The sequence below is a fragment of the Brassica napus genome, chromosome C7 (assembly GCF_020379485.1).
Source record: "Brassica napus cultivar Da-Ae chromosome C7, Da-Ae, whole genome shotgun sequence".
Classification (NCBI taxonomy): domain Eukaryota; kingdom Viridiplantae; phylum Streptophyta; class Magnoliopsida; order Brassicales; family Brassicaceae; genus Brassica; species Brassica napus.
In genome coordinates, this window is record NC_063450.1 from 43,767,578 (window position 1) to 43,834,657 (window position 67,080).

At 36.9% G+C, this 67,080-nt stretch overlaps 7 protein-coding genes across 8 annotated transcripts; 4 read left to right on the top strand and 3 right to left on the bottom strand.

Annotated features, from left to right (window-relative positions):
* The first annotated feature begins 4,600 nt into the window (after nucleotides 1-4,600).
* LOC106448918 lies at nucleotides 4,601-10,291 on the top strand. The gene is made up of 19 exons (XM_048761964.1): nucleotides 4,601-4,837; nucleotides 4,951-5,109; nucleotides 5,204-5,431; nucleotides 5,524-5,610; nucleotides 5,699-5,788; nucleotides 5,873-5,999; nucleotides 6,337-6,437; nucleotides 6,774-6,942; nucleotides 7,064-7,185; nucleotides 7,403-7,531; nucleotides 7,619-7,717; nucleotides 7,791-7,848; nucleotides 7,949-8,024; nucleotides 8,107-8,236; nucleotides 8,322-8,479; nucleotides 8,571-8,643; nucleotides 8,732-8,923; nucleotides 9,012-9,105; nucleotides 9,177-10,291. The coding sequence occupies exons 1-19, from the start codon at nucleotides 4,793-4,795 to the stop codon at nucleotides 10,022-10,024; spliced, it is 2,985 nt and encodes a 994-aa protein (XP_048617921.1). The 5' UTR covers nucleotides 4,601-4,792; the 3' UTR covers nucleotides 10,025-10,291.
* A 78-nt stretch (nucleotides 10,292-10,369) lies between these two features.
* Nucleotides 10,370-11,678, bottom strand: LOC106447427 (basic leucine zipper 9). Its single transcript, XM_048761965.1, has 5 exons — nucleotides 11,468-11,678; nucleotides 11,298-11,388; nucleotides 11,057-11,228; nucleotides 10,775-10,976; nucleotides 10,370-10,710 (listed from the first exon to the last, which is right to left on the bottom strand). Exons 1-5 carry the CDS (start codon nucleotides 11,621-11,623, stop codon nucleotides 10,456-10,458), a joined length of 876 nt encoding a protein of 291 aa, XP_048617922.1. The 5' UTR covers nucleotides 11,624-11,678; the 3' UTR covers nucleotides 10,370-10,455.
* A 625-nt stretch (nucleotides 11,679-12,303) lies between these two features.
* On the bottom strand, nucleotides 12,304-13,776 carry BNAC07G29760D. Its single transcript, XM_013891900.3, has 2 exons — nucleotides 13,539-13,776; nucleotides 12,304-13,177 (listed from the first exon to the last, which is right to left on the bottom strand). The coding sequence occupies exons 1-2, from the start codon at nucleotides 13,704-13,706 to the stop codon at nucleotides 12,602-12,604; spliced, it is 744 nt and encodes a 247-aa protein (XP_013747354.1). The 5' UTR covers nucleotides 13,707-13,776; the 3' UTR covers nucleotides 12,304-12,601.
* Nucleotides 13,777-17,834: 4,058 nt separating this feature from the next.
* On the top strand, nucleotides 17,835-36,741 carry LOC106447428. 2 transcript variants are annotated; one of them, XM_048761962.1, is made up of 47 exons: nucleotides 17,835-18,197; nucleotides 18,270-18,347; nucleotides 18,430-18,542; nucleotides 18,612-18,705; nucleotides 18,790-18,842; nucleotides 19,007-19,075; nucleotides 19,271-19,332; nucleotides 19,623-19,830; nucleotides 20,327-20,395; nucleotides 20,468-20,547; nucleotides 20,654-20,803; nucleotides 20,985-21,072; nucleotides 21,895-21,996; nucleotides 22,150-22,362; nucleotides 22,438-22,571; nucleotides 22,661-22,802; nucleotides 23,015-23,095; nucleotides 23,201-23,302; nucleotides 23,661-23,716; nucleotides 23,803-23,905; nucleotides 23,995-24,168; nucleotides 24,246-24,362; nucleotides 24,473-24,717; nucleotides 25,018-26,573; nucleotides 26,672-27,855; nucleotides 28,322-28,450; nucleotides 28,536-28,691; nucleotides 28,777-29,343; nucleotides 29,425-29,496; nucleotides 29,848-30,249; nucleotides 30,358-30,541; nucleotides 30,617-31,337; nucleotides 31,420-31,536; nucleotides 31,901-32,174; nucleotides 32,492-32,605; nucleotides 32,722-32,805; nucleotides 33,133-33,183; nucleotides 33,293-33,472; nucleotides 33,558-33,871; nucleotides 33,968-34,309; nucleotides 34,398-34,461; nucleotides 34,828-34,974; nucleotides 35,067-35,171; nucleotides 35,267-35,377; nucleotides 35,460-35,564; nucleotides 35,738-35,807; nucleotides 35,898-36,741. In XM_048761962.1, exons 1-47 carry the CDS (start codon nucleotides 18,101-18,103, stop codon nucleotides 36,587-36,589), a joined length of 10,371 nt encoding a protein of 3,456 aa, XP_048617919.1. In that variant the 5' UTR covers nucleotides 17,835-18,100; the 3' UTR covers nucleotides 36,590-36,741. The 2 variants fall into 2 exon arrangements, with proteins under 2 accessions (XP_048617919.1, XP_048617920.1); XM_048761963.1 differs by having other exon boundaries at nucleotides 18,790-18,833.
* A 5,518-nt stretch (nucleotides 36,742-42,259) lies between these two features.
* LOC106448919 lies at nucleotides 42,260-51,364 on the top strand. Its single transcript, XM_048761966.1, has 21 exons — nucleotides 42,260-42,695; nucleotides 42,773-42,857; nucleotides 42,951-42,990; nucleotides 43,069-43,317; nucleotides 43,555-43,654; nucleotides 43,762-43,836; nucleotides 44,318-44,416; nucleotides 44,849-44,965; nucleotides 45,047-45,162; nucleotides 45,249-45,348; nucleotides 45,985-46,343; nucleotides 46,688-47,015; nucleotides 47,405-47,613; nucleotides 47,715-47,933; nucleotides 48,235-48,421; nucleotides 48,594-48,826; nucleotides 49,154-49,246; nucleotides 49,329-49,430; nucleotides 49,565-49,925; nucleotides 50,028-50,165; nucleotides 50,270-51,364. Exons 1-21 carry the CDS (start codon nucleotides 42,564-42,566, stop codon nucleotides 51,041-51,043), a joined length of 4,116 nt encoding a protein of 1,371 aa, XP_048617923.1. The 5' UTR covers nucleotides 42,260-42,563; the 3' UTR covers nucleotides 51,044-51,364.
* Nucleotides 51,365-51,505: 141 nt separating this feature from the next.
* LOC106348490 (protein RETICULATA-RELATED 1, chloroplastic-like) lies at nucleotides 51,506-54,454 on the top strand. The gene is made up of 8 exons (XM_013788241.3): nucleotides 51,506-52,040; nucleotides 52,446-52,610; nucleotides 52,687-52,779; nucleotides 52,852-52,967; nucleotides 53,051-53,149; nucleotides 53,231-53,536; nucleotides 53,613-53,777; nucleotides 53,867-54,454. The coding sequence occupies exons 1-8, from the start codon at nucleotides 51,684-51,686 to the stop codon at nucleotides 54,147-54,149; spliced, it is 1,584 nt and encodes a 527-aa protein (XP_013643695.2). The 5' UTR covers nucleotides 51,506-51,683; the 3' UTR covers nucleotides 54,150-54,454.
* Nucleotides 54,455-54,527: 73 nt separating this feature from the next.
* Nucleotides 54,528-56,421, bottom strand: LOC106348491 (zinc finger-containing ubiquitin peptidase 1). Its single transcript, XM_013788242.3, has 5 exons — nucleotides 56,223-56,421; nucleotides 55,285-56,148; nucleotides 55,086-55,200; nucleotides 54,893-54,988; nucleotides 54,528-54,761 (listed from the first exon to the last, which is right to left on the bottom strand). Exons 1-5 carry the CDS (start codon nucleotides 56,273-56,275, stop codon nucleotides 54,678-54,680), a joined length of 1,212 nt encoding a protein of 403 aa, XP_013643696.1. The 5' UTR covers nucleotides 56,276-56,421; the 3' UTR covers nucleotides 54,528-54,677.
* Nucleotides 56,422-67,080: the final 10,659 nt, after the last annotated feature.

Below are 67,080 nucleotides of genomic sequence, written 5' to 3' on the forward strand. Positions count from 1 at the left end.
AGAAGGTCGTCTAAAAATAAAATACACTGGACGACTTAGTAGAAGGTCGTCTAAAAATAAAATACACTGGACGACTTAGTAGAAGGTCGTCTAAAAATAAAATACACTGGACGACTTAGTAGAAGGTCGTCTAAAAATAAAATACACTGGACGACTAAAAATTTAGTCGTCTGGACGGGTAATCAAGACTGGACGACTTAAAATTTTGTGTACATTGTGGTTTCGTATGGCCAGTTTCCTTGCAGTTTGAGCATCTCCGTGCCCTGTGTTTCTTCCTGGGTTTGTGTCCTCTCATCCTAGATAGCTCCAACCAAGATTGCCATCTTGATTTCTTCGGTCTCCCCCGACCACGCTTTAGTTCTGGAGGAAAGCATTCTCGTTCCTCAATATGTTGTGACACGATAGGATATATATTCTCTGAGTATCCTGCATACAGATAATTCTTTGAGTACAGTGGACATACAAGTGTGGAGATATGCAAACCAGCATGTATTCCAGCAGCTATAGCATGAGAGCAAGGTATTTTCTCCACTCCATAGACACCACAATCACACTTTGCATGTTCCAAATCAACCACACAGTCCATTTTGCCACCTTTGACAAAGAAATGCCATCCATCAATTGGTTCGACCGTCATCGTACCCGCTATCTCTTCTCGAACAGCAAGCAAGTATTCAACACCCCCGCTATGTTCAGTTGTGAGACTCAAAGCATCTTGTCTCCTTTTCCAATACCATTTTCCTAACTTCTGCCTTATGAACTCCAGCAGGAACGTAATCGGAAATCCTCTTGCTCGCTTCAGTGCGGAATTAATAGATTCAGCAATGTTGCTTGTTTTTATGTTGAACCTGTTCCCCTTACAATAAACCCTTGACCATAGCCTGACGTCGGCTTTCTCCAAATACGTTGCAAGTTCCGGGTTTGCACTCCGTATCTCAGCCATGTACCGGTCAAAATCGTAAACCGTGTGAGCATAAGCAGCCCCTTTCACCAAGTACATGAGATGTTTCCCTTTAAACTTTTTGACAATGTTATCTTGAAGGTGATAATAACATATTCCTCGGGTTGCCCAAGGAAACACCTTATCACACGCACTTTTAATGGCCTTGTGCCGGTCGGAGACTATCACCAGAGGCTTGTCATGAGATATACAACTAGCCAATTTTGTGAAAAACCATTCCCAAGAAGGTATATCTTCCTCATCCACGATCCCAAAAGCCAATGGGAATATCTGAAAATTGCCATCTTGTGCGGCTGCAACTAACATAGTTCCTCCATACTTTCCACTTAGGTGAGTTCCATCCACCACAATGACCCTTCTCTGATACTTAAAACCTTTGATAGAAGCTCCAAAAGAGAGAAATAGATACTTAAATCTTTTCATAGAATCAAGTTCTATCGCCGTGATAGAATCAGGATTTGCAATGGAGATTTGCTCGAGATATGATGCCAGACGCGAATACCCTTCTTCTGCTGATCCTCTCACCAATCTTTGTGCATATAACAGTGCTCTGTATGAAGTGGTGTAATCAAGCGCCATGCCAAACATGTTCCTCATTGCATCAGTGATATGCTGCGGAGTTATCCCATCAATGATTCCAACACGATCAATGAAAAGACTACCTACATACTTCGGAGTACAGTGTCTCCGCTGAGCGATTCGGTCTCCCGCTGAGCATAAATGTTTTTCCACATACTTTGTTACCCAAAACGTGTTTGTCCCATGTTTGACACTCGCTCTGACCTTCCATCCACAATAGCTAACCGGACATGTTGCCACAACGAGAGTTTTCGTTGATTTGTATAATTTGAAAGAAAACTTACCCCTCACTGCTGCCAACCGCAGCTCTGAAAGCAGAGCACCCTTGCTAACAAAACTCTGGTTGACATAGATACTGGTACCATTCGATTTTCCTCCTTCAATAGCATTTGTCTTAGCATATGTCTTTTGGATTTCTTCAAAACAAATATTATCATCATCTTCCTCGTCCTCATCTGGAACCTTTCCATAAAGACTGTAATCCCCACCATTCTGATCCGTTTCACCAACAATAGAATTATCAGCATCCTCCTCCCCATTTTCCTCCTCCCCATCTTCTTCCCATTCACCAGCTTCATCATTATCACCAACATCTTCTTCCCATTCACCAGCTTCATCATTATCACCAACATCTTTTTCCCATTCACCAGCTTCATCAATATCCCTTTTCTCTGAAACCGTTTCGACCTTGCTGCGGCTTGATACACAAAGACATACTCTATGGGTTTTGAGTATCTCCAGCAAGTTTCGAACTTGTCTATCACTTGTAACATGAATGGGAAGACTGCCTGGAGCCATCATCATTTCTGCTGGTAATGAGTAGCTAATCTCCACACTCACTGTTCTCATGTCCAGGTTATAATCTTCTTGAGCCATTGCAACAAGTTCAGCATGTGTTGAATCTTCATTCAATAAAAACAATCTTCCTCCTTTGAGATCATCAACCACAAAATCCCAACGGAAATCTCTCAACAACCATTCTCCATACACTGCATGTAACTGAAAAATCATCTGCAAATATTCAAAATAAAACACATTAGTAAACATAGAGAAAAGGGAAATGAAGAAGTTCAATAAACATTGCCGCAGACGACTTAGCATTAAGTCGTCCAGAAGACTTAAAGGTAAGTCGTCTAAAGAGGTCACTTTTGCAATTGAAAATTAAAAGGGACGACTTAATTCTAAGTCGTCCGGCTTTGTTTGTTAAAAAAAAAACTTCAGACGACTTATATATAAGTCGTCTACGAGAAACGGGCTAGTTTTGCATTTGACCGAATCGTGTCAGATCTTTGACTATTTCTGGACGACTTATAATTCAGTCGTCTCTGGGAAAGTTAAAATTTCAATATTTTATGAAAACTTGACGACTTACGTGTAAGTCGTCCTAGGTTAGTTTTGTAATTGAAAAATAAAACTTGAAATTTAACTTTCTCCAGACGACTTAGATGAAAGTCGTCCAGCTAAACGACTTAATTTAAGGTCGTCCGGGATAAGCAAGGTTTGACCAGAAAATTGGGAAAAATTCTGGACGACTTTGCTTTCCCCGGACGACTTTAAATTAAGTCTTCTGGAGGGACGACTTTATATTAAGTCGTCTGGTTAAAGTTAAATTATGAAGTTTTATTTTTCAATTACAAAACTAACCTAGGACGACTTACACGTAAGTCGTCAAGTTTTCATAAAATATTGAAATTTTAACTTCCCCAGAGACGACTGAATTATAAGTCGTCCAGAAATAGTCAAAGATCTGACACGATTCGGTCAAATGCAAAACTAGCCCGTTTCTCGTAGACGACGTATATATAAGTCGTCTGAAGTGTTTTTTTTTAACAAACAAAGCTGGACGACTTAATTTAAGTCGTCCGTTTGACCAGAAGACTCATCAGTAAGTCTTCTACATACAGATGACTTACTAGTAAGTCTTCTACGCGAACAGATCTTGAAAAAAAATTCAAATTCGTACCTTAAACTAGGTGAGATGACTTCGTTTGCACACAGGGTCTTCTCCAACCACCCAGAACCTCAAACGAAAGCAACCGTAAGTCAAAACGAAAGAAATATGGCTCTGCAACCATAGCCCATATTTTGAATCAAAAGCTTGAGTTTTTTGGATGAATATAGAGAGAAAGTGAAAGAAATGTTGTTTTTAGTTCATAACAATTGAAACAGAGAGAGTGTAAAGAGATTTACGTGCATTAAAGGGCATTAAAAGCTCCAAACAGTTCGTACAAGGTTGTTGCCACTATTCATTGCAGTGGCAGTATTGTAAATACTTGAAGAAGATGAGGTTGAGACAGTAAAGAAGCCATTTTCGAAAAAAAAAAAAAAAAATGTTAATGGCATTTTCGTAGATAAAGTGCAGGTGTGGGGTTAAAATCTCAAAAAAAAAAGGAGTCAAAAGAAAATGTTAGTTTTCTGTTTGACTCCAAGTTTTGAGTCACTTTTGCAAAAAGCCCAAAAAGTTATAATAATTTGAGAAGACGTATACAATACATATTTTACGTAGATCAGTGTGTTTGAAAGGACCGTCTAATAGCAGGTGCTACTGAAGCGGTCGATTAGGACCCGAGTTTAAAAATAAAAGAAAATATTAAGAAAATTTTTAAAATAAATACATAAATTTGGTTTAAAATTTAAAATTTTAATGTATTTTTAAATTTATAGTTTATAAGTAAAAGAGAAACCTCAGATATATATAGATAAAGTTATAAAGTTACTAACTTTTAATATTATTTTACATTGTTAAACATATAGTTAATATTTTTTTTTTGAACAGGGCTTTAGTATAGTTTGATATGTTTGATGACATGCTTTTCATAAGCACAGTTTCATTTGGTTTAAATGACGTGGGTGGTGTCGGTTACTAAACGCATGTTCCGTGATCGGTATGGATTAGGTGAACGTAGGCCAGAACGAAGCGGACATACGTGGCCCATTTAGGATCACTAAAACATAGGTTGATGAGCCCATCACGCATGAAAACAAAAGGCCCAAATAAAGAATCTGTGTGGGGCCCCACAAGAATCTGCGGTTCTAGATTCATTACTTCGCGGGGGCACTTTCGTTTTACTTTTCGTATCCTCTCTCAACAACACTCAACGCCAGAGAAAAAAATAAAAGCATGACGCGTTTTTTTCGTTGTCAAGCTCTTACGTTAAAGCTCTCTGCACCTACTTTTCCCCCAAAAGGATAAAATCAAAACATTTGAAGTATTCTATTCTAATTCACGCATCTGATTCCATTTTCTCTTTTATGCGGAGCTCGCGATTTCGCCCAAACACTTCTGGTTCATTCCGGGTAACTCTTTTTTTTTCCAATTTCTCAATTTCTCAATTTCAGGATCTAGGTAATTTGCGAATTTGCGAATTTATAATCGAAAAGATCTCACTTTTGTGATTTTGGGTCTGTAGAATAATCGGTGGTGGTCAGTAGTCTTATCGTTGTTCGTCGGGCTCATAGCGAGTATACAGAGAGTGTGGAGTAAGTTTGTGACAATGGGTTGGGGAAACATTTACAGGAGGAGGATGAAAGTCTTCTCTGTTGCTATAATCATCTACTTCGATTACAAGGTAAAAGCTTTTTTTTTTTAATTGTTTTGATTGGTTAGTGTATTGAAAGGTCTTAGCTTTTGTTTTGTTGTTGTTGTTGTGGTGGTGAGTGAAGAGTGTTCAGCAGAGAGAGAAGTGGATTAAGAAGTCCAAGGTTCCTGCTTTGTGGGAGAAAGCTCATGAGCGTAATGCCAAGCGAGTGTTGAATTTGATTGTGGAGCTGGAAGGGTTGTGGGTGAAGATGGGGCAGTATCTATCCACTCGCGCTGATGTTCTTCCTCAGGCTTATATTTCTCTTCTCACTCAGTTGCAGGACTCACTCCCTCCTCGCCCTTTGCAGGAGGTTGTTAAATTAAAGCAAACGGTGTTTTTTAATTGTTGCCAATGTAATCTGGTTTTGATTTTCTCTGATATGTGGCTGACTTTCTTTCTCAGGTTTGTCGAACCATTGAAAGAGAACTTGGGCATTCCATGGAAGTTTTGTTTACTGATTTTTCTGACGAACCTTTGGCAACTGCTTCGGTAAAATCCTGAAGCCTGTTCGTGCTAAGACACAATATAAGCCACAACTAGCACAGGTTTTTTTGATAGTGGGCTCTCTGTTTTGTAGATAGCACAGGTTCATCGTGCTACTCTAGCTAATGGCCAGGATGTGGTTGTTAAAGTTCAGCACAATGGCATTAGAGCGATTATTTTGGAGGTCTGTTCTTAGTCTTGCTTTGAGGCCTTTCAGATTACTGTTGATATTTTCTCCAACTCCTTTTCTGTAATCGTTTCTAAACAGGACTTGAAGAATGCAAAGTCCATCGTTGACTGGATTGCTTGGGCAGAACCACAGTACGATTTTAACCCCATGATAGATGAATGGTGCAAGGAAGCTCCTAGAGAACTAGACTTCAACATTGAAGCTGGTATGCTTCACTTGCATAGATAATGAATAGTCTTAAATTTTCACTAAAGCTTTTCATCGCCTTCTATGATCAAGTGCTTGAGATGAGATTGTGATTTTGAGATAGACTTTTCTTGGGTAGTTAGGTTGTCAATTTTTTTATGTTGGATTATGCATAATCTTACCATTTTAGGTCACACTTTATTTTTATTTTTCAAATGGCTATGTTCGAGATAACATGGCAAAAATAGACAGAATATTGTGTGTTTGAATTCCTTTCCTAGAGGTTCATGCTTGTACGTCACTGATAACTGCATTTCTGAGTTTTTACCCTTTGTGTTCTGTTTCTCAACATGTAGAAAATACTAGAACCGTATCCAGAAATCTTGGGTGCAAGAAGACAAATGATGAAGTTAGAAGTGACAATCGGGTTGATGTTTTAATTCCAGATATAATCCAGGTTCTTATCCCTAGTGCTCTTTTCTTACTCTAAAGTATACAGACATAAATACTTCCATATACAGTTCTAAGTCTAGGATGGAAACATTAATCCTATTAATGAGCATCACAAAGTCATCACAAAAGTCTGTTTTGGTAATGCTGTATTTGGTATCTCTGTTGCGGTACGCTTTCTATATTTGATATTGCTTAGAAATCATGTAGTGGACCAATGTAGTACTGTGTAACACAGCAGCATTACAAGTTGATGACTTAAGAAGCTGAAAGCTGCTCATTCCTTATTGTTTTTTTCTGCTATTTATGTCTTACACCTCCTTCGTTGCTCTAAAATTGACAGTCGTCTGAGAGTGTGCTCATTATTGAGTACATGGATGGAATTCGCTTGAATGATGTGGAATCTCTAGATGCTTTCGGTGTGGATAAACAAAAAATCGTTGAAGAGATCACTCGTGCATATGCCCACCAGATTTATGTTGATGGGTTTTTCAATGGAGACCCTCATCCAGGTATGGTCTTTGACAAGAAACTTCTATCTGGAGTTTGCCAATTATTTTCTTCTGTCTTGTAATCACCATGCTTGCTTAGACATATAGTTCTCATATAATCAAATTATACTCTTTTTTGCAGGAAATTTTCTTGTTAGTAAGGAAGCACCACATCGTCCTATTTTACTTGATTTTGGGCTAACGAAGAAACTTTCACATCCCTTGAAACAAGCACTAGCCAAGATGTTTCTAGCATCGGCAGAGGTTTGTTAAGTTTCTGTAACAACTCTCTTTTTTCACCCTGTCTTACCCAAATCTTTTTGTGGGATTTTAGAATGATGAAACTTCGTTAACAAAACTTAAAACGTTTTAAATATTGAAAAAAAAAACTGAACCAACTTCGCTCTGGTCATGTGAATATTATATGTTTGTAAAATTGTAGGTAGGTCATAGTTTGGATTTTAACTGCTTAATGTAACAGGGAGACCAAGTGGCGCTCTTGTCTGCCTTTGCAGAAATGGGACTGAAGCTGCGGCTCGATCTGCCAGATCAGGCAATGAGTGTGGCAAGTCTCTTCTTCCGGTCTTCAACTCCATCAAATGAAGCTGTGGTAAATTTTCTTCTTTGTTTCATAACCTTGCTTTCTCTTTTGCGCTAACTGTAGTATATCCGCTCTGACCGATATATCTCTTTATAGAAAACGCTAAAATCCTTGAACGATCAAAGAACGCAAAATATGAAAGTTATACAGGAAAAGATGCAGCTCACCCCGAAAGAAGTTAAACGCTTCAATCCGGTAAGCGTAAATTTCTTTCAAGTATACGCCTTGTTGGTGGCCAACTTTATCTTAATGAAACCATTTGATGCAGATAGATGCGTTTCCTGGCGATATTGTGATTTTTGCAAGGGTCATTAATCTACTCAGAGGTATGGTGTGTGATGTGAATCATACTATTCTACTTCATTACATCAAAGAGATTCTCTCATTCATAGTAATTCATTGTTGTTTTACTTATCGACTCTTTAGGACTTTCATCCACTATGAACGTTCAGATCGTTTATCTGGACATCATGAGACCATTTGCCGAATCTGTTCTGTTGGGGTAAGTCCCCTTGTAGTTTTTGCAGCTCAAGTTTATCTTCTCCTTGTGGTATACCTCGTATGACCATAATGTGACTTTGCAGGAGTATCAGTCGAGGACCAACAATAGACACTTCTTGGATACATGACTCGCCTGTCCATTCCGATGTAGAGTCCAAACTGAGGAAGCTGCTCATTGAACTTGGGAGTATCAAGAAAATACTAGGAATTCAGGTGGGAAACACTCTTTTACCATCTGGCTTGCCAGCAGCGTACATTACGTTTCTACGTGTGTTCTAACTCGGACATGTTTGTGTAGGTATGTGCATATAAAGATGGGAAAGTCATTATTGACACTGCTGCTGGAGTACTTGGGAGATATGATCCTCGTCCAGTTCAACCGGACAGTTTATTTCCTGTTTTCTCTGTGACAAAAGGTATCACTGCCGGCATGATACACTGGCTTGTCGACCAAAGGTGGGTACCAACATTATTACCAGCTTGCAAAAGTTGGCAGAACTCATATGCTTAGTCATACGTTAGTAATGTTTAGTTTTTGATGATACAGAAAACTCCAGTTCGACCAGACTGTAGGAGATATATGGCCAGGGTTTGGATCAAATGGAAAAGAGACCATAAAGGTACAAGGAGTTACACTGTCATGTAATTAATTTACAACCTATCGTGAGCTATTGATTTTCATTTGATTCCCTCCTCATTGTGTATCAGGTCCATCATGTGCTTAACCATACGTCTGGGCTGCACAATGCCTTTGACCCTATAGGAGAAAATCCTCTGCTTATTTGTGACTGGGATGAATGTTTGAAACGCCTTGCTAATTCATCACCTGAAACAGAGCCTGGCAGTCAGCAGTCTTATCACTATCTCACGTTTGGATGGCTATGTGGTGGAATCCTTGAGGTAAACTAATCTGTGACTTAAAGCCTAAAACACAAGCAAGGCTCTCTACTATGTTGATGTCAATCTTGTTTTCATCTATCTTGAACAGTATGCTTCTGGAAAGAAATTCCAGGAGATCCTTGAAGAATCAATTGTAAAACCCTTAAAGATCGATGGAGAACTGTACGTTGGTATCCCCCCAGGTGAATAACAAACATTATAAATTAGTCTACCAGCTTTATTAAGTAATATTTTAACGTCTTAATTTTGATAGGTGTTGAATCTCGGCTTGCCACATTGACCCTGGACACCGACGAACTAAACAAGATTCCGTCCATTCCTAGTCAGCCTGAACTTCCTTCGACATTTCAGCCAGTGCAGATCTTTCAAATAGCAAGCAGCTTGCCAGTCTTATTTAACACATTGAATGTGCGTAGAGCCACAATCCCTGCGGCTAATGGACATTGCTCGGCGCGTGCACTTGCTCGGTACTACGCAGCCTTAGCAGATGGCGGTATAGTGCCACCGCCACATTCCTCTTTATCCCAACCACCACTTGGCAGCCACACCCACGTTCCGAAATTCTCATCGGTAAATGACACAATGAAAAAGAGAAAGGGTAAGGGTAAGGAGATGGCAGCTACAGAAAAGCTTAAACCAAAAGATCACAAAGAGAAGAAGCTCTATGACGACAGAGAGTCAAGTACAGAAAGTTTAGCCAGGTTAGTCAATGATACTAGCAGTTCTGATGGCAAAACTGAGATCAGTAGCAATGATCATCAAGATGATATTCACAATATGTTTAGCAATCCAAGTATCCATGATGCTTTTATGGGTACTGGAGATTACAGTGGCTTAGTACTTCCTGATGGGAAGTTTGGACTTGGTTTTAAGCGTGTCACTTCAGAAGATGGGTCTTTAGTTGGTTTTGGACATTCGGGGTTGGGAGGATCAACAGGCTTCTGTGACATCACAAACAGATTCTCCATTGCAATAACACTCAACAGGATGTCTATGGGAGGTGTTACGGCTAATATTGTCAGGCTGGTTTGCTCAGAGTTAAATATCCCCATGCCTAAGGACTTCTCTCTTTCAAGTGGTATGGATCCTGTAATCAACTAAGGTTGGTTTTCTATGTAAGTTTTGTCTGCTCATGTACAACATACAAAGAGGTCCTTGGAATCACCTCAGATATAGCTTATAGACATTGCTGGAAAGTGTTTCAAAAAAAAAAGTGTTTCAAAAAAAAAAAAGACATTGCTGGAAAGTATAGTGTAATGATCAGTGGAATGTAATGTATTGTCTTTATATATTTTATACATACACATCTATAACCCAATATTCACATTTTCTGGATCTCAAGTAATAAAAGTATATGTTATACACAAATCTGATGTTTATTGTTTACATTTTTTTCAAGTTGATGTATATGTAATAGGGAGCAAAAGGCAGTCTTGCAAACAAAACTTGAGTTCAATAACGAATATGTCGATTTCATTATAACACATACATGAAAATTTCAGAGTGATCGTTACATATTGTGAAGAAGAGGCTCATGGCCAGATGTCTGAGACGCAGCTAACAGCTTCGCTGGATACATTACCAAGTCCAGGGCTTGAGTTCTGTCCAGAAAGAGTGATTCCAGGGAACATAGATTGGTCGCTGTGGACTGTAACGGCGGGTGAGGTACTTCCTGTGTAGTGCAGACTGTTGATGGACTGTGGTGATGGACTTAGATGAGTTTGCAGAAGTTGATTCAAGCTACTAGTGAGAGACCCTCTAGCTACCAAATCTTCTGCTAGTTTCACCTGTACGCTACTTAAAATTAGCACATTCCAATTATTAAGTCGTTCAAGTGATTGATGATAATACCTTGATTCTGAGAGTTTCAACATCTGATTTGAGGATTCTGTTATTTGTTCCAGCACTACGAAACAGTTGTGTTGCGTCAATGAGCTGCTTATACAGTGTTGTGTTCTCTCCTTTCAAAGAATCAACCTGAGATTCAAGATCTGCCAATTGTTCTTGCTTCCTCCTCCTTGACCGCCTTGCTGATTCTCTGTTTGAGTGCATCCTGAGTTCACATCAAAGAAAAAGAAAGTAAATAAACGGTGTTTCACATCTAACTTTTGTATCCATATGCAACAAACATACCTTCTCATACGTTTTAGATGATTGGGATCATTAGTCATTTCAGATTGGCCAGCTTCTGTCTCTGCATCTTCTTCATCAGAGTGACCATGAGAAGATACACTGGCTGTTCTCCGAGCTCTCCTCCTTACGTCAGGTTTATTAGCTGACACTGGACTATCAGCTGACAGATTCTCTTTGCAGGTAAGAACCACACAAATGAAAAAATTATTACTCTAACAACACTTTGTTACCTGCAACATACCGCAAATAGAGGACTGTGCATCAAGTAACACTCCAGCTGGAATCAAGCTCTCAGATAACAAATGTCTATCTCTTAACTCACCAGTGTGATCCTGCAACCAAAAGGAAATACCAACACTCTTACTACAATTTGTGGATCTAGTAACAGTGACAACTGAAGAAAAGACTAACCTGGTTCATGGGATCAAAAGAAGGGTCTAGAGGGCTTGTAGATTCTTGTCTTAATAAAGCAGAAGAAGAAGACATGACCTTAGTGAGATACTCTTGTAGAGCCAACTCAGAAGCACTTCTCTTCATACCAGTGTCTTTAGCTGTGTGACCATCCATTTTTTTCTCTGTATATGAAATTTGGTGCGAAAAAAAGAGGAGGGGAAGAGTAAGTTGTGATAGACATCTTCTTTATATAACACTCTCTCTTCTTTACTAAAGTTATAAAAAGCTTCTTAGTGGCTAAGCAAAATTAAATTTGCTTTGTCAATGTAACGTCCTCATTTTCAAATCTTTTACTTTTTATGACAGCAATTACAAAAGAGAATAGTAAAGCAAAGCCAGAGAGATCTTAAGCTCTGTCAACAGTTTTATAGAAGGTTATATAGTACCAATTATATGCTAATGATAACATTAACCCTTTATCTAGAGAGGACTAACTAAGGTAGCCGGAGACTGTCAATAAAATCATATTCTTTGAATGATAAACAATACTATGAATGATAAATGTTACAAATGATTCATTACCATTCACCAGCAATACTAAAAAAAAATACTTGAGAATTTCAGGTCTCTAGCAACACATATGGTTCTTCTTTTCTTTCATGCTTTTGTTTTCTCTTACTTATCTTCATATGCTTTTAAAAAGCAGATCTAAAAAGACACTTCTTTTCACCAGCACCAGAAATACTTTTATTTCTCTATTGTTGATTTAACTTTTGGGTGTAACACAACTTTTCTTTTCCTTTGATCTGCGATTCCTTTAAAAAACTAAAATATTTTATAACAAAACAATAAAATGAATCAAACTAGGAAATGTATATTAAAAAAACAAAAGTTATTTAGATCAGAAAATAGAATCCAGAAGTATTCTAAATTACTTTCTTAAAGTCATTAACTAGAACATTCCAATCAAGTGGACTTTTAGTTTTCTTAAATTTACGATCTACATACTTATTCACTATAGTAAATAATAAAACTCGAACTCAGTTCTTGTTAACACATGCATAATTATGAATAACAAAATAAGTAGTGATGCTTAAATTCTCCATGCATTATTGTTTTCCAAAATTTCACATTTTTACATTTGGAAATGTATTATGCATCACCACCACCATTTGGAGGATCAGAGGCGCGAGGACAATCCACTATACGTTGTTTCTCTTTTTTGTTGCTGAGTGACACAAAGTCTACGTGATAAAGAGCAAGCATCATCACCAAAACGCTCAAGAACACGAGGATGGGACCAAAGATCCATAACATCAGAGAAAACCCTGCGTAGAAGAACCTGTTGCCTACCGTGCTGAGAAAGAAACCCTTATCAAACAACTCGCAGACATACTCAGACGTGAGGAACAAGTCACCAGAGGGATTAGGGTATAAGTTAGGGATGTTAACGAGCATGGCGACTTGGTTGAGGAAGCGGATGGAGAGAGAATGTGAGAAGAAAGAAAAGATGAAGATTGTGAGAATCGTTAGGTATTTGATGGCTATGGCGATATCTCCATGTGCTCCATAAACGGCGTCGTTTAGGGGCCTCTTGATGCTGTAAGTGCTGCTTATGACTGCGGCTAAACCGGCGCAGAGGAGGATGCAGGTCGTAGCCATCAGTGTAGCTCCCATTACTACGTTACGGAGTGTTTGTACCGTCAATATGTTCATCTTCTGATTCTCCTGCCAAAATTATACAACAATAAATACAGCTTTTAATTAATTACATTTTTTATGCTTAGGTTTTATGGCAGAAATCACAACTAGTTTTCATACCAAGTGGTCTCTTTCTCATACCAAGCTCTAATTCCTAAGATGATAATCACGAGATTGCCATAATATATGAATTGATCTTTGGGTAAGACAACCATGGAGATTGTTTGTGTTTCTATATTTTTTTTCTTACTTTTTTTTTGCAGTCGACCAAGTTTAGTGATCCTTCATATTATCAATTACATTTTGTAAATTTTAAATTTTAATTTCTTAAGATGATATTTACATTCTTAAGAAAAAACACACTATATATGGAAATGGATGTAAGAACCTTGATCATAGAGGAAATCCAGATCCGGCGGCCGCGAGAGTTGATGCCGAGGACAGTGGAGAAGGGATGGGTTCGAACCATGAAGGACAAGTAGATGTGGTAACAAAGCATCATCACTAGAGCTAATGGCACAAGAATCACGTCTAAGTACCATTTCCTCCATTCCATTTTGCTATCTCTCTCTTTGTTTCTTCAACCTCGTCGACGAGTTTAATGATTTCGTTTATCTTTTCTTTTGTCTCCATATATAGTGCACATAAATGAAAAATAAATAAAATTGTTTATTCCTCCCTCGCTATATTACATAATTATACATTTGTATTAAAAACAAATATGAAAACAAAATGCTTAATCTAGGGTTTTATCCCAAGGCAAAAATATACTCCCTCTGTTTTTATTTGTAAGTAGTTTTAGTTAAAAGTGTGAATATTCATAAAACTTTTATTTTTGAAAAAATAGCATTTAATACATAAATTCAACCAATAATAAAAGATATGAATTATTTGATTGGTCACACAACATGTAATAAATGTAAAAGGTGTTTTGGATTATGTAAACATCTTACATTGTGAAACAAATATTTTTTTGCTAAAACTACTTATATATCAAAATAAGCAAATTCAGTTAGATATTTCGTCTACATCTTAACTTGGTAGCATTAACATCATTGGGAAGTGATACATCATGTGAAAACGTAAGGTAAAATTGAATCCTTCTTCTAGAAATTTAAGAGCATGATTATGGCTAAAGTTAGTCTAAGGTTTCTTAAATTTTTTTTTAAAAATTTTTTTTTTTATCCGAAAAAAAAATTAAAAAAAACCAATCGCGAGCCGCCACGTGTCAGTGAGGTCCGCGAACAGTACATGAAACCAATAAAAGTCGATCTTTATTTAATCACTTTTGTTACCGGATTTTTGTTGATTTGTGGGGTACCACTATTTTTTTTTGTAAAATCCCTTTTAGAAACCAGCGATGAACATGGTCTAAGAGAGGTTTCCTCAAAACCATTTTCAGTATCTATGAAAATTGAAACATACGGTAAATACGTGTAGGCAATGGAGCAACTTGTCGCTTCTGGACAGACCACTGGTCCCCTTTGGATCATTGCAAGACTACTTCTTACAAGACAGAGCTTCTAGACAGGGTATCTATCCCCCTTGATGCTACTTTATCAGATCTCTATAGGTCAGAAACCTGGGTACTTCCAAGAGCTCGATCTGAAGCGATGGTGCAGGTGCAAACATTCCTAACAACACTGGTACTGCACGAAGGGATGGAGGACGGCTATGAGTGGATTGTCAATGGAGTGAGGTCTAAGAGATACAAAACTGCACAGATATATTGGGAGATTAAAGGAGTAGAAGCACAGGTACCTTGGGCGAGTGTGGTATGGACTAAAGGTGGAATCCCAAAGCACAATTTTCTGGCTTGGCTGTTTATGTTGAACAGATGTCCTACACGCGATCGTCTTCTGGCTTGGGGGCTGCCTGTTGATGGTACCTGCTTGCTCTGTAACTTGGGGCCAGAATCTAGAGACCATCTGTATTTCCAGTGCCCTTACTCCTATAGAATCTGGTCGGAGATTTCTCGGAGGTGCTCGACTACGCCCTCCCAATCATGGCAGGATACGGTAACTCAAATGTTGGCTTTATCAGGGAACAGACATGCCAAGCGCCTCATCTTATTATGCTGGCAGGCTGTGATCTACCTATTATGGAGAGAGAAAAATCAACGATTGCACAATCAGCGCTTCCTCTCAGAGAATGAGATGATTGCTTCCTTGAATCGATTGATAAAGGACAGAATCCTCAGCTTCCGATCCTCGTCGCCTTCGCTCTCATCCTTCCTCATGCAGAGATGGCTTACAACGGAGGTGATAAACACTACGGACCATTCATAAGGACCCTTCGACTTTCACCAAATTATCCATTTAACTACCTGATCTTAATTATGTGTTTTTGACTGAGTACGGGTTAAAATGTGGGATTAACTATAGCAATATGCTTGTAAAACATTTTATTCTTTTTCTATAATATATGCCTTAAGTCAAAAAAAAAAACATACGGTAAATACAATAGTAAAACGTGAGTACATTGAATCGCGAAACGTAAAGGCGTCAACGCGCTTTACCAAAATTATTTCTTGATATCGGTTACTATAGAACCAATAAGCTAATGACGATTTTCGACATAATTAATTTTTCGCTAATTACAAAACCATGAGAAATCATGCGCACGCAAATACGCAATACCAGCAAGTTTTCGTCATACTTAATTTACACCGGTGATCAAGTATGAATTGGTTTTTTTTTGAACTATTTCACCAAAGAGTGTTAGTGTTGAGAGAAAAGAAAAAACACAAAATCAAAACCCAAATGAGCCACCAAAACGACAATGAGCTTCACTGCTTCTTTCATCTCTTCTTGGGGTCTCACAGGATCAAGTATGAATTGTTAATGACGATATTTTACCCTTTTCCTCGTAATTAGATGTTGGTTCACGTGATTATAAATTTATTAACATTCTCAAATTATATACACATCTTTCTAATTATTAAAAGGGTAAAAAATTAATTAATATAAATAGACGTTCTATTACAAGAACTGGAACCTATAGAAAAGTGACAAGACCATGTACAAGGTGTAATACCATCAAGTTGCTTTATGGAATATATAAACTCTTAGCTAGGGAGGGGTTCATAAATTAGTAAGCTAATTTTGTTTCCCTGTTTAATAAGCCAAGTTAGTTAACGAAACAGAAAATATGTATGATGAAGCTACGCGTCTTATTATGGAGAACATTAATTTTGGGAAGGCGACATGCAATAGGCACGCATTTTTTATTTGTAGTCACCTAAATCGTGTGTGCACATAAATTGTTGAGTACTTACGCAACTTCAAATTCGTCTAATTCTCTATGGCGTGTTATGAATGTTAATGATATACCATTTTCACGCTTACGTGATTTTTTAAGAAAGATATGGCATAAAATGAAACATCATACTAAATCATTCTTAGCGTTTTATAACCAGTATGTGAAAAATCTATCCAGTTACGTATTTATACTTATAGATTATCCAACTATTTAGTCAAAAAGCTTATCCGACTATTCCAATTTTCTACTATTTAATAATCAATAATCATCCCATGTGACTTGGTGTCTACAATCTTTATAATATTTGATTGCTAGCTTCTACGTATATATATGATTTGTCGTTGTTGTACTCATTTCAATATTATAGATGACCAAATTCTATTGCAAAATGAGTTTTCTGCAAGTTTAGCATTATGAGTCATAGGTTTAGTTATGAGACTGATCATGGCTAAATAGTTCGGTAAAATTGATTGCGTGCATTTAAAAGGTGGTACATACTAGCTACCTTTTTTTTTTGTTTGCTAGGACATGCTAGCTAGCTTTAGATAATATAGCATGTCAAGTTTTGTATAAATGATTTACCAAACTATGTATTGTGTGAGTGACATTGTTAAGAACGTAAGAAAACTGGCTTCATAGCTAAGATCATGTAAATTAGAAAATACTCATAGAATATCTCATCAATAAATTGAAAAAGAAAGAAAAATGGAAATGTCAAACTTCTTAAGAAACTTTCATCACATATATTTGCTTGTGATCGGTTTTATATTTAAATGTCAACTTTATTATATAACTAAATTGTATGAAAATATCATTATTATTTGGAAAATAGCATGTCAAAGTCTTGCATTAAACTAACTTACGTGTACAATACATGAGTGATACTGTTCTTTTTTTTTTTTCTGATACTACATGAGTGATACTGTTGAAAACTACAATTTCTTTACAAGTTGTTTTGAGATGCTTTAAAAATATATATATATGTAAAACATAACAAAAAAAATTGGGTAATACATCAGATTAATGTAAAGCCCTATATATCTAAAATAATTATCCGAATTTTTGCTAATCCAGGTTCAAAATCTAACTTTGGGTATTTTGGAACTCTTAAGATATATTTTTGAATATTTTGAGTATATTTATTTTTATAGTTTTACGATATAAATAAAAACAACAGGTAATTCCAATATTATTCTTTTGGCGGATTAGCTGAAAATAAATAAACCGTATCTATAATTAGTTTAACAAATACAATGCATCTTTGACAGCCAACAATAGTAAATTAGTAAGCATCAGGAACACAATGTAAAAAATATAAGCCCGATTAAGCCCAGTAAAGGCCCAAATCCCAACAATACTCTTTCTCCCTGTCTACTTTAACCAGCCCATATAAATGCTCAAAATCCTCACCAACGCGCTTCCTTGGTGATCGCTGTGTGTTTAGACGTCGCAGCTGCGGTTTAGTGCAACCAACATCGGTTGGGTTTGGTCTGGTTCGATTCGGCATCGAGAGGACACAACCGACTGCAAAAATTCGGCTTGCTAGAGAAGAAAAAGACACCGCCTTTCCCGTCTCGCTCGACGCGGAGGAAAAACCCTACGATCTCTCCTCGACCACCGTCTGAGTATTAATTAGAAGATTCGATATCTCGATTTTGAATAATGAAATAAAAGGTTTTTTTTGGAAAGATGTTCGAAGGGCTTGTGCAAAAGCTGTTGTTAGGGTACTTAGGTCGCTACATCAAAGACATTCAGAGAGAGCAGCTCAAGATCACTGTTTGGAATGGTATTTACTCTCAGCATCTCTGTATTGGATTTGGATGAGATACCAAAACAATTCGTGCTTTCTAATCTGCAGAGGAAGTCTTGTTGGAGAACGTGGAGCTGATTCTTGAAGCGTTTGACTATTTGCAGCTGCCTATTGCTCTTAAGCAAGGTTTGTGACATTAATGGGTTTATTTTCTTTTTCAGAAAGGCTGATGATGCTTTTAATTTTTATTCTTTATTTGTTCTTACAGGACGTGTTGGGAAACTGAGTATTAAGGTTCCGTGGAAGAAGATTGGGTGGGAGCCCATCATCATTAAGCTTGAAGATGTCTTTATAAGCGCAACACAACGCAGTGATCAAGAGGTGACTTTTTTTTTTTTATTCTTTTTTTTTTTTGTATACAACACTTAACCTTGTTCATGGTTATTGCAGTGGAGTTCAGATGTGGTTGAGAAGAGAGAGTTTGCTGGCAAGAAAGCTAAGCTTGCTGCTGCAGAACTGGCGAAATTGTCCAAGCGTGTCTTCGGTGAGCAATATACTTCCTCTTCTACTAAATAGTTTGCTCCTATGTTACACTTGGCCAACCACTTCAATTTTTTATCTTCTCCAGACAGTCCAGCAGGGAATTATGTTACGTCATATATTGCAGCCAAGGTGAGTCAGGTGAACCCTTAATTTAGGCATCTTGAAATTTTCACATTATGTTCGGTCGGATGATGTGTTTTAATTTTTGAGCAAGTGTTGATCTTCCTGCTTGTGGATGAGGTTATCGGCTCGTGTCTTTGCGTCTTTCTACTGTGTTAACTTTCCTTCTTTTGTTGGCTTAGGTTCTTGATAGTATTCAGCTGTCCATAAAAAACTTTCACATCGTGTACTCTGATGCACAATCTGTATCGGTAAGTCTCCTGCTTCTTCAGCTTTATTGGTTTACTAGAATATAGGCTTGTAATTTCAGTATTCTCCATATACATCGGTAATGTGATGTAGTCTTGGTTCATCAGTGAGAGCACAATTATTTATCTTGTGGGATACAAATTTTGATAGCGTCAAGTTTATCATCTGGATGATGCTAATTTACTTGCTGTCTGCAGGAACAAGTTGTATTAGGATTGCGGTTTTCAAGTTTGACAGTTTCAAAGCAAAACCCCGTTGGGTAATTTCTTGATAAACCTTCTATGGCACTTAATAAAATGTATTACACTCTCATGATCGATTCCTTGTACCTTTGCTTTACTCTATGGTAAGGAGATGTGTTTTAAATTAAATTTTTGAGACAGCAAAGTCCATATCCCAATATTCCCATCTCGAATCTTTACTTACTATATTTTTTACTTTAATACCTATTTCTTCCATAAACTAATAATTTTGTGGCATAGCCAAGATATGTAGTTGATATATGCGCACCCTGATATATCTTGACATGGCGTTTATGTTGAATATCAGAAAATCAGTTGGTAGGATGAGAGGGGGGCAAGTGAATAAACGTGTGGAGGTTGAAGCTTTGGGAATTTATTGCGACAAGTATGAAGGAGACATGGACTTTCTAAGTGTTGATAAAAAAGGAGATTTTGACAACTGGTGCGAAGCGAGAGTGCTAAGCGATGAATTTGGTTATTTATTGAAGCCAGTCCATGTTTGTGTAACACTATCGGTAACGGAGCTAAAATAGTGTCATTAGTTTTCTATGTGTTTAACATCTGTCGTTATCATCAAAGCTTTGTTGCTGCTCTAGGGCGTTGCATGCTTGCTCTAGCTTTAGGATTATGTTGAAAATGAGATGAACACAATATATCTTCTGTAGGGAGTCTGTTTCTTGATCTTCGTAATGGCCTATGGAATTATGACATTCTAGTTGTGTCTTGGAAGCTAATTCCCTTTGTGATAAACTAAGCGTATAGATAGTTCCAGGCTGAACTTATTTATTTATTCAAGTGTTACCAGTAATCATGTGCATTGCGTTTCTGCCAGTTTTATAATTGTTCACTGTCAGCTTCATATAGATATTACATCTAGTGGAGCAATTTGATTAAAGATAGAATATGTATACAGAACAGGCATTGATGTCTAGCATCAGCTGTTACTTGTGCATTTGTGTTCTGTGTGTAAATATGCATTTTGTCTTTTGCCTGATGCATTTCTTTGCATAGGTCAATCGATCTGGAGAGCTTTATGATGATCTACCTCAGTATTCTATCAGCGCTGAGTTGACTGATGTGGTTAGTTCCCAGAAATTGCTGTACTAGGTTAGAGCTAAGAGACTCATTCTAACTTCAGCTTATGCTTTGCAGGTCATGACTCTAAATGAATTTCAGTTGCAGCAGATTCTTATACTGTTAGATTACTTACAAACCAGCCAATTGCGTGAGAGGTAACCTTTCATTCCCCTCCGTTATTATTCGGAGACTTAGCTCTATTATCTGGCACTGTGTGATGCTTAGGAGAACTATTGGTTAAAGAATAATTTAATGGTTTAGGTATGGGCGGTATCTCCCCTGCTCCAGTTCCTTATCAAGGAAACCACCAGGGTGGCAGAGACTCTGGTGGCATTATGCCCAAAAATCAATTATATCTGAAGTACGGAAGAAACTTTGGAAAACTTCATGGAGATTTCTTGGACAGCGAATGTAAGTACTATCTTGACATCTCTTCATGTATACTTTCTAGACATCTTTTTATATCTTAAGTTAGATGATGCTAAGCATCACATATCAGTTATAGTTTCATGGCAAAAGTAGAAAAATAATACTGCGATGTATTCAAGCAATCTGCTTAATTTTCAGACTTTTGTTTCGTGAAAAAATACAGGACAATGCGAAGGAGGTATATAAACTATTACAAGATAAAGCTGGATTTCCTTCGCAAAGAACAGGCGAGTATTCTTCGCAAAGGACAGGCAAGTATTTTCTTTTCCTCATCTGATTAGATGTATCTAGCTTTTTCATTATGTTGCTTCTTGTCCTTCTACTTGTTTAACTGCATGAGACTGCCTAACCTAGCCTGTTGAATTCAACATAGAGCGTAGAAAGCCTCATTATCTTTTAAATGCTTTAACAAAAATAGGAAGCATAGGTAGTTTGTCACCTCGATTTGTTTTGTTCTTTAATGTACTTCAACATGTATATGGATGGGTAGTGGTAGGTTTAGAAGCACATTGCACATGATATAAGTTCATTGGGGAACATATTATGAGGTGGTTCATCATTTTGCTCTGTTTGGTAAGGAGAAGATGATTTAGAAGCATATTTGATAAAGACTAAAATTTGTCCGAAAATCTTTTATCGTAAGCACGTGCATCCTTACAAATGGTTTATATCGTTTCATTTCATAGGTAGCTTAAGCAGTGTTGGGGAACGTTTATACTTTCTGGTGTATTGGAATCAGATGTAAAAATTGCAGAGACTAGATCTAAGCCTTTGGCTGCATCATACATTTTTAAAAAGAAGGATATTATAGAAAGAATTTGTTTTCTTCTAACATCTAAATTTTTTTCTATAAGAGCTTGTCATCAAGGGAAATGTAGTTGTTCAGAAATTTCTACATAGTTCTCTTTCCTAAACTTTTTGGTGCCTTAGTCTGCATCACATGTTGCTACGGTGCTTTGCGCTATACACAATGTGTAGCCTTTTTAACTTGAAGATGAGTTGATGTGATGCCTGTTTTTCTTGCCAAAGTGCTTGTCTTCTAATATGGGTGTCCTTTATGCGTCTGGTTGCAGTCAATCGATGAGGAAATTCTTTTGGGTCTGGAAGAAATGGAGAAGAAGTCTGACATTGATGATATCTTAAGTTATCGGTCTGCAGCAGAAGGTGAGATACAGGTACGGTAAATTAGGTTGTTGTTTCATTTTTTTTTAAAAGAGATGCCAAAGGTTGTTCAGATATCTATCCCCTTATAACAGATGAGTTGATGTCCTAGCACTGGCATTTCCTTATCTTCCTTTTGCCTTTGGGCTTTGAATCTTATTATGCAGGAAGCTTGTTCAGAATTGGCTGTGAACGTGGGAGCAGGTAGTGCCACTGGCGCTGAAAAGGAACAGAGTCTCTCTGAAAAGGAACAGAGTGATGATCCTACATCGAATCAGTCGCGTGGGTGGTTGAATTGGTTGTCACGAGGAATGCTCGGTGCCGGAGGCACAGAGGATTCTAGTCAGTTTTCTGGTGTTGTTTCTGATGAAATTGTCAAGGTATTCCGTACCATTATATACCAATGGAGCTTCAATACTCTGCGGGACATCATAGTAACTCTTCATTTACTGCAGGATATACACGAGGCAACAAAGTTTGACCCTCTTTCTTCATCTCCTAGAATTATAAGTGCAACTGGTAAGATCTGTACGTGCTTCGTTAGACTCGACGTGCAAAAAGTTTCTGCTACTTTGCAGCATATAAATGGGTAAGTTACAACTTCTCAATTTTTCTTGTCATGATCTCTGATTTAACTGTTCTTCTTTTCATTTGTTCTCTCTTATTTAAATTACACAGTCAAGCTATAACCGAGTTGGACATTTTGGGGGTGATTGTTGAATGCAAGTCTTGGAAAGAATCTACAACCATCAATGTTTCTGTTATCTCTGGAAGGCTGGTCTATCCTCAAAATGGGAAAGAAATTCTAACCATGAAAGGGGTTTGTGTCTCAATATGCTGTTACTAATATTAGTACTCAACTATTACTAATATCGGAAATCATGAACATATTAGACTAATGCTTACTTAATAAGGTGATATGAACCATCTAGTTGTAACATATGTTCTTTCGTCTCCGTTATTAAAATCTATTTTAGCGCTTTTAACGTTGTTTTCAGTAAAAATATTGAATTAGAATGTTGAATGTCTCAGAGTGATGAACTGGAAATGAAACCGTCATATGGAGTGCGGCTAGATATTTCTCAAGATCATGATGCTGCATTGTCAGTAAAGGTGAACTAACTGTACCTTTGTGGGAAACTCATTGCGTTCTATAGTATAGGTCTTTCTTCCGTAGGATATACTTTATTATAGCTTTTCTCCCTTTTGTTTCTGTAGGTCACCCTTCAACCACTTGAAGCCGCTTACGATGTAGATTTCTTTCTATCTGTCAGCAAATTTTTCGCTGGTTCAAGAGCCTTCAAACTTCAGCATGAAAGAGTGAGCTCTTATTTCACTAAATCTCCTACATGTTCGTAATGTTTGTCCTGAAAACATATGAATTTTTCGACAAACAACAGTTAAGGAAGTATGGTAAAGTGTAAAATATAATGTCAGTTTGTCTCCGTGATTTGAATACGTAGTAATCAAAAGTCTGAAAGTTGATTCTGCTAATTGTGCTGGACATGTGAATACCATAGATAAAATTTATGACTTGACCAAGCAATTTAGTGATATGGTTTGTGGCTATTTTATATTGTAAATGGTTTTCTGTTGTGACATTATGAATGGTATCACGAGTTATTTGGTGAAAGATGCCTCGCATGGAAAACATATAACATTCTCCTATGTCGCTCAGGTTCTATCATCACTCAATGGCCTTGAAAATGAAACGCGATTGGCGGCTAAAACTGAGTAAGTTTTTCCTCTATGGAAACGTTGGTGTAGATTCATATCCTCATTGATTATGGTGCTTATTTGTGCCGTCGTATGTTTCACAGATACCTCTTATCAAGCCGAAATAAAGTGAAATGGGACCTGGACATAAAAGATCTTACCATATGTTTCCCTGGACGATTGGTTGAATCAGAAAGTTATAATCTGGTATTTCGCATATATATTTGGTTCCTTGGTTTTTATTATCTTTACCATTCCCAGTATTTATTCTATCGTCTGCGCATTCCTTTGTACAGGTTTTGGTACTGGAATCTCTTTCTATCACATCCAGTAGCACAGATTTTCTTAACCCAAGTCCAAGAATGCAGTCAGGTATGGGCGATGGTTTACAAAGTTCCATTGCCGCCTTGGATGTTTCTCAAGTCAAAGATCTCTATGACCATTTTGAGATCAACATCTGTGACCTTGAGGTATGATATGTATATATATTTTTGTATTGGAGTTGTATAAGTAATCATAGATGTTCTTACAACTGCATCTTGTGCAGATGAGACTGACGAAGATACATTCTTTACAAGAACTTCCCCTTGTGGAGAAAACATCGTTACGTATAAAGTTAGCATCTTGTTTAATTCCGGAAGAGTCAGTATTGAACCAACTGGAGGTAATTAAAATTTAATTTCAGTTTCTAAGGTGGCTGTGTACTTTTGTAGAGGCGTCAAGAGTGGAGACCACATTTCGGAATTGATTATTTTGCCGTTTCATTCATTTCAGGTTGATGCTACTCTGTCTACGATCAATGTACATTTCTCTCCGTCAGTATTTGAAGGAGTCATGTCTGTGATTGAATATCTTGATATTCAGGATCACGGAGCTCAAGATGTTCCGCCTTACCCCGTTTCCATCTTTCGCTTCACCATCAATACCAACTTGGCACTTTTCAGGTTGCACGTCAATCTTGAAAATGAAGGAGTAAATAGCACAATGCTTATTCTTTCTATACAACACCTTGATCTCTGGTAGGTATTTAATGCTTTTTTACAGTATCATTGGCATATCAATCTCCAGCTATTAAGAAAGCATGAATGCAGTGTTTTTGTGTTGTTGTATATCGATTGTCTGCTTGTTTTGCGAAGCAGTTGAATATCTTGCTTCTTATTATACACAAATTTGGTCTTATGATAACTGTCTATGACTCATCTAGTCATGCCATTTTCAATTCCATGCCCATCCAATTCTTGTTCTCTCGGTTCTCAGCTGTTAAATATTGTAGAAGCTTGGGTTCCTGACAAATTCTCTTGTACAATCGTAATTTTCAGGTATTCACTTTCTAAATTTGAAGAGTGGTCGGTCCGTATAAAAGCATTGGAACTGATAGCTTGTTCCTCTAAAGATGCAGCTGAGAGTCATATTTTATGTTCATCTGGGGATGTACTCGAGTCGTTCTTTCCCGGCGGACAGGAGATGGATGCTCAAAGTAGCGGTCAAACCAACATTAGCGAAAACAGCACAACTCCTGAAGCTGTTCTCAGCTTAAATTGTGAGGTCTCCCGAAGTAAAAATTCTGTTTCTCACAAGTATACAATCAATTGGACAGGCGCTGAACTCCATTGCTACCCATACATATTTGGTCTGCTGACAAGTTTTTTGGACAAGATAACTTCGTATAAGATCTCTTCTGCAGATACGAATCCATCTAGCCTTCCTGCAGACACAAATACTCCAACAGAAATTCCTCCGCTTGGTTTTGAACGGTTTGGATTCTCAAACTTCATTGAAAGTAGATCTTGTGCCTCCATTCCTCTTGACAAATATCCATTTATGACCATTTACAATTCTGGTGCTCTTGGTAGCCTAGATAGTTCTCTTTGTTATTCTTCTTCTGACTGGAGGAAGTCATTTATGCTAAGGAATAAAAAGGATGGGACAGACATAGGTCTGAACTGCGAATGTGCGAGCTGTACTTTGCAACAGAACTGTGATTGTCCTCTGAATGAGCTTTCGTTCTCCAGAGGTCTTAGCCAGACCAGTCTCTTTATAGTTGATGTGCATGTCTCCAACACCAATGTGCATTTCCATGATTCTTCGAGTGTTTTTGGAACTATTATACTGCCAGTATCCAGATACGTGCTTACCATTTCAGACGATTGTTTTGATTTGGTTGCCTCTGCCGAAGACTTGATGCTGGAGTCTTCATTGTTCACCAACTGTTTTGGCGGATTTCTTTGGAGAGCTTCATTAACAGATGTCTCGCCGGTCTTGAACCTACGTGTAAGGAAGAGGAATTTGGAGTCTTCTGGTTCTGAGCTTGAAGTGAGCATTGGTATTCAACACACATGCTGCATTTTGCCACCGGATTATCTGGCCATTATAATTGGATACTTCACGCTTCCTGATTGGACTTCAAAGTCAGGCCTCCAGTCATTGCCACAAGCTACTGAGTGCACTAAGGCTCATTCTGAGCTTGCCATTACTTATAAAATTGAGATACTGGACTCCACTGTGATTCTTCCTGTAGAAAATGACGACTGCAGGCAACTGAAAGTTGATTTACAAGAGTTATATATGAGCTTTATTCTAGAGTGTGCTTTGAGCAATGTGGTGCAACACATACCGCAGGAATGTGTTATTCCACGTAATCAAGTAGCAGGGCGAACCGACTGTATAAACATATTTGGGCGGGACTTGTCGCTATCATTGCTGCTTTCGGAGAATGGCATATCAACATTCAAGAAGGATTCTGTGTGCAGAAGTATCACTCTGGCTGCCAGAGTTATTGCTGACGCATGGATTAGATTACCTTGTGATCACGATTCATTATCAGATATGGCATGTGTTATGTCAAGGGTTGAAGTTTGTGAAATCGTTGCAGATGGTAGGTGGTGTTGCCCATCATGCTAACTTTTGCTCTTCCTAGAGTGATTACGTATTTTCAAGAGATGCATAAATAATATATTTTTTTTATTTTTGCAGATTCAGATTCCTTGGATGGGTTTAAGGCATTTCTTGATGTGGTTGATCAGCTTTCTTTAGTTGGCGAGGAATCAAATCTTTTCGTGTCTGATGTTCCTCAGTTTCTTGATACGAAGATGCGTCTAAAGCAGGAGCCGGCAGTTGCACCCCTTGAATCTCTCGCGAACTTAATAAAATTCAGATTTTTTGTCAATCTTTTGACGATAAAACTTCATCGGAAAGATCTTGGAACACTGCTGTGCCAACCGGTGCTCCAGGCTGATTTGAAATTTGTTTGCTCTGGGGACCTTGAAAATAATTTTCCTATGAGCTTGGATGTTCAGTGTTACGAAATTGGGATTTATTCATTGCTAAGCTCAGTCATGTTAGCTAGATGCACCGATGCAAATGGGGGTCCTTCAGCGCTTAAAGTCAAATTTATGGCAGAGGCTGAAAATGAATATAAACTCTGTTTTTCTCTTCCATCCCTGGACATCTGGTTACACTCTTCTGATTGGATTGAAGTTATTGAACTTCTTAAATCTTATTCCCAGAAACTGGAAGACAGTAACTTGGATATGCATGATTCGATTGAAGGGGTAAGGAATACTTGTGACAATACTGATGGGGTTTTGAGCGTGCAATCTGGGGTATCAGAGAACCCTTATGAGGGTATGGCATTTGTTGCAAGATCAGAGATTATTGGCGTCACGATTTATTTTCCTCTCTGCATAAGCGACACAGAATTTCCAGGGTTCATGGCAGCTGATATTCACGAGAGATCTGAGGAAGAGCAAATCAAAACCTTAAAAGGGAGATACTGTAAATATGTCTCTGTTACTGCACTTAGTAGGAGCGGTGAACTCTCTATTCTTGGGAGAGATGTTAAACTGAGCTATAAGATTGAAAAGCTCAATGGCATTCTTGCAATATCCGGGGTTGATACTGCCAGGTCTTGCTCTCTATTTGAAGCGTCACAACTACTTGTAGAAACTAGTATTCAGATGGATAAGAAGAAAATCATGAGCATAGATGTTGGGGTACTGTCGGACAATGTAGAGATGCATGCATCTCATCAAGTATTATCTTTCTGGAACGGAGTTACATTTGATGCACCTGAGACGCCATCTTCACCAAGTTTTCAAGGAATCATAAGTATGAAATTCCAGATAAGAGAAGCGTCTCTTCTTATATCAGATGGAAGGGTACGCTTGTGGTTTATATTCTGATACTTTTCTGTCAATGTTATTTAACTTGGCCTATGTGTATGTGTGTTGTCACTTCTTTGTGCCATAATCCATGTCCTTGTTCGTCCTCACATGTTCGTTTTGCTTGCTTGATTTCTGCATGCTGATTTAATGTTTTATGTACACACTGCATAACTGATCTCAGTTCATCAAGTGCTGCATTTGCATATTATTTGTTCATGCCTTTTACTGTATGTGCTTGTTCTTCGTGATCAGATAATGTCTGCTTATGAACCTGATGGTACTTTTTCGCTGATGAGAAACTTAGTTTGATGAGTGTTGCAAATTGATCTGGGTTCCGCTTTCTAAAGCATGTTTTTCTCCATGATTGTCTGTGAGCTCACCAGCTATAGCTATTGCACTGTTTATGCAATACTTCAGCTACTTCTGCTAACACTTCTCTTGTGTCTTGACTTTCATGCAGTGGGGATGTAGCGGTCTGCTTCTTGAAGTTATTGTGAGAAACTTTCTCCTGCAAGCTAATCTTACCGAAAATAATGTGGAGAGTTTGATTTCATGTGACCTTGAAGTGAATTATAATAATATGCACAAGGTATGAGGCAGAAACAGAATCCTCCTGTCGTTTGTATCTTTGTTTTGGTAGTATGCTGATAAGCACCCTTGAATTTATGCTGAAGGTATTGTGGGAGCCTTTTATTGAGCCCTGGAATTTTGATATTAAATTATCCAGAAAATTCGAGGCAAATGCTTTGCTGAACAACGCTGGACTTACGGAAGTAATTGTTGCATCATCAAATCAGCTCAATGTGAACTTAACAGAATCTCTTTTTGAGGTAAGACGAGTTACAGTTTGTTGCCCGTAAACTTTTTGTGTAGTAATTCTCCGGATATGTTCATTTTTTTCCTTTTTCGGTGAAGTGCATTTTCAGGATAATTGAGATGTTGAACACTTTGGAATTGATGGAAGCAGATGATGTTCCTGACGATAAGAGGTTGTCAGTTCACTGCACCGAGAGTACCAATACAGAACGATATTCTCCCTATGTACTTCAAAATTTAACTTCTCTTCCTTTGGGGTTCGAAGTTTTCCAAGGACGTAATTCACATGTGCTCAATATGTCAGCTCCGGTGGCTCAGAATATTGTGCAACCCGGTTCCTCTGTTCCCATATATCTCGATAATAGTGACACACTACTTATCCCTGATAGACGTCGAAGTCATTTTGGTTGTTTTAGCTGCGAATCTGGTGATGCCACACACCATTATATGAAGGTCCAACTTGATGGAACATCTTTTGCTTCTCCTCCTCATTCAATGGATCGAATTGGCCTTTCCTATTTTGAGGTTGATTTTTCCAAAACATCCAAGTCTAGTAATAATGTTGGGAAAGCAAGTAAATCTGGTTCTGGAAACAGCTTTGTTGTTCCTGTTGTGTTTGAGGTTTCATTGCATCAGCAGAGCAAGTTGATACGAGTATACTCAACAGTACGTATGACTTCATTACAATTGATATGCTTAATTTTTCTAATAAATGTTGATTCTGTTTATGATCTTTCCCTTTTTCAGGTAATAATTTTGAACTCCACCTCCATGCCTTTGGAACTTCGCTTTGATATTCCATTTGGCGTTTCCCCTAAGGTAATTGAATTATAATATGCTATTTTGTTCTATACGTGCCAGACTTTTGTTTGGATGGGATCATGTCCAGCAGAAAGGTTCATAATATTTATATGTCCCTGCTTGCATTATCATAAATTCAGTTGGCTAGAGTCGTAGTGTTTAGATTTATCTCATTTCCTTTCTTGCATTAAGGGTTGTTGAGTAAATAAGCTAAGGGAATAAGAGGGCATAGGAGAATTGATTTGGGATTTGCTTGAACGGCAATGCTGTTGGACAAGTCAACAAGGATCTAGGTTCCTTGTTAAAGAGCTATCTCTGTTTCTGTTTTTCAGTTCTATTCCTCTGAAACCTTGTGTCATTCTATTTCAGATTCTCGATCCAATCTTTCCTGGTCAAGAATTTCCACTGCCTCTACACTTGGCTAAATCTGGTCGTCTACGGTGGCGTCCCCTCGGAGATTCTTTTTTGTGGAGTGAAGCTCATAGCATCTCCAAAGTTCTTTCTCAAGATAGCAGGATAGGATTTCGCCGATCATTTGCCTGTTATCCATGTCACCCTAGCCATGAACCATTTCGGTGTTGCATATCCGTTGAGAGCTCTACCCTGCCAGCATCATTTGACCGGCAGTTGCACGATATTGACCAATCAAGGGAGCAATTCATTCATCAAGTGACTTTAAGTACTCCATTTGTTGTGAGCAGCTGTCTTCCAGAACCAATATCACTTTCTATAGAAAGTGGTGGCATCACCCAGACTGCATCCCTTTCTGAGGTTTGAGAGATATTTCCATACAATTTCCTTCTGAAAGATGGAGTTGAATCGTGTCTTTGTATTGTTATTGTGGTATTTTTATGTGAAATGAAAATGTATCTTTTTTAGGGGGAGACTCCGTTCTATCATATTGATCCTTCACATGACCTGGTCCTTGAGTTCAAATTAAATGGCTCTAGATCATCATCGTTAAAGTTTCCACGCTCAGAAACTTTTAGCACGTTGGCTAAGTTCAGTGGAGGGAAGTTCTCTCAGACTGAAACTCTTTGCTTTGATTCATACCCCGATGGTGGTAAGGTTTATCATTTTATATTTTAGAGTTGGCTATTCATTTTGAGCCATTTTTGATAATTTTTTTATCTTATAGGTTCCGTTTATGTATCTTGTGAGAAAACAATGGATGTAACATGTGGGGCACGGGAAGTATTCATCTTTGTCCCATTTCTATTGTATAACTGCACTGGGACTCCTCTGATTGTTTCGGACTGCACCAATGAAGCCAAAGCTTACAGCGTAATTCCATCCTGCTACAACCTTGTTGAGCAGCACTTTGTTCAGAGTCAAAAAGTTGGTCTTGGCATTTTGACCTCTGATAAAGATTTGCTAGATAAATTTCCAAATGCGGATTCCCCTTCTAGTCCTTCTTCATCGGAGTGCAGCAACACTACATCCAGTATTGAGAGATTTCTGGATAGACATGCGACTCCCTCGACTCGGCAAGTCCCTTTAGCATATCCAAAAGACTCGGCAACTGTTCGCAAGAGAAGTCTTTCTTCAAAAAGTCTAAGGGAGGTGTGCTTCCAAGGTAATGAGCCTGGGAAAGTAAAGGCATGCATTTATTCACCTTGCCCTATTTCCAGAGCTAGTGACAGCAGTATCCGAGTCAAAAAGGACCTGCCAGGGTCAGATAATTCAGATAGCCCACACTCTCTGTGGTCTGCTCCATTTCCTCTTGTTCCACCTGGTGGTTCAACAAATATAGTTGTCCCACAACCACAGCCTGGTGAATCATCTTTGTTATCTGTTACGTGTTCTATTCTTGGTGGTGCATTAGCAGGGAGAACGCAAGCAATTACTTTCCAACCAAGGTAAAAGATAGTTCCACCAAATTTTCTATATTCTCCTGTATTATTTTCCGTACGTATCCATGAAAAAATTCCCATGTTGCAGATATATCATCTGTAACTCATGCAGCCGGAACTTGTGCTACAAGCAGAAGGGGACCAATTTAGTTTCCCAATTGGCTGTTGGACAGCATTCACAGCTTCAGTGGGCAGATACTACAAGGTTCGTTCTTTACTTATTTAAGTCTTATAAACAACATATTTCTGGTATTAAGGAGTGGTTTTCTTTTTCTTGATATCTGTGCATTCAATTTTCCGTTGTCATCTTATATAAAAGTAGTTCAACCAGTTCTCATATTGCGCTTCTTATTGATGTAGCTGTTTATGCTTGAATTCTGGTTAATTTACTTTTTTGGTTATATTGTTCATAGTTCTCTGTTTTATTTTTGTGCCTACTTTCCTGTTAACTTGGCTGGAAATGGAACTCATTTGAAAACCACCGATGTTGTTGCTTTTTATCCTATGTAGTTTGAAGTTACAGTCAAAAGATTTCTACCTGTACGCCACTTACTTTCTTATATGAACAGGGAACTACTAGTTTCAATCCGTCTAAATGAGCCTGGATGGCAATGGTCAGGCGGCTTCTTGCCAGATCATTTAGGTGATACTCAACTGAAGATTTGGAACTATGTTAATAAAGCTTTCAACATGGTGCGGGTGGAAGTTCAGAATGCCAATATGTCAAGCGGAGATGAAAAGCTTCTAGGGAGTGTCCAAGGAAATGTCGGGACAAACTTTATTCTATTATCAGATGATGACATGGGCTATATGCCTTACAGGATTGACAATTTCTCGAATGAGGTCAGTAATGTTATAATTGATGGTTATACAAATCCAGCTAAAGAGCTTTAGTTATTACTCTCTATAGTTCACAGTTAGTTGTACTTGATTTTCTTATGGTATCTACTGTGTGAGTTATGCTAGTTATGTCTTTACTGGAGCATGTAATTTTGGGACCCAAGTGAAATTGTTGGTAAAAATAGAAATATTACGAAATAGGAAAGTAATATACGCTGCAGCTTCAAAGAGGCACTAGAAAACTCGCTTCTGAATGAATTTGAAACCCTTGGTTACTCGTACAAGGAACTGAATTTTTATTTATTTTTCTGTGATGGTAGAGGCTGAGGGTTTATCAACAAAAATGTGAAACTTTTGATACCATAGTTCATCCTTACACGTCTTGCCCATATGCTTGGGATGAACCCTGTTATCCTCATCGTTTGACCATTGAGGTATGGTGATCACATCCCCGCTTCTAACAATTCAGCCATTCGTGACCTGTTGACGTTTCTCTTTTTTCGTTGTCTTTTTTTTTCTCTCACGTGTTTCCTCTTATTGACGAATATAGGTGCCTGGAGATCGTGTTATAGGCTCTTATGCATTTGAGATAACTAGACAACCTATTACAGTGCACTTGCGCTCCACCCCTGAGGTATATATCACAAACAACTTCGTCATTTTCCATTTCTGGTATAGAAAAGGATCGTCAGCATGCTTTTTTGAGCACCAGTTATAAGCAGAAAAAAAATCTAGCCAATTCCTCTTTAGTGAAAATTGTGAAAAAATTCGCATGAAATTTGTCTAGAGTCGGATTTTAGACAAATAAATGAGTGATGGCTCTGAAGTTTTTTTTTTTTTTTTTTTTTTTTAACACAAATGGCTCTGAAGTTAGAATGACAAGTTAATAGCTTGAAAATAAAACCATAAACTTCGTCCTTCTTTTCATATCTAGTTAACTGTTTCATTTGACCTGCTTCAGAAACCTGAAAGGACATTGCTGCTATCTATCTGTGCTGAAGGAGCTACAAAGGTACTTTTTTTTTTCTGATGCCAATGTCTTCTATTTAACCAACTTTCTGAGGACGCAAATTTCTTTTCTCTATGTTGCTAATGCAACTTGTTCATTTCGTCTTTTTTAGGTTTTCAGAATTGTAGATTCGGGCCATCACACCATGAAAGATATAAAGGAAACGTTTAACTCTAAATTCCATGAGAAGGGAAAGCAAAAGCTTCAAACGGATAATATCATCCGTTACACTGAGAAGTTCTTGCTTGTCCTGCCAAGCATTGGTATTTCTTTGGTTAATTCTCATCCACAGGTAAACATCCCCGGAAAATATAAAGCTAAGCACTTGTATATTACATCATAAAACTCTTATAACACTCCATAATTCTTCCTCACAGGAGCTGGTTTACGCTTGTGCGTCAAATGTTGTGTTTGATCTGAGTCAAAGTGTAGATCAGCAGAAGCTTTCCTTTCAGATATCTTCATTGCAGATGGACAACCCACTTCACAATTCTTCGTATCCTGTCATATTGTCATTCAATGATGACCACAGAGGCATTCCTATCGATAAGGGTATTAAGGATAAAGCAAGATTTTTTGAATCTGTTGAGCAACTTAGGAGTAATACCCGTGATGCCGTACTCTACATTGGCTTAGCAAAGTGGCGGAAGAAAGATGTTTCATTAGTTTCTTTCGAGTACATAAATATAAGGTATGATTAATGGTATAATTTTCTTTCGTAACCACAGACATCATTGTATTATATACATTTTGGTTTACAGATCTCCGTTTCTCTAAACAAATGCAGGATTGGTGAATTTGGACTTGAGCTCGAGCTACAAACACTACTATCCTTGTTGGAGTTCGTAAAAGCAGTGCTTCCTAATTCTCAGGCCAGGCTCTTGCCTCTCTCAGATCCAACAGTACATCCTCTGATTTATGACACTGGTTCCAAAGAACTAAGTTTGGATGATGCTCCACCACATGCAAGAAACATTCCTGTATTTAACAAAAGCCAGAGAAGCACTGTATCTCTACCTATAGTGGTTCCGATAGGAGCTCCTTGGCAGCATATTCACTTGTTGGCTCGAAGACACAGGAAACTTTATGTTGAAACATTCGACTTAGCTCCTATTAAGTTTACATTAAGGTGAGCTAGAAAATGTTCTGTCAAGAGATATATACTTTTTGTATCCTATCTACATGTAGATTCACATGGGTCCTCTCTGTATTGACAGCTTCTGCAGTGCTCCCTGGATGCTTAGGAATGGCATTCTTACTTCAGGGGAGTCCCTTATCCATGTATGTACCTTCACTATTCTTGAAGCATTCATTAGATATATTGCATAAATATGATACTGCTTACATTCAATGAATAAATTATTTGTTACTTTAGGTTTTAAAGTTTGATAGACTTTTCTTTCACGCTGGGACCTGATAGGCTATAAATAGAGGGAATGAAGAACATACTATTGGTCTTTGAATTAATTCTCTAGTTAAGAGGTTAGGGACTTGAAAACAAACCTTTTGTAGTTTCTTCTCTCCTTGGATCTGGTTAAATATAATAGAATGTTGAATCATTATTGCATTTTAGAATGCCCTGCTATAATTCTTGATTAAATTATGTTGTGTTTAATGCCTAACTGAATCATTATGATCCGATTCCAGAGAGGTCTTATGGCTCTTGCCGATGTCGAGGGTGCTCGAATACATCTCAAGCAATTGATAATTGCTCATCACATGACTAGTTGGGAATCATTTCAGGAGATCCTTGTTGGGCACTATACCCGTCAAATTCTTCATGAGATGTACAAGGTAAGAACTGGGAAACACCAGTTTCGTTTGCTGTTTCTTTTTATTGATTTGCTGTAGCCTGTAGCAGTCATAGTATTCACTTATTAACGCAGGTGTTTGGCTCTGCTGGCGTTATTGGTAATCCCATGGGGTTTGCGAGGAATGTTGCGGTTGGAATCAAAGATTTCCTGTCTGCTCCCAGCAGGAGTGTCTCAAAGGTGATAATCGTTTTCATGTTACTTAAACGGTTTTCCTTTAATGTGTCTTGTTTTGTTACTTCTGGCGTATATTCTAAACTAGTTTACTTGAACAGAGCCCCGCAGGAATTATTCAAGGAATGGCACATGGAACAACGAGTCTCTTGAGTAGCACTGTTTATGCTTTAAGTGATGCTGCCACTCAATTTAGCAAAGCTGCACACAAGGTACGACGCATTTGTTTTCTCAAAATCTATACTGCAGTCGCAACCTTTAAGCAATACTCACAGAATTTTTAATTTGTTGCAGGGTATTGTTGCATTTACCTTCAGTGAACATGATGTTGCAAGGATGGAAAAGCAGCAATTGGGCGAAGGATCACGTAGCAAAGGAGTCATAGGTGAAGTGTTTGAGGTATATCTCATTTACCCTTTGATCTAACATAAAGAATTAAGCATGCTTGTAGTGGCTTTTAAAAAGCAGCCGAACTGTTTCTTTCAATTTCTTTTGATTTGTTATCGCTGAGATGAAAATCATCGTTGGTTTGAACTGTACTTAAAGAGAGTCCATCACGATGTTCATAACAGGGACTCACTGGTCTCCTTCAATCACCTATAAGAGGAGCTGAGAAATATGGTCTTCCAGGCGTCATATCAGGTACTTCAGCGAGCACCATCACCAAAGTCATTTTGTGTTTAGCTAAGTAATTTCATGCATGTTAATTGTGGGCGACTCTAAATGGTTCAGGAATGGCTTTGGGGATTACTGGAGTTGTGGCCAGACCAGCGGCTAGTATCCTTGAGGTAACTGGAAAAACCGCACAGAGTATCAGAAACCGAAGCCGGATTCATAACTCAAGATCCCAGAGGCATAGGCTTCGCCTTCCCAGGCCTCTGAGCAGAGAACTGCCTCTAAGGCCTTACTCATGGGAAGAAGCGGTCGGGACAGCAGTACTTGCGAAGTTTGAAGATACCCTGAAGTTCAAAGGCGAGAGGCTGGTCAAATGCAAAGCACTCAAGCAAGAAGGAGCTTTCGTTGTAATCACAGGGAGACTGGTATTGGTTCTAAGCACCCCCTGCTTGGTAGATTTTGGCAAACCGGGATTTTTAGGAGTTCCAATAGATTTGGTATGGAATATCGAAAGAGAGATCGGGTTGGAGAGCGTGATACACACAGACCGCAGCGGCGGAGTTGTCCGAATCATAGGAAGCAACACAGATGGTGTATGGAACTGGAGACAGAACCAGCAAAAGAAGAGTAGTCCGAGCAGGAAACGATGGAACGATGCTTCAGCTCAGCCGCTTCTCCAGACCAACTTAGAGTTTACATCTGAGGAAGAAGCAGAAGAGTTGCTGAGTGTGTTGTTATCCACTATTGAAACTGGGAAAAGCAGGAGCTGGCATAGTCAGTTTGTTTTAAGTCGAAGCAACATTAGTTAAACCAGAAGCTGCTTAATCGAGTGAATAGAATACAGAACTTGGACACTGTACATGAGAGAGGTTTTGTAAAACTAGTTTCAGAATCTATAAGCAACTATCTTTTGGACTAACTCGCTGCATCTGTGTTTTGGCTATAAATGCACATTTTTTTAGTTGTGGGTGTGAGTCTCAATATTTTTGAAAATTTCGTTGTGTTGCTAACTGCTTTGCTTTTTTTTTTTTTTTTTTTTTTTTTTGTCATCTTTATTATAATGGCAAAAGCCTAAAGAGGATTTTACAAGATTGAAGCCATCAAGGCCCGACCATACTAAAACAAAACCAAACGGCCCAAAACGACCCAACCAGGAAAGACGTCCAAAGGAAGAAAATGACGAGGCTGACATCGTGTAAAATGAAAAGCGCATGTCATGCGCTGAAGGGACACGTGCCAAGCGAAGGCGCCACCATTCTTCACCGACCTGCATGTCATCGTCGGAATTCAAATCGGTATTCCACCGGACACACCGGAAACAGGAACCCGTTCAATGGAAACCGTCGAAGACAATGATTGGAAGTGATAAGACTTTGATAACAACTCCTTAATCTTCAACACCGGACCTTCAACCACCGGAAACCTCAATCGACACCGCCGAGAGTAAATCCAGTAGCAGAACCACTGTCGTACCAAAGACTAAGCCAAACGGTCTCTGCTTAGAGAAAATGCTTCAACTGCATGCGATTAAGCTTAAGAATCTGATTCACAATCAGATCTGAGAACGAAGCTCTGTCGAATCAGGATAAGCTCAAGCGGAGAGAGCAGACAAACCGGAAACTTCCGGATACAAAGCTGCCGTCAGCACCGAAAGATAAGGTGCGACGCAGAGACTAAAGCCGCCTGCCAAACACCTGAAGAAAAAAGCGTTGACGCCAGAACCAAAAGCCGGCCGACCACCGAGGAAGGTGCGACGCCGGAAGAGAGACCCAAAATTACGCCGGATAACACCGGCCTGAGGTTTCGTCTCATCACTTCCCTCTGTGAAAGATGGATAAGAGAGAACAGAGGAGAAGGAGAGAAAAACCTTTTTAGAATAATTGATCTCCTGCTTTACTATTTTTTAAGACTGTATTTTTCATTGTTAAACGCAAAAACTAATAATAGAATATTCTAGAGAACATCTCATAGAATTATATTATATATTAAATCAGTCTAAATTCAAAAATAAATTTATTAAGTTAACAAGCTGATAAAATTAATAAATTCATTTTAAGTTTCAGCTGATTTAAAATATAGTACTAGATATTGACCCGGGTACATTTTTTGTTTAAATTTTTTAAAAATTTTTAATTTCTATATTTTTTTTTTTTTTGTAATTAATATTAATTTAATTTAATTTAATTGTTGGTAACTATACTAAGTATGTCGAGTTGCATAACTATACACTTGTGTTTTATGCATTTCGGAAATTATTTGTTAGTTTTATTCCAAAAATTTGTGACATATTATATTTTTTCGTAGTTACCTAACATAATTAGTCAAGAATAATCATACAAAAAAATCGATTTGGAATCGATCTGAAAATCTAAGTCTCATGTTCTATTAGACATGACATATATACTCGAAAGATTCTTAAAATGTTATATCCGAAAACTAATATCAAACCCAACCCGCACCAAAAATCATGAATTTAATATATTCAGATAAATATATTTACGTAAATGGTTACTATAGTCTTCACTAATTTTTAGTAAAATCACATTTAATAAATAATTTTTAACAGAATAACCTATTTACAATCTGTTAAAATAAATGAGTTTAAACAAATTTTTATTTTTATTAACAGTTCACTTAAAACCCGTTAAAACCTATTTTAACATTATTTTAATCTAAGATTATATAGGTTTAAACCCGTTAAAACCTATTGTGTAAAACATTCAGAATTTGAATAAATTAATATCTCGATGAGTAAATCATAACTTCTTGGGCTGAGATGTAAATTATGTTATTGTGGTGTAAAAATGATTTTTTGAAATATATCAAAGTTAATTTTAATCTAAGATTATATAGGTTAACAATTCACATTTGATATAAATCCAAAAAAGAAGGATATTTGTTATTATATATATATATATATATATATATATATATATAAAAATGTCAGTAATATACAATTCATGTTTGATATAAACCCAAAAAGAAATAATATTTGTTAATATATATATATAATTGTCAGACTGTCAGTGATATATTTTTTCAAAAAACAAAATTGTCGGTGATATATATGTGGGTACCGAGAATTTTGGGATGGAAGTTACAAATTATGTGTTGTATAATTTGTTTATTTTGCTTTATTTAAAATGCAGTTATAAAATATTTTATTTATTTTTTAAGTAGGTTATATGGAGAAAATAATAGTTGGATTAAACCTTTATTAATAGATTATGTTCATAATTTAATAGAATAGATTTTAAAAACATTTAAATATTTGTATATTTTTGAACGTATTATATTAACTGATGTTAGGTCAAAAATTAAACGTTTATATTAGGGATTATAAAGGGTATTACATTATGCATAATATATAAGATGGTTATAATTGAGGTAATATGAATAGGCATAACCACATTTGGAAACAACAAAAGGTATAATTATTCACATCTTACACGTCGGTTAATCAATGTAGTTGAGAGAAGTGGTCCCACCATTTTCGTTTGATTCTTATGAGTTATATAAGGAGTTACGGTAAGTTGTTTTAAATAAAAATGAATATTATTGATGCAGTTATAAAATAATCAGTTTCTTAAAATTAGTTGGACCCTACTTTTATCAATTGGTCATACTGCTGTTTTAATAGAATATATAACTAAGTGTGTGTGTTTTTGGGTGCAAATGTTAAAATGAAAAATTCACTGAACCCGAATTTTAAAAACACTTTAAAATTTAGTGTTATTAAATTTGTCATTTTAAAAAATAATCTGAAATTGAACAAAATTTAAGTTGGAGATTTTAGAGTGCTTTAAATGTTTTTAGAGTATTTGATAGGGGTTTCTTAGTTATAAAAATTCAAATTCAAATTGCAATGGTTTTAGACGAGATTTAAGAGTTTTTTAACAAAATTCACACTAAATTCTAATAGTCACCTAAAATCATCTAAAAACTCACTAAAATCAAATCGCTTCAAATTTCATATTCAATACACCCCTAAATGTTATCTCTGTATATGCAGACATAATTATCTTACAAATACTTATTAATAGATAAATATTAATTCAAAGATCAGCATAATAAGTTAATATTTATGTTCTCAAAAGAAATTAAATTGAACATCAAATAATTTATATATGCCAAAGTTGTTTATCGAAATATATATATGATTTTTATTGCATTTGAAAAATAAAAACACAAACGGAATATAACTTGTTTTTGAAAAACTCTTTATAAAATTTTATTAATATTCATCAGAAAACATAGACACCATAAAATTGCCTAAATCTCATCATAAATGATGAAAAAAATCTGGTGGCAAATCGAAAAACTCTCTGGATGATAAATGTATGTTTCTTTTTCCGATAGTAAAATTAAATATATAAAAATTTGATTATTTAAATATTTCAACTATCTATCAAAAATTAGTACAATTTTAGAGTTTATTTGTTTTTTTACTGATTTAGGATGTATAAAAAGTAAATTATATTGATTTAGATAAACAATAATAGTTAAAAATTAAAGTAAATCTAAATATAATTGAATTTTAACCTTTATGATTGAAAAATGTTCTTTTACGATAACAACACAATATATGTAGGAACTATCTTTATGATAATCTCAGTAGTTGACACAAACTTAATCAAATATAATTATCCCAATAATAAAATTTAAACTACTTACTCGTATATAGAAAATTATAAATGTAATATAAGATTGTCTCTCTACTCTTTAGTATAACGAAAATAACACCGATTTTGGAAAACAATATTTTGTGTATTAGACGCTATACTAACAAATAAATATTAAACTTACGTAACTAAATAATCAAAATTTAAATTATATTATAGAGTATTCAAAATAATAACTCAATTACAAATATGACAAATAAACAAAACTATATACTAACTAAATTATTGAGAATATGAAAAATAAGCAAAATTACCTAAAATCATGAAAATATAATAAATTAGCAAAATCACTTCACAAAAAATAGTATATACCAAACACATGATACACAAGCCTTATGCTTGCAAAATCACAATATAGTGGCTATGTTGGGTATGGTTAGATGAAATGGGAACTGAACAACTCATGGGTTGAGAAACAAGTAGAGACGAGTGTCTCCTTTACACTCAGAATTGGATGCTCTTATTTGGTCAATGGAGAATATGATTCAACATACAATATGTCATTGTATCGGGACAGACTACAATGAGTTAATCTCGATGAGACAGCATGGCCAGGTTTTTCATCAGAACTATCAGAGTTAACATCTCTTCAAGAACGCTTCCAAGACTTCAAGATCATCCACGTTCCGAAGGCACAAAACATGACAACCGACTCACTAGCCAAGACTGCGCAACGTTTCACAAGAGTTTAGTTTTTATTGGTTACTCTATTCCAGTCTGAATTTATAGACTTCATATAGTTTAAGTGATAGAATAGTTGTTTGTTGTAAAAAAATAGTATAAATTCTATGAAATATTCTCTAAAATATTTTATTATTAATTGAACGGTTTTTATATCCAAAAAAAAACGTATTCTAAATATTTTGATATTACTTTAAACTATTCATAAATTAGTCATTTTGTAAGACAATAAAACTAGATCTCGATCCGCGCGAGTTTTTGTTTTCATTTATTTTTATATAAATATTTTGTTTTCAATTCTAAATTGGTATATATTATAATATATATGTGTCTATCAATTTTTAAAACATAATAAGTTTACTGTATATTTTTTCATTGAATAGATTGTTTCAAACTTTCATATGTATCTGTATTTTCTTATATATATATATTTTCGGATTATTATTTCATTATTAAAGTTGTAACTATATATATAAAGATTAGTCTAATATTGTTTTATTGTCATATTCAAAGATATTGTAACATTTCACAAATTTAGAAAGTTTTTTAAAAAATAAACATTTCGCTTCATAGATTTATATTATTGAGTAAATAATTAAACATTTAGTTTTATCTTTAATTTTTAAAATAAACTATATAGTTTAAATTTTTTTATTGGTTTAAAGTAGTAAAGATTAATTATTGTTAGATAATATGATTTTTGTTATTTAAAAAAAAATCTTTATAATTTTAAAAGTTAATATCGACAAATATTTAAATATTTAGCATATAAAGGTATAGTATTATAACATTAAATTATATCTATTTAATTTATACTATCTATAAATCCAATGAATCATCTATTGTTTAAATCCAATTATTGATAGCCCAATAAAAATTTCTGGTAGGCCCAAAATTTAAATGATAAGATTATATATTAAATGTAACATGACTTTTTAGGAATAAGTGCATTAGGTCCATTTTTTTAAAAAATCACACATGAATCAAGGCGGTGACTTCTGTTATAATATATACGACGATATGATTTCAGTATTATTAGTCTACTAAATTTTTTAATATGGATAAATTACTATACAATATAAAATATATTAAATACTTTGGTAAATGAAACGGGCTAAAAAGTATTCTTGGGCCTATTTGTTTATCAGACTGGCCTTCTCGCTTCGCGTTTCGCTTCCGAAACCACAACCGGATTTTTTTCTTTGTTCGTCGATTGTAGTGGTAGATCGGGTCTTTTTTCTTTGATAACCGGTGGATCCAATCGATTCTGGATCCGATCTGTTTACTCTTCTGCTGTGCGTAGCTGAATTTTCTGCAGAGGAGTTCTAGTGAATCTCTGAATCGTCTCTGCGGATGCAATTGAGCTCTTCAGATTCGTGAGTTGTTTCATTGATCTTCGAGGACCGTCAGAGAGATCGAAATGTTACGCGCGAGAGCATTTCGGCAGACCAATGGTAAGATCGTGAAGATTCAGGTGCATCCCACGCATCCGTGGATTGTTACGGCCGATGATACGGATCACGTCTCCGTCTGGAACTGGGAGCATCGTCAGGTATCGAGATTTTGTTTTGGTTTTGCTTCTGATCCCGAATCGAGTATTTTCTCAACGTGTTTGGGGATTTTTTTTAGGTGATTTATGAATTGAAAGCCGGTGGAGTCGACGAGCGCCGTTTAGTTGGTGCTAAGTTAGAGAAGCTTGCTGAGGGAGACTCCGGTGAGCCATGATCAACTCTCTCTTTGTTAATTCAACATCTATTGTGGTATAATGAGTATGCGGTTAATGACTGACGTTTATGTTTTTGCTCAGACTATAAAGGCAAGACTACTGAAGCTATTCGAGGGGGAAGGTAATTCATCTTTGCCTTCGCGAGAAATTAAAAAAAAAAAATGATAATAAGCTGAAATATTGTTTTTCCATCTGCAAGTGTCAAGCAGGTGAAGTTTTACGACGATGATGTGCGTTATTGGCAACTGTGGCGCAATCGCTCTGCAGCTGCTGAATCTCCATCTGCTGTCAATCATCTCACGTCCGGTTTCACTTCTCCTGCTCCGTCGACTAAAGGCCGGCATTTTCTGGTTATCTGTTGTGAGAATAAAGCCATTTTCTTGGACTTAGTGACAATGCGTGGCCGAGATGTGCCTAAGTCAGAGCTTGACAATAGGTCACTTCTCTGGTAAGTTTCAATTCCGTTTCTCTGATTTTAGATCATTGTTTGCGTGACATATATAGCCTTGCTTGAATCCTGGAAAGACCTCCATTAGTTACTACGCTGGAATTATTGGAGTCAAATATAGACTATGACAAGTTAATGTCCGTGTGTGTGTGTGCGTTAAGTGTAATGTTCAAACAGGCTTCTACTTTTCCGAATTATTCTGCTCCAACGTGGTTAGACTTACTCCTTTCTTTGCAGCATGGAGTTCCTTACCAGATCATCTGGTGGTGATGGCCCTTTAGTTGCATTTGGTTCAACTGATGGTGTCATTAGGGTTTTATCAATGATAACATGGAAGGTGCTTGTTCCAAAATTGAATTTTTATTTTGTTTTTCTGCTGGGTTTATGGTGAGCGCTATTGGTACTGATCTGTGTTAATTTCCCTGAATGCTTACTTTCTTCCAGCTTGCGCGTAGATATACTGGTGGCCATAAAGGATCAATTTATTGCTTGATGAATTTCATGGCATCATCTGGCGAGGTAACTACATATTCTTTCAACTTCCCATTCTTTGATTTAGAGAAACATACGCAAGGTTACCTGCTGTGGTTGATTGACATGTAAAACAACATGTAAAACAAAACGGTATATTGGGCATATTGTCTTGAAAGTTCCTTACATTTTCTTTTCGTTTCCTAAATCATTCAATTTAAATATCTACCCTTACTTTCATATATCTTAAATTGCCTAGTAGAAGTTTATTTGTTATGTTTGGGATAACTTTCATGCACAACCTAGCATTGGGAGCGTAAGGAATTTAAACATGGGCATCTATTTTCTAAATTGGTTGTTTGGTTCTCTAGATTCATTTATTATCATTATGAGGTTTTCGTTCTACTAACGACTGCCTTTTCCGTTTTCTTATAATTGAACGATTTTTAATCAACGATCAACTATTTTCTTTCTGTTATTCATATTCAATACATGATACCAGCCGTTCTCTATCTGCTTGCAATTGCAGGCACTCCTCGTTTCAGGTGGCAGTGATGGGTTACTTGTACTGTGGAGTGCCGATCATGGCAGTGATTCAAGGGAACTAGTACCCAAGCTCAGCTTAAAGGTATTTATTCCAATCCTACTCTTTCATAGAAAGATTGGCTAAATTTGGTTACAGGTGAGGACATGGTACTATTGTCCTTAGTTTCAGTGGACCTGAGTTGATTTGTGATGTTGGATAATAGTAATTAGATTTTTTTTCTTTGATCCTATTCTGATTAATAGGCTGAGTAATGATTAGCGTAGTATGACATGCTCTTGATTGTCTTTTTCTGTTGATTCAAGTGATATGCTATTGTTTTGCTTAATTGAGTCTGTAAAATTCCACTTCTCTGTCATACTTTTTGTCCTTTTCTGTTGGTTCAAGTGACATGCTATTGTTTGCTTAATTGAGTCTATAAAATTCCACTTTTCTGTTATACTGGTTTGTCCTTCCAGAAATGGCTTTGTAAAAGCTTTTGCTCAATCTTCTTATATTTTGTTCTTACTGAATTAGGCACATGATGGTGGAGTAGTGGCTGTTGAGTTGTCACGGGTAAGTGGCAGTGCTCCACAATTGATTACAATCGGTGCTGACAAGACATTGGCTATATGGGACACAATGACATTTAAGGTAATGTTGTATCTCATGTATGGGTTTTGCATATTTTATGGATTTCTATTTTCAACGCACATGTGTACTTTTTCTCTGCAGGAGCTACGGAGAATTAAACCTGTCCCGAAGCTAGCTTGCCACAGTGTTGCATCTTGGTGTCACCCTCGCGCCCCAAACCTTGATATTTTGACATGCGTTAAAGATTCACACATATGGTATCCTTGATTAAACATTTCGTAATATCCATGGTGAACATCTTTTTGCATACTAGAGGAGTATTTAATTGTTTGAATTTTCACAGGTCTATTGAGCATCCAACTTATTCGGCTTTGACAAGGCCATTATGTGAACTTTCTTCCTTGGTTCCGCCTCAAGTACTTGCAACCCACAGAAAACTTAGGGTAATTTTCTTTTGACTACTTGCTTATTTCTGAGTTTAACCAAGCAAACGCAGCACTAGTTGTTGATGATATCCTTGGAATCTACCATATATCATGTCATTTCTTTCTGCATCGGCTAATTGTACGTCAGCGATTTTTTTCTGTTTATTATGTCACTAATTCAGTCACAAGCCTTAACATGAGAAATGCTCTCTAGACTTGAAAGAATTGCATCTCCATTCTATGTGCCCCACAAAACAGTATTTTCTATTCATGTATCGTAAAAATGCATCTATCATGATTAAAATAATGAAGCTGATCAGCTGTACAGAACTGCACTTGGCAATGCAAATACATTCGGACTCAACCAGACTAGGAATAAGAATAAGAATAAGAATAAATTGCATTGTTTGATTATTTGTTACTTCTTGCAGAACAAATCCATGTGTAGATAACCCTAACCATCTAGAAAAGCAGAATTTAGATTGATAACTGTTTTGAACACTGAATGTATCATAAAGCACATTGCAATTGAGAAAAAAAAAGTTATTTTATATTGTACAGGATGATCAAGAAAAGACATATGTTTCACGCAAATTTCTAAAGTTATCTTTTCAGAATGTGCAGATTAGTTACTTATTAGTTTCATTTTTTTAGGTCTATTGTATGGTTGCACATCCTCTTCAGCCACATCTCGTCGCAACTGGTACCAATGTTGGTATTATAGTTAGTGAATTTGATCCTCGTGCCATCCCGTCTGCAGCCCCTCTACCGGCACTGTCTGGAAGTCGGGAGAATTCAGCTGTATATATCCTTGGAAGAGAATTAAAGCTCTTAAACTTTCAAATATCCAACACAGCCAACCCATCCCTTGGAAATAATAGTGCCTTATCCGAATCAGGAATGTCTAAGGGAGACTCAGGTGAACAGTTGACTGTAAAGCAGACTAAAAAGCAGATTGTGGCACCTGTTCCACATGATTCATACTCGGTTCTTTCTGTAAGCAGTTCAGGAAAGTAAGTTCTTTTTTCAGTCTTAAATGATATGCATTATATTAAATATTTTCTGCATAGTGATGCTGTTTGTTACTGTAAATTGTATTTATGTTTTCATGCTGCTTGTGAATATTCTAATTCCTTCATTGTGTACCTGTTATACGGTTGCATGTATTGTTATTGTACTTTTAAATTCTGTACATGCTTTTTTCATGCTTTGTTGGTTTTGTATCTCCGTTGGACTTAGTTTAGTCGTTCTTTGCCTGAATATATTTTTTAGATAACTCCTCGCTAATATATTTATGTACGTAATTTGTTGACTGCTGTCTTTTGTTTAGCGAGCTAACTTTATTCTCTGGTTGTAGGTATGTGGCAGTTGTATGGCCTGATATCTTGTACTTCTCTATCTACAAGGTTAGTGACTGGACCATTGTAGATTCTGGAAGTGCAAGACTTTTGGCTTGGGATACATGTCGAGATAGATTTGCGATACTAGAATCTGTATTACCTCAAAGGATGCCTATAATCCCAAAGGGTGGTTCATCAAGGAAGGCGAAAGAAGCCGCTGCAGCCGCAGCTCAAGCCGCCGCTGCTGCTAATGCAGCTTCATCAGCTAGTGTTCAAGTTCGTATTCTCTTGGATGATGGAACCTCAAACATTCTCATGAGATCTGTAGGAGGTCGCTCTGAACCGGTATGTGTCTTTTACTTGAGTTATTGCATTCCGTAGCCGCTTTTGATGTGTTTAAGTCTCAGCTGGGGATTAGTTTCCTAAAAACTAACCATCTTTCATACCAAGTTCATCATTTGTTCGTTTATCTTAGTTCCTCTTTATGTATTCTCGAGCTATCTGTTGAAGTGGTTTCATTGAATAATTTATCTAGAATCCAGTTGTTTATCAAATGATGTTCGACCAAAAGGACAATGTTGCTGAACATGAGCATCTTACGCATTGAGAATTCTTTTCGACTCCAAGTGGTTGTGTATTGTGTATGTTTGGAAAACTTATCAAAGGACAGTATGTCGATACTTGACTTCTAGGCTTAGGTAAGCAATAATGTGCTTCGAAATTTCTCTTGGCAGGTCATTGGACTGCATGGTGGTGCTCTACTTGGAATAGGCTATCGTACATCCCGAAGGATTAGTCCTGTTGCTGCTTCAGCTATTTCAACCATTCAGTCGATGCCACTCTCAGGATTTGGAAACAGTAATGTTTCTTCGTTTTCCAGCTATGATGATGGTTCTTCGCAGAGATCTACCGAGTCCGCACCCCTAAACTACCAGCTCTACAGGTGATTAATGGCTCCATTTTGGTTAACTCGACTTCAATTTTGAGGCATTTTCCATGTTGTTTGGCTTCATATTAAATCCGCATGGAATTTTCAACGTGCAGTTGGGAAAATTTTGAGCCAGTAGGTGGTATGCTAACTCAGCCAGAGTGGACGGCGTGGGACCAAACAGTTGAGTATTGTGCTTTTGCTTATCAAAAATACATGGTCATATCGTCGTTGCGCCCTCAGTATAGATATCTTGGTGATGTTGCCATTTCACATGCTACTGGAGCTGTTTGGCACCGCAGACAGCTGTTTGTGGCTACACCAACCACAATTGAGTAAGACTAATGTTCTATCTATGATCCACGAACTTCTTTTTTTTTTTATCTGTTACCTTGAATGCTTCTTCCAGACTTCCACTTGGATGAAACAAATTAAAAACTGTTTTTAGGAACTCTTCTGCAGAGATGTTTATAATTATCTTGATTGTGCATAATCCAACTTCTCGGAGATTAGAACATTTTCGAAGTATTTCCATGATTCTGACTGTTAAGGGCATGGTTACCTTAATTTGTTACTTTCTGAAACAAAATATATGGGGAGGAATGCTAATCCTTTCTTTCATGCCTCGATCTGCAGATGTGTTTTTGTGGATGCGGGAGTTTCTGAAATTGATATAGAGACTATGAAGATGAAGGAAGAAATTAAACTTAAGGAGGTACAGGCTAGAGCAGTTGCAGAGCATGGTGAGTTAGCCTTAATCACAGTAGAGGGTGCCCAGAGTGCCAAGCAAGAAAGGATATTATTGAGGCCCCCGATGTTGCAGGTGGATATTTCTTGCTTTACATGAGATATATATATATATATATATATATATATATATATAACTGATTTTGAAGCTTAACTTTTCATGTCTAATCTTGATTTTTTTCTACTGCATTTGTATCGACATCTAGGTCAAACTTTCACCTCATGTGTATACTTTTTTTTTATTGTAGGTGGTACGTTTAGCTTCTTTCCAAAACGCTCCATCTGTTCCACCATTTTTATCATTGCCGAGACAATCTAGAGGTGATGGTGATGACATGGATGAAAGAAGGGCCAGCGAGGTAGCTGTAGGTGGTGGTGGAGTCTCAGTTGCTGTTACTCGTTTCCCAGTGGAGCAGAAACGACCAGTGGGGCCTCTTGTTGTTGCTGGTGTACGGGATGGAGTTCTTTGGCTCATCGACAGGTATCAATAATATCCATGTTCTTACCTTAAAGCAAGACTGACTCTTGCTAAAAGATTTCTTTGTTGAAGACACGTATATTCAGTTAGATCGAGGTTTTTTTTCTTTTCATTATAAGTACGCACTTGGTCGGCTCCTTGACTTCTGACATTTGCAGTCCAAGGTTTCAACTTACAACAAATATATGTAGTTACAGAGATACAATATCTTGTCATGATCTTCCTATCAGTCACTTGAATGATCATATAAATAATGAACTACTGAATGATCATATAAATATTTAACTACTGAGATAAATTATTGTCTTGACACCTTTATTTTCTTGATAGGTACATGTGTGCCCATGCCATATCATTGAGCCATCCTGGTATCCGTTGTCGCTGTCTTGCTGCATACGGGGATGCTGTTAGTGCAGTTAAATGGTATTGATAAATTTTTCATTATATCGTCTTTACGTGAGTAGTAAACTAGCTGGAATATACAACATTTTTTTCTGTTGCGCAGGGCAAGTAGACTTGGGAGAGAACATCATGACGATCTTGCACAGTTTATGTTAGGGATGGGATATGCAACAGAAGCTCTTCATTTGCCTGGAATATCTAAGAGGTAAAAGAAGCATATTATGTTTGGTGCAACTGTTTCCTTCAGTCTCTTCCTACTATTTTCAGTTTTCTCTAGTCTCTGAATTGATTGTGCTGGACTGCGATATCAGCGATTTATATACTCACATGTGTTCTCAGGCTGGAGTTTGACTTAGCAATGCAGAGCAATGATCTGAAGAGGGCTCTTCATTGTCTTCTCACAATGAGTAATAGCAGGGACATTGGACAGGACGGTTTAGGGCTGGATTTGAGTGACATTCTCTCTTTGACAGCTGAGAAGAAAGAAGACGTTGTTGAAGCTGTGGAGGGAATAGTGAAATTCGCGAAGGAGTTTCTCGACCTTATAGATGCTGCAGATGCCACTGGGCACGCTGACATAGCTCGCGAAGCCCTAAAAAGACTAGCCACTGCAGGTTCGGTCAAAGGCGCTTTACAGGGTCACGAGTTGCGAGGCCTTGCATTACGCCTAGCAAACCATGGAGAATTGACACGCTTAAGTGTATGTCCGCAATTTCTCTTTCTTTGGGAAATTTAATACTTGGGAGATTGTTCTTTGTATCCTCAGGTCCCTAACTGAAAGACTATTTTAACTTTGTTTCAGGGTCTGATAAACAATCTGATCTCCATAGGCCTCGGGCGAGAATCAGCATTTGCTGCTGCAGTTCTGGGTGACAATGCGCTTATGGAGAAGGCATGGCAAGACACGGGAATGCTCGCAGAAGCTGTGCTTCATGCCCATGTAAGATTTCAGTTTCACCAATCTTTCTTTTTTTTTTTATTCTTTCTTTCGTGAGGTAGCTTTCTTATGAAGCTCCTATTGTTTCTGATTTTTCTATCACACAGGCACATGGTCGTCCAACTCTAAAGAACTTGGTCCAGGCTTGGAATAAAACACTACAGAAGGAAGTTGAGCAAGCTCCATCTTCTAAGACAGATGCTGCAAGTGCGTTTTTGGCCTCGCTTGAGGATCCAAAGCTCACGAGTTTATCTGATGCATCCAAAAAGCCTCCAATCGAGATTCTCCCTCCCGGAATGTCTTCAATCTTTGCTTCCATCTCTGCTCCCAAAAAACCTCTACCCGCACTGAAGCCGCAAGAACCAACTAAGCCATTGGCTATTGAAGAACCAGCTAAGCCGTTGGCTATTGAAGCTCCTCCATCTTCTGAGCAACCACAGACCGAGTCAGCGCCTGAAACTGCAGCTGATCCTGAGTCAGCTGCACCGGAAACTGCAGCTGCTTCTGAGTCAGCAGCACCAGAAACTGCAGCTGTTTCCGAGTCAGAAGCACGAGAAACTGCAGCTGAGTCTGAATCAGCAGCACCGGAAACTGCAGCTGTTGCTGAGACAGCAGAACATGTGGATAAACCAGTGACAGAGACAGTATCTGAGCCTCCTGTAGTCGAGGAAACACCTTCGGAAGAAAAAAGTGAACCGTCTTCAACTCCAAACACAGAAACAGCTCTAGACGCCACAGAGGATAATAGCCAAACAATTCCACCGCCACCGCCGCCTGAACCCGTTACAACAGCAGTGAAACCAACAGAGAATGCAGCAACCGGAAGGCAGCAAGTAACCTATCCTCCAATAAGAAGCCAACCAATTGACTTTGGTTTCTAGGATGGCTAAAGCCAAGTTTGCACAGAAGATCCCAAAACCAAAGACAACGGGTATGTATATCGTTTTAGGTGTACATCCATAATCAAGCTTCGTGGCGATATTGAGTAGAGGAAGAAGACGATGCTATTCATCACAGTATCTGCGTGTCTTAATTTGGTTATATTTTGTAATGTGTCATTTTCGTTTTCGTATTTGTTGGTTTGTATTACTATTAAACAAAAGAAAAACTCTCTGAGGTACGTCTATGTGAAGCGTGTAAACTGATCGAAAGAGATTTGGTTGGTTTGATAAACGTTATATATATATTTTTATTTGATTTAATCTCCCCTTGACGTATGCCAATAAACAAACCATGGAACCTCGAATTGGATGTATTCGTAGATGCTAACACTTACCGACTTGAGACCCTCTGTATCAGCCAGAAGTATTAAAACTGAGTTGGTGGAAAAAAAAAAGAGAAACCAAGATTGGGTTTGCTGTGTATAGTCGTCATCTCATTGGCGATATCTCCTCTTCTCTCCTTTCTCATCTCTCTCTCTCTCTGACATCCCCAAAGAGAAGAGAAAAAGAAAAAAGGCTCTCTGCCGCCTTTCTCTTCCAAGAAAATCATCAAAGGTTGAGTCTTTAAACTCGGAAAGCCATGTCTCATATGGTGTTTCAGAGCGTCGTCGCTCCAAAACCCTTATCTCCACTCAAACCCTCTTTACCCATCCCTCGCCCTATCGCCACTCTCCCTTGTAAGCTCCGTCGCAGCTGCTTCATCAGAGCTTCCTCCTCTTCTCTTATCGATTCCGTCGGAGATTCAGTTTCGGGTCTCGAACGCTGCTTACAGCTGCAATTCAGCGGCGAGTTAGGCGCGTCTTCCTCTGGCTCAGCTTCCCCGAGTGCTCAGATGTGTCCGGAGATGAAAGGTGGGAAGTTTGGTTCGGTGGGAGCTGTTACCTTGGAAAAGGGAAAGCTTGATATGACCCAGAAGAAAGTCGAGTCTACCCCTGAGGTCTCTCTCTCTCTTCTTGTTACTAATCAAAGAGTTTTAGAACGGTTTAGTGAATTCTATATAAAGGCTCTATTGTCTTGCTCTGTTCTCTCTTTAGTGAATTCTATATAGCCTTTATCTAGGCTTCTTGCTCTGTTCCCTCTGTTCAAGTTAGTTACTGATGGCAGAGAGTTGTTCAATCTTCTTGGAACTATTAGTACTACGCCACTTAGTCTCTAATCTTTAATTCGTATAAGTACCATGTGTTACAATAACCTGTGGATGTAAGTAGTTGGATTTGTTGTATCTCAAGAAGGTGTTTGAAATAATGTTTTCCTTGGAGATAGCCTTTGCTGTGAGATGTTTTTTCACTGAACAGAAAAAGATTAGCGTTTTGAATTTTCTTGTTTATTTTTCTCATTGCAGATTGCTACTGGAGGAGGAGGTGGAGACATTGGAAAGAGTGTCAATTTCGGTGGTGGCGATGGAGGTGATGATGATGGTGATGATGATGATTACTTTGATGAATTTGATGATGACGATGATGGAGATGAAGGTGGACTCTTTAGGCGTAGGATGTTCCTCGCAGAGGTAAGAGATCCTTATGAATTTTTATTGCCATGGTGTCACTCCAGTAACAACATTTGTGTTTTTTTTTTTTTCTCAGCTTTTTGATAGGAAGTTTGTTGATGCTGTGTTGAACGAGTGGCAAAAGACAATGCTGGATTTGCCTGCTGGCCTCCGTCAAGCATATGAAATGGTATGATGTTCTTGAATCTTTCGTTTTATGGTTTTGAGATCTTTTAAAACTTATGGAAACTTTTGTATGCAGGGTTTGGTCAGCTCAGCACAAATGGTTAAGTTCCTTGCTATTAACGCTCGTCCTACAACAACTAGATTCATCTCCCGTGCTCTTCCTCAGGGATTGTCGAGAGCCTTCGTTGGCAGGTAATGTATCTTCTGAGAACCATAGGTCGATGTGGACTTCTTCTTCTTCACAGTGCTTGACTATGTGACTTGTCTTTGTGTAGGATGTTGGCGGATCCTTCATTTCTCTATAGGCTTCTCTTGGAGCAAGCTGCCACGGTTGGATGCTCGGTTTGGTGGGAAGTGAAGACTCGTAAGGATAGGTAACGTAAACTGACTTCCCATTTATCAGTTTTGTAGCGTTTTGTTTCCTTGTCTTAAATTGTTTTTCCTGTGATTTGCAGAATAAAAGAGGAATGGGATCTTGCGCTCATAAACGTTCTTACTGTCTCAGCATGCAATGCAGCTGCTGTTTGGTTGCTGGCTCCATGTCGGTCCTATGGGAACACGTTCCGGTTCGACCTGCAAAATACACTCCAGAAGCTACCAAACAACGTTTTTGAGATGAGCTATCCCCTTAGAGAGTTCGACCTGCAGAAGAGGATTCATTCTCTATTCTACAAGGCCGCAGAGTTATCCATTCTTGGAGTTGCAACAGGAACTCTCCAGGGTTCGTTGTCAAACTTTCTGGCTGGAAAGAAGAAGAACAGGTCATCACCTTCTCTGCATTCACTTTTCTTTCAGCTCATGGTTGATTATTGACTTTTTGTATCTTTGTTCTGGCAGAGTATCTGTGACGGTCCCTTCAATCACCACAAACGCTCTTGGTTACGGCGCATTCCTTGGGTTATATGCAAACTTGAGATACCAACTACTATGTGGGTTTGAAAGAGCAATGAGCAACCACTTTGATGTCATTGGAGTAGCACTCTTCTTTGGCACTGCCGTGAGGTATATTCTTCTCTTTCACCCCTTAGGAAACCTTTTTTCTAATGGCTTGGAAGGATTTGTATAAGGAACATGGAATGGATGTGGAACAGGATTATGAACGTTCAGTTAGGGGAAAGATCAAGACAAGTGTGGCTAGGTGTGGAGGCAGACCCGCTGGCTCAGTCTGATGATCTGCTGGCAAAAGCATACAACCGACCCTCGGAGGAAGCAGCAGCAGCAAAGCCAGCGTCAAGATGGTTCATCTCAAAGAATGCAATAGTCTCAGGGCTACTTGGTTTGAAGCAACAGGACTCAGCTTCAGAGTCTACACCTCCAAAGGCTAGGCGAAAGAGGATTGTACGGAAGAAGGTAGCTGCATCTTCTGCCCCTTAACTAACCCTCTCTAAAAATTGTCAACAATTTTCGGAGACAGTTGAAGAGCAAACAGTGAAGTTGTGGTGTTTTCATTTTGAGGCATACTTGAGTTTTTGTTGCCAGAGAAAGAGTGGGAAGTGAAGTGGATCACCAAACTGCGAGATGGTAACAAAAATTCTATAGCTTTTTTTGTTCTTAATGACTATCTCTCAAAAGTCTTAATTCTTTTGAGATTAAGACATTTATATTTTTAGGTTTTCAGATCTCAAACTTGTCATTCTGTAACTTTGTCAGTTTTTTCTAATAAATAGCCACTTCTTTTATCTCCTCCTGTTTTTTACAGTCATCCAAGGTTGTTTATATGATATGATCCAGAATTTGTCTTGACACATTATATAGCAAACAAATGTATATATGGTACCAAAGTATACAGTTGCAACTAGTTCATGATTCCCAAAATAACAATTGTTATGATACAAAAGTACAAACTGCAACTAATTTAAGATTCCTCTAATAATCATTTTTTTCTGTTTTTTATGGAAGCCATTAGAATTGAACGAAGTGACTATCAATGGTCTTGAGCTGCTCCAACTCCTCGCCAACAGCAATCCCATTATCAACGTACAACATCTGTATATGTGTATATATATATCATAATCTCTCCCAATCACACTCGGAACATATTATATATCACTTAGCTATGATTACTGAGATACCAAATAACAAAAAAAAGGAAGGATGTCAGAGTTTGAAGCTGAGACCTGATACTCGGGACAAGTCAGTGTGTGAGCTCCTCTTTTAAGATATCCCTCCCAGCCTTTCTTATCTACAAGCGCTTTCTCTATATCTCTAGTAAACTGCATTCTCATATTCAATGTCTCACCATCATTAATCACAGTTTAACATTAGCAAAAATCTGATGTTCTTATTCATGAAAAAAATCAGTAAACTCACATCAGCTGGGTCCAGAATCAGGAGATTGTACTGAGGAGTAAACGTAGTTCCTTGCAACCGTCTCTGAATCCCAACGATCGTTCTCGAGTGCCCTTCATGTTGGAAATACAAAGGCCTGCAGGAACAAAAACGTGATGTCTTTGGAAAGTTATAGAAGACACAGCCAAGATCAAGAGAACAGAAACAGAAACCACCTTACCCTTTATTCGTCATATGAACACCAGAGGAAACATCCAACCTGTTGTCCGAAAAGTAATTCCAAACCCAATCCATCAAAACCGCTCCTTTCCCTATCCTAGAAGAGGTAGAACCACGAGAGTCAACCCCTTTCTCCACCCCACTTGCACCCTTTTTAACCACGTATCTATCCATAGGACCATACGCCCTCCTCTTAGGCGCAACAGCAGAGCCAGGAACCGACAAATACATGGACCGAGACTTCTCAGGCGCAAAATCAACAACTCTAGCTCTCAACCCAAAAGAACGCAACAGCGCAGCACACTCAGTAGTCCCAATCCATTTCTTACAACCGTATATACGCTTGTCGAAATGCAGACCCCCAGAGACGTCAAACCCACTCCTCCAAGCTATCTCCAACCACCGCTGAAGCGAAGGGATGTCGGGAACGAACTCAGAGCCACCAAAGAGAACTCTTTTAACTTCTTGGTCTCTACGAGAAAGCAAGTGAGAGCATTGCATTTGGATGTTCCTCCACCCGCATCCCCATCCTTTATCCTCCTTCGTGGATTGAAAATGATCAACGTAGCCTGATAGTAAACTTGTGCTGCACTCCAAAGGTTTGGTCTTTGACTCCACCAAACAAGTCGTCAGCAAGGAAATCAAACCGCCGTTTCCTACTCTGTAGAATGGCCTCTTGGTCTGTGAACGCACAACGTCGTCGTTTTGCGGGAAAGGAACGATTTTGTTAAATGGGTCGAGGAAAGGAGCTTCCTTTAGGGTTGGAGGAGGATCAGAAGAAGAAGAAGAAGCGAGTTGCAGAGCCAAGTAGTGGTCATTTGCGATTTGTGGATCGATTTCGTCTTCGAAGTGGGCATTCACATGGCTGAATCATCGGAAAAAAAAAACATGTAAGGAGGATTGAATTGATTTGAACAGGAGCATGGATTTATGTTTTACCTTTCAATTTGGGAAAGAGGAAGCCTTAGGTTACAGACTGGACATGCTGACATTTTTTTCTAATTAGCACAGAGAGAAAGTATAAAGAAAAACTCTTCTAACAAGTTGTGGACAAATCAAATTATATTGTTTCCTGGGTTTAAGAGATCAATTCCTAGTTTCCTACAACACAAGGCGGAAGGAACTAGAGTGATTTGCTGCCATATTTACTCAAAATATGTAGACACCTGGATTCGAACCCATGTTGGTTGGTCAAATGACAAGGTATTTTACCACTGGGCTACTGGCACTTTCAATGTACTTACTAACATGTTTAAATATAAAAAATTCTCTAAAAACTTAATAACATCTTTAAAATTCCAAAAAAAATTAAAAAAATAAAGAAGATTTTTATAAAATTAATTTAGAAATTAAAATTAAAAATAAAATTTTATTTTTCTTTTTAAAAAATAAAAACTCTTCCAAAATTTTCGAAGAACTTAAAAAGATCTTTAAAATTCCAGAAAAATTGAAAAAATAAACAAATTTTTCTTGAAAAGTATTTTATAAAATAAAATTAATTTTATTTTCGTGAAAACACGAAATTTTTTTAATAAAATTTTATTTTCTATTTTAATTTCAAAATTAATTTTATAAAAAATTTCTTTATTTTTTCAATTTTTTGGAATTTTAAAGATCTTTTTAAGTTTTTAGAAAATTTTGGAAGAGTTTTTATTTTTTAAAAAGAAAAATAAAATTTTATTTTTAATTTTAATTTCTAAATTAATTTTATAAAAATCTTCTTTATTTTTTTAATTTTTTTTTGGAATTTTAAAGATCTTATTAAGTTTTTAGAGAATTTTTTATATTTAATATGTACCAAATAAAAGTAAACATGTTAGTAAGTACATTGAAAGTGCCAGTAGTCCAGTGGTAAAATACCTTGCCATTTGACCAACCAAAATGGGTTTGAATCCAGAGGTCTACATATTTTTAATTTCAAATCATGTAAAACGATGTCGTTTCATCTCATTTGAAAACGACGTCGTTTCACTAAACGCCAACAATAAACGACGTCAAATATTTCTGTTAAATTTATTGACGGCGTGCTAAATTGGCAAGTCAGCGAAAACATCTTATATATTAAAACAGAAGTCACAACATTGATTCATGTGTGACTTTTTAAAAAATGGACCTAATGGACCTATTCCTAAAAAGTCATGTTACATTTAATATCTAATCTTATCATTTAAATTTTGGGCCTACCAGAAAATTTTATTAGGATATCTATAATTGAATTTAAACAATAGGTGATCCATTGGATTTATAGATAGTTTAAATTAAATAGATATTTTAAGGGGTTTTTGCCAAAACTAACCCACAACTTGATTTTAACCCCAAACTTATACCCAAACTTATACCCAAACTTGAATCAAATGCAAAACTAACCTAAAAGCCTAGTGAAATTACAGCTCAGCCCCTTGTGACCAAACAAAAAATCAGAAGCCATTTTTACGAATATAGCCCTAGTAAATCGTCTGAGTCGTCTGAGATGTTGGAAGTCGTCTGGACGACTGAAGTGTAAGTCGTCTGGTACCGGTTTATTTTAAAAATAATTTATAAATCTTGTAAAAAATTATTTTGATGCGTGAAAAATAAAAATCAAGTAATTATAAACAGTTTTATAAATTAAGATATGATAAAATTGATTTGTTTTGAAGATAGATGAGTGGAAGTAGTGAATCATGAAATACTTTGGTTTAGGAGTTTGGCAAACATATGTTGTAGTATTGTATGTATTGTTAGGGTTAGATTTTGGAAAACTAAAATGTTTTTTTCAAAAATTAGTTTTCACCTATATGTGTTTATTTGTGTGTTCTATAAATGTAGATTTATCTAATCTTCCACTCATTTTCTCTATTTTTAAGTCATTTGAACGTTTTTGGATATGCAGGTTTTTCAGATCTGGATTTGATATGCAGGTTTTTCAGATCTGGAAGACTTCTTGGACGACTTACCTGTTAGTCGTCTGAAAGTCGTCTGGAAGTCGTCTGGAAGTCGTCTGGACTTCTTGGAAGTCTTCTGACAAAGTCGTCTGGACTTCCAGGAAGTCGTCTGGACTTCCAGGAAGTCGTCTGGACTTCCGGGAAGTCGTCTGAACTTCATGGAAGTCTTCTGACGAAGTCTCCCTTTCATAATAGATCTGAGCGTTTTGGTAAGTTCTTATGTCTGATTTTTCTTCATTTGGGAACTTCTTGTTGTATAAAGTTCTTACTTTTTTCTCAAACTAAAACTCTCCAAACCCACTCTAATCTTTTTGACTTGAAAACACCAAACTTTATATGAATTTTCCAGTTTTGTCTCATGTCTTTCTTACTAATCTATCTTTTTTGCAGGTTTTTAATTAGATGGTACTCATCTTCCACTAATTTAAAGGTAGATCTATTATTTTTAGATATGTATTTTTGTGTGTTCTGTAAAGGTAGATTTATCTAATTTTTCACTCATTTTTTCTGTTTTTAAGCCATTTGAACGTTTTTGGATATGCAGGTTTTTCAGATCTGGATTTAATATGCAGGTTTTTCAGATCTGGAAGACTTCTGGGACGACTTACCTGTTAGTCGTCTGGAAGTCGTCTGGAAGTCGTCTGGAAGTCGTCTAGACTTCTTGGAAGTCTTCTGGCAAAGTCGTCTGGACTTCCTGTAAAGTCGTCTGGACTTCCTGTAAAGTCGTCTGGACTTCCTGTAAAGTCGTCTGGAAGTCGTCTGAACTTCCTAAAAGTCTTCTGACAAAGTCGTCTGAACTTCTTGGAAGTCGTCTGGACTTCTTAGAAGTCGTCTGGACTTCTTAAAAGTCGTGTGGTCTTGTCTACTCAAGTAGAATCCAAGCTTGTCTTTGTAGAGGAATGATCTATAATAGTTTTGTTTGTGGTCTGTTTTGTGAATTGCATGTCTACTCTTTTAGTTGTGAATTTTTTGTAAAATCAGTAATAATGTTTTCCAAGATGTATTAAATGTGCTAACAATGTGTTTACACATTTACAAATCAATGAAATAATAGACTTCAGTAGCCTTTTTCTTATCTTTGGATCTCTCATATGCAATAATAAACTCCAATGGCCTTTTTCTCATCTTAATAAACAAGAATGTTGGTAGCTTTATATTGATACAACATTTTAAGAAGTATTTTAACCCTTCTTCCAACTCATAACAATAGTCATCATTATTGTCTATAACAATAATACTTAAGAGATAGAAACAAACAATAGTAACTAGTCAAAGCATATCATTTTTTATTATAAGTTTGCGTTGAAAAACTTAGTCAAATTTAGTAAAACTAAGGGAGAGAACATATTTTGTAAATATGAGTTTTACATATCTTGAAGTTACTTATCACTCTTAAAAATACAAGTTATTCAAAAACTAACGTAGAAGACTTAAAAACTAGCGGAGAAGACGCGGACGACTTCAATCTAAGTTGTCCAGACGACTAAACTATACGTCGTCTGGTGAACACAGAGGTTATTTTTGCAATTGACTTTAAAATCTGTTATTTCGGACGACTGAAAAATAAGTCGTCTACTATTGTTTAGCTAAAAAAAAACTCCAAAAAAGCTAGACGACTTACATTTCAGTCGTCATAGGTTAGTTTTGCATTTGACTGGATAATTTCAGAAGTTTGACTTTTCTGGACGACTTACATTTCAGTCGTCTAGTGAAAATTAAAATAATAATATTTTTTTAAAAGTAGACGACTTACAGTTAAGTCGTCATAGGTTAGTTTTGCAATTGAAAAAAAAAACTTCAAGATTTAATTATATACAGACGACTTATAATTCAGTCGTCCACGAGACGACTGAAATGTAAGTCGTCCAGGATTTACGAGGTTTGACCAGAATCTCAGAAAAAAATCCTGGACGACTTACAAGTAAGTCGTCTCGTGGATGACTGAAGTATAAGTCGTCTGTGTATAATTAAATTTTGAAGTTTTTTTTTTCAATTGCAAAACTAACCTATGACGACTTAACTGTAAGTTGTCTACTTTTAAAAAAATATTATTATTTTAATTTTTGCCAGACGACTGAAATGTAAGTCGTCTGGGGAAGTCAAACTTCTGAAATTATCCAGTCAAATGCAAAACTAACCTATGACGACTGAAATGTAAGTCGTCTAGGTTCTTTGAAAATTTTTTTGAAACCAAACAAAAACAGACGACTTAACTTTCAGTCGTCTCAGGTTACAGATTTCAAAGTTAATTGCAAAAATAACCTCTGCGTTGACCAGACGACTTCCAGGTAAGTTGTCTACAGCCAGACGACTTCCCAAGTAAGTCGTCTGACGAACATATCTGGAAAAAAACTCGATGTCATACCTTAAATTGGTGAGATAAGTTCCTTAGCATACATAAGGCTTCTCCAAGCACACAGAATCACAAACGAAAGTAACCCACCCAGAATCGTTAGCTTCTATGACTCTATGAACCATAAAAAATTTAGAATCAAAATCTTGGGTTTTTTTAGCTCATTGTGGAGAGAAAGTGAGAGATATGTTGTGTTTAGTTCACAAGAATGGAAAAAGAAGAAGGGTAAATCGATTTTGGGAGCATTAAGAGCTTCAAATTGGTTGTTCATGGTGGTTGTGGTATTGATGACAATGGCAATCTTGTAATTACTTGAAGATGATGAGGGTGAGAGAGTAAAAATGTCATTTTCGAAAAAAAAAAGAAAAAAAATATTGATGGCATTTTCGTAAATTATATGAACTTGTGGGGTGAATAGGGCAAAACCAATTTTCAAAAAAAAAAGAAGTTAGTTTTGTGTTTGACTTTAAATTATAGGTCAATTCTGCAAAATTTAATATTGTAATACTATACATCTATATGCTAAATATTTAAATATTTGTCGATGTTAACTTTTAAAATTATAAAGATTTTTTTTAAATAACAAAAATCATATTATCTAACAATGATTAATCTTTACTACCTTAAACTAAGGAAAACAAATTTTAAACTATATAGTTTATTTTAAAAATTAAACAAAAACTAAATGTTTAATTATTTACTCGATATATAAATCTATGACGCGAAAAGTTTAATTTTTTAAAAACTTTCTAAATTTGTGAAATTTTACAATATCTTTGAATATGACATAAAACAATATTTTACTAATCTTTATATATATAGTTACGATTTTAATAATGAAATAATAATCCAAAAAAAATATATATAAGAAGATACAAATACATGTGAAAGTTTGAAACAATATATTCAATGAAAAAAATATACAGTAAACTTATTATGTTTTAAAAATTCATAGACACATATATATTATAATATATACCAATTTAGAATTGAAAACAAAATATTTATATAAAAATAAATGAAAACAAAAATCTGCGCGGTTGCGCGGATCGAGATCTAGTTGTTAATTAATTCTAAAGTCAATGAAAGTTTGGTGTTTTTTTGGTCAGCCCAAAAGTTCATGTTTCTTTTGGCAATTCGTGCAAACTTGAAGTTTTTTTGGCCGAATTCTCTATATTTAAATGATATGGAAAGTTACGAATATATAATAGCAAAAACAGCTTTGAATAATGAGGAAGGAGGAAAATGAATATAAGGAAAGTTGTTCCAAAAAAATATATGGATATATTTTTTTTTAATACTGTTTCTTATTGAGCCACATGGACAAAAAATCCAGAGTATTACAAAAAATCAAAGCATAAAACCATACCAATAGGTATGTCAAGGAAACATAAACGCACTTCACACATACGAAGACAATAGTCTCATGATGGTGTGCGTTCGAATAGAAGGCTGCAGGAGAGGCTAGTGCTTCTGCAAAAATTAAGGATTAAAATTATTCACCGTCTCTACAATGGAAACTCATCAAGAGAGCATTGGACAATTTCCAAAATTGATGTCTTCTTGTTTGTTTCTAAACCATGAACTTGAATCCTTTAAACTGTTTGGCTCATCTTTTATCCACATTAGCGGCTTGAAAAGAGCTTAGCTTATAAAGATTCATCTCAAAGAGGTTAATCCAACCAATTCGTTAACAAAAGAGAATGAAATTCCATAAACGCCAAAGACCACGAAAAACAATCTGATAGTAGACACACTGCTCCAGTAATACTGAAAAACCCAACACTTCCAACTTCAGGACCACCATGAATGGACTCAAACAGGCTGGAAACACAGCCTTTGCATCATGTGAGATGCACCATGGCTTAGGATCGAAACATCACCATCTGCTCGAGTAGAGGCCAGAGAAGAACACAGTCTTTAAACTCCATAAACATCCTCTGTTCCAAGCCCCAAGATCTGATTGATACCCGACAGAGAAACAACAAAAACACTGAGAGAAACAACACAAGCGAGCTCCGATGCAAATACGACACACCGAACACGGCCTAGAAACCAAGATATTGAAACTAGATCTATGATATCAAGTGGACAAGCGGGCTAGCTACTCCGTCGATCAAAAGATCTGGAACTTCCATCATCATAGCAGAGAAGTTTATGACCAAGGTAAGAACATTCAACCAAATCGCTCTAATCGTGCTACTCCACAACAACCTTCATCAGACCAGAATAGATGAGAATGACGAGAGCCTCTCCTGGCGATGGCGAGGAGCGCCGACCGCCGGAGAAGCTAGGATCTCGCCAAGAAGTTTGACGACGGCTGAAAAGGAAAATATATGGATATATCGAGAAGGCTTTGAGCAGTGTGCGCTCACCATTCATTTACTTTGGTGGAGGCAATAATTTCTTTAAAGGATCAATAAAGATCAATAAATTAACAAATGTATTTTTAGTATAGATCAGACCCGAACAGACGGAGATGCTCTCGGAGGATCGGTTCGTCTACCACCACTTGATCTAACCAACATGGATAGCCGACAAAAAAAAATTACAAAGATCAATAAAATTTCATTCCACTTTTCCCTACAAAATACAATAATTGATTTTTAAATAAAAGTTTGCATGTGCCTGTTGGTTAGAACTTGCATGGGAATTTGAGTATTTATAGGATGGTCTTCTAAACAAGAGAATCGATCCAGAAAAAGGTGATATAAATGTGCAGATATTATGGCTGGGAAGTAGTCAGAAAGCTCCTCTTGCTTCCCCCGGTGGGACTCTCCGCAGGTACCCTTTCAGCTTCAATCATCTGAACTCTCTAGATCTCTAGGAACCATCTGATATTTCAAAAGAGGGATTCCGCAACAGAAGAAACCCTTCAAAAACCAATCTCAGAAGATAGAGAATGGATGTTGGCTCAGCCCTATCCAAGCTCCCCCCCCCCCCCCGAAGGTCTTCACGGATGCTGGCTGGAACTCTACAACGAGAGCAGCATGACTTGGTTGGATCGTTGATGATCTGGTTTCACCGTCACAACACTCAACGATAGCAGAACATGTATCGTCACCCCTTATGGCAGAAGCTTTTGCCATTCGATCTGCCATAAACTTTTCCCTCTCTCGCGGAATTGAAGCCATCTCAATCCTCTCCGAGACTCAAACTCTTATCAAAATCATCAACTGTCAAGAGATGAAGACCGAGAATTTTGGTATTCTCCACGATATCTACCACTCTGCTCTTTCATTTAAGTCCATTAAGTTTTCTTTTATCCCTAGATTGATTAATAACAATGGTGACTCTGTAGCCAAACAGGCTTTGTGGACCTTAAACTCCTTTTAAGTAATGAAATTATGGTTTGAAGAAAAAAAATGACATTACAAAGTAATCAAGAAGAATATAAGAAAAGGGAGATATAAATGTGCTGATGTTACAAAGTAACCAAGTAAAGATTAAGACGATGAATTTTGATGTGATGATTTATCAACCAAGACTTAGTGAATCGAAATATAGCATAGAATCTATTGGTTCATACTTAGCAACAGTCACAAGTTTTAAAAATATAGATATTATACAATGACTTCTTAAAGAAGAGAATCAAGACAAAAGAACATATAAATGTGGAGATGCTACAAAGTAACCAAAGATAATAATTATTATGAAATGGTAACTTATTGTTTCAATTTGGAGATGAAGCACATCTTTTGTTTTGATCAGCAGTTTCTTTCATTCAGATAAAGGTAACTCAACTATATAAAGCCCACTGAACCTATATTTACATGTTATAATTTCCACCATTGGTAAGCATATGAAAATTTTCATTTGGGAAATTTGGGTAAGATTAGTACATAATTTATATTACCAAGGAAATAAGGCTCTGCATCTATAGACGAAAATAATGAAAACAATCTTTGAAGAAAATTACGTCACAGTCAAATAACTAGCTTTTTGAATTTTCCATCTCGCTAATATTTTTCCATCATTACTGATATATCAAAGTGGGCATTCACATGGCTGAATCATCGGGGAAAAAAACGTGTGAGGAGGATTGAATTGATGTGAAGAGGAGCATAAGAAGAAGGATTTATTGTTTCCCTTTCGATTTGGGGAAGAGGAAGCGTTATAGACGGGACACAGAACTGACATTTTTTCTAATTAGCAGAGAAAAGAAGAAAAGAAGCGGAGTGTTTTAGTATGAAGAAAGACTCTACCTGAACTAGAGGTTCTAAGAAGTTGTGGACAAATCAAATTATGTTGTTGGATCAAAAGTAGAAGGAATAATGGGCTTGTTTTGTGTTAAGCCCAAGATAAATTAGTTTTTCCTGAGATTAATTTCTAGTTTCCTACAACACAGAGCACACAGAAGTAGAGTGATTTGCTGCCATGTTTGACCACTCAAATACTCCCTTTGTTTTTATATATAAATAGTTTTGAAGGTTTTTGTTTGTTTCTCAATATAAGTTTCAAAATCTAATGCAAAAAGTAATATATTTAAATGATATTTAACTAAAAAAAATTAAAAGTAAAATTATAAATGTAATTAAATGCTAAAGCTATAAATGTGTTTTTCTAAATTCTTGTGCTTTTAAGCAAAACAACTTATATATAAAAATAGAGAGAGTGTATGTTTATTTTTCTTCATAATTTTGTAAAATTATTTTAAGTTTTACACAATTTTTTCCAGCAGATAATAGCAAAAACAGCTGCGAATAAAGCAAAAGGAGGAAAATGAATATATGGAAAGTTGTTCCAAAAAAAAAATGGATACATCGAGAAGGCTTTGAGTAGTTTGCGCTCACCATTCATTTACTTTGGTGGAGACAATAAATTCTCTCAAGGATCAATAAAATTAACAAATGTATTTTACAAAGATCAATAAAATTTCATTCCACTTTTCTCTACAAAATACAATAATTGATTTTTAAATAAAAGTTTGCATGTGCCTGTTGGTTAGAGCTGGCATGGGAATTTGAGTGTTTATAGGATGGCCTTCTAAACAAGAGAATCAACCCAGGAAAAAGTGAAATAAATGTGTGCAGATATTATGGTTGGGAAGTAGTCAGAAAGCTCCCCTCGCTACCCCCAGTGGGACTCTCCACAGGTACCTTTTCAGCTTCAATCATCTGGACTCTCTGGATCTCAAGGAACCATCTGATATTTCAAAAGAGAGATTTCACAACAGAAGAAACCCTTCAAAAACCAATCTCAGAGGATAGAGAATGGATGTTGGCTCAGCCCTATCCAAGCTCCCCCCCCCCCCCCGAAGCTGTTGATCAGAATCGAACCAAACCCTAGAAGATCTGGATCTCTATATGTCTTCACGGATGTTGGCTGGAACTCCACAACGAGAGCAGAAGGACTTGGTTGGATCGTTGATGATCTGGTTTCACTGTCACAACACTCAATGACAGCAGAACATGTATCGTCGCCCCTTATGGCAGAAGCTTTAGCCATTCGATCAGCCATAAACTTTGCCCTCTCTCGCGGAATTGAAGCCATCTCAATCCTCTCTGAGACTCAAAATCTTATCAAAATCATCAACCGTCAAGAGATGAAGACTGAGATCTTTGGTATTCTCCACGATATCTACCACTCTGCTCTTTCATTTAAGTCCATTAAGTTTTCTTTTATCCCTAGATTGATTAATAACAATGCCGACTTTGTAGCCAAACAGACTTTGTGGACCTTAAACTCCTTTTAAGTAATGAAATTATGGTTTGAAGAAAAAAATGTGCAGACATTACAAAGTAATCAAGGAAAATATAAGAAAAAGGAGATATAAATGTGCTGATGTTACAAAGTAACCAAGTAAAGATTAAGACGATGAATTTTGATGTAATGATTTATCAACAAAGACTTAGTGAATCGAAATATAGCATAGAATCTATTGGTTCATACTTAGCAACAGTCACAAGTTCTAAAATCTAGATATTATACAATGACTTCTTAAAGAAGAGAATCAAGAAAAAAGAACATATAAATGTGGAGATGTTACAAAGTAACCAAAGATAATAATTATTATGAGATGTTCACTTATTGTTTCAATTTGGAGATGAAGCACATCTTTTGTTTTGATCGGCAGTTTCTTTCATTCAGATAAATGTAACTCAACTATATAAAGCCCACTGAACCTATATTTACATGTTATAATTTCCACCAATGGTAAGCATATGAAAATTTTAATTTGGGTAAGATTAGTACATAATTTATATTACCAAGGAAATAAGGCTCTGCATCTATAGACGAAAATAATGAAAACAATCTTTGAGGAAAATTACGTCACAATCAAATAACTAGCTTTTTGAATTTTCCATCTTGCTAATATTTTTCCACCATTACTGATATATCAAAGTGGGCATTCACATGGCTGAATCATCGGAAAAAAAAAAAACGTGTGAGGAAGGTTGAATTGATGTGAAGAGGAGCATAAGAAGAAGGATTTATTGTTTACCTTTCGATTTGGGGAAGAGAAAGCGCTACGTTACAGACGGGACACAGAGCTGACATTCTTTTCTAATTAGCAGAG

What these genes read in the sequence shown, in the direction of transcription:
- LOC106448918 (XM_048761964.1), top strand. Translation starts at nt 4,793, where the DNA reads ATGCGGAGCTCGCGATTTCGCCCAAACACTTCTGGTTCATTCCGG. An exon ending in TCATCTACTTCGATTACAAG is followed by an intron (nt 5,110 to 5,203) that starts GTAAAAGCTTTT and finishes TGGTGAGTGAAG; the next exon opens with AGTGTTCAGCAGAGAGAGAA. An exon ending in CTCCATCAAATGAAGCTGTG is followed by an intron (nt 7,532 to 7,618) that starts GTAAATTTTCTT and finishes ATCTCTTTATAG; the next exon opens with AAAACGCTAAAATCCTTGAA.
- LOC106447427 (XM_048761965.1), bottom strand. Translation starts at nt 11,623, where the DNA reads ATGGATGGTCACACAGCTAAAGACACTGGTATGAAGAGAAGTGCTTCT. An exon ending in CTTTTGATCCCATGAACCAG is followed by an intron (nt 11,389 to 11,467) that starts GTTAGTCTTTTC and finishes TTTTGGTTGCAG; the next exon opens with GATCACACTGGTGAGTTAAG. An exon ending in TTGAAACTCTCAGAATCAAG is followed by an intron (nt 10,711 to 10,774) that starts GTATTATCATCA and finishes AGTAGCGTACAG; the next exon opens with GTGAAACTAGCAGAAGATTT.
- BNAC07G29760D (XM_013891900.3), bottom strand. Translation starts at nt 13,706, where the DNA reads ATGGAATGGAGGAAATGGTACTTAGACGTGATTCTTGTGCCATTAGCT. An exon ending in GGATTTCCTCTATGATCAAG is followed by an intron (nt 13,178 to 13,538) that starts GTTCTTACATCC and finishes TAATTTTGGCAG; the next exon opens with GAGAATCAGAAGATGAACAT.
- LOC106447428 (XM_048761962.1), top strand. Translation starts at nt 18,101, where the DNA reads ATGTTCGAAGGGCTTGTGCAAAAGCTGTTGTTAGGGTACTTAGGTCGC. An exon ending in TTTCTGATGAAATTGTCAAG is followed by an intron (nt 22,363 to 22,437) that starts GTATTCCGTACC and finishes CATTTACTGCAG; the next exon opens with GATATACACGAGGCAACAAA. An exon ending in AAATTCTAACCATGAAAGGG is followed by an intron (nt 22,803 to 23,014) that starts GTTTGTGTCTCA and finishes TGAATGTCTCAG; the next exon opens with AGTGATGAACTGGAAATGAA.
- LOC106448919 (XM_048761966.1), top strand. Translation starts at nt 42,564, where the DNA reads ATGTTACGCGCGAGAGCATTTCGGCAGACCAATGGTAAGATCGTGAAG. An exon ending in TGAGGCCCCCGATGTTGCAG is followed by an intron (nt 48,422 to 48,593) that starts GTGGATATTTCT and finishes TTTTTATTGTAG; the next exon opens with GTGGTACGTTTAGCTTCTTT. An exon ending in GTTCTTTGGCTCATCGACAG is followed by an intron (nt 48,827 to 49,153) that starts GTATCAATAATA and finishes TTTTCTTGATAG; the next exon opens with GTACATGTGTGCCCATGCCA.
- LOC106348490 (XM_013788241.3), top strand. Translation starts at nt 51,684, where the DNA reads ATGTCTCATATGGTGTTTCAGAGCGTCGTCGCTCCAAAACCCTTATCT. An exon ending in GTGAAGACTCGTAAGGATAG is followed by an intron (nt 53,150 to 53,230) that starts GTAACGTAAACT and finishes TGTGATTTGCAG; the next exon opens with AATAAAAGAGGAATGGGATC. An exon ending in TTCTTTGGCACTGCCGTGAG is followed by an intron (nt 53,778 to 53,866) that starts GTATATTCTTCT and finishes GATGTGGAACAG; the next exon opens with GATTATGAACGTTCAGTTAG.
- LOC106348491 (XM_013788242.3), bottom strand. Translation starts at nt 56,275, where the DNA reads ATGTCAGCATGTCCAGTCTGTAACCTAAGGCTTCCTCTTTCCCAAATT. An exon ending in GTTCATATGACGAATAAAGG is followed by an intron (nt 55,201 to 55,284) that starts GTAAGGTGGTTT and finishes TTGTTCCTGCAG; the next exon opens with GCCTTTGTATTTCCAACATG. An exon ending in TGATTCTGGACCCAGCTGAT is followed by an intron (nt 54,989 to 55,085) that starts GTGAGTTTACTG and finishes ATGAGAATGCAG; the next exon opens with TTTACTAGAGATATAGAGAA.